At 40.7% G+C, this 60,948-nt stretch overlaps 1 protein-coding gene, 1 long non-coding RNA gene and 1 pseudogene across 9 annotated transcripts in view; 1 reads left to right on the top strand and 2 right to left on the bottom strand.

Annotated features, from left to right (window-relative positions):
- Positions 1 to 3,704, bottom strand: part of TNRC6A (trinucleotide repeat containing adaptor 6A) — a 161,293-nt gene extending 157,589 nt beyond the window's left edge. For 3 of the 8 annotated variants that reach the window (XM_019820783.3, XM_019820785.3, XM_019820778.3), the window contains exon 1: positions 3,594 to 3,698. In XM_019820783.3, coding sequence (XP_019676342.1) covers positions 3,594 to 3,673 — 80 coding nt within the window. In that variant the 5' untranslated portion in view covers positions 3,674 to 3,698. Of the gene's footprint in view, positions 1 to 3,593 lie in introns of all 8 variants that reach the window. The other 5 variants (XM_019820779.3, XM_019820780.3, XM_019820786.3 and 2 more) reach the window with 4 other exon arrangements.
- A 22,787-nt stretch (positions 3,705 to 26,491) lies between these two features.
- On the top strand, positions 26,492 to 27,681 carry LOC101088451 (annotated as a pseudogene).
- Positions 27,682 to 34,799: 7,118 nt separating this feature from the next.
- Positions 34,800 to 38,868, bottom strand: LOC109495238. The gene is made up of 2 exons (XR_002150540.2): positions 38,557 to 38,868; positions 34,800 to 35,216 (listed from the first exon to the last, which is right to left on the bottom strand). It is a non-coding gene; the product is annotated as an uncharacterized LOC109495238 (long non-coding RNA).
- Between the last annotated feature and the right edge of the window lie 22,080 nt (positions 38,869 to 60,948).

Genomic DNA, 60,948 nt, shown 5'->3' on the forward strand with positions numbered 1-60,948 from the left:
TGTTTTAAAAAAACAGATGAATCTCACAGTTCGTGAGGTTGAACCCCACATGGAGCTCTGTGCTGACAGCGTGGAGGCTGCTTGGGATTCTCTTTCCCTCTCTCTCTGACCCTCCCCTGCTAGTGCTCTCTTTCTCTCAAAATAAATAAAAATAAGTAAATAATAATAATTTAATTTAACACTAATAAGTAATTCATTTAAATAAATAAAATAATAAAAGAAAAAAAGATGAAATTAGTTGTCTGAAAACAAAATAAAATGCAGAACAAAGAAGTTTCCAAATAGATTTTAACAAGATCAGAGAATATAATTTTGGCCCACTAGAAAATGATTTGGATTTTGTACACACATGCATGCACATAATTTTTAATGAAAAGATGGTAAATTATTACTTCAGTTGTGAAAAGGTTTTTAGAAAATCATGAGAAAAAGACTAAAAAGATATTTTATAAAAAGTGAACAATTTTCAGTTAAGCCACCAATTGCCCATAGAATAAAAGAATTTATCAAAGATAAATTCAAATTTTGAAAAAATAGCAAATTATAGCCAAGTTATGTTATGAGACACAACCCAATTAATACTTTAGGTATATTTATTTTTATTTATTTATTTTTTTTAAAGTTTATTTATTTAAGTAATCTCTATACCCAACATGGGACTTGAACTCATAACCCCGAGATTAAGAGTTGCATGCTCTACTGACTGAGCCAGCTGGGTGCCCGGAGTCTGTCTATTTATTTATTTATTTATTTATTTATTTATTTATTTATTTAAGTTTATTTATTTATTTTGAGAGAGACAGAGAGCGAGCAAGGGAGGGGCAGAGAGAGAGGGAGAGAGAGAATCGCAAGCAGGCTCTATGCTGTCAGCACAGAGCCTGATGCAGGGCTTGAACCCACAAACAGTGAGACCGTGACCTGAACCGAAACCAAGAGTCAGACGCCCTTAGTTTCAATTCATTGCTTAAAAAAATAAACTGTGGCACAGATTAAAGACAATTTTTTTTTTTACATATGACAAAGAAGAAATTCAGTTAGATATGAAAAAAACTAGTTTCTCTCATGCCAGATGGTGCTCCAGCTATGTTCAGTAAAAGAAAAAAATCTGGATTTATTGTAATTTCAAAACAGGAGACTGATGTTTCCCTTATTGCTTCATTCCACCGTCTGACATATGTTGAAAATATTTGTGTTCGTTTTCAGAAGTAGACTCTGCAGAAAGTGTCGTGGATATAGCTGTTAAAATTGTTCAGTGTATACATTCAAATGCTGTGAATCACCAGCTTATGGACAGGAATAGAAAGCAATAAATGTGATGATCTTGTCTCTCTATCCGTGTTCATCCGTTGGGTCACAGAAGAGTTTTACAAAGATTTACTGTGCTGTGAATTCCAAGTGATCTGCTTCAGGGGAACCTGGGTGGCTCAGTTGGTTAAGCGTCTGACTTCGGCTCAGAGCTGATCTCACGTTTCTTGGTTTTGAGCCCCGCGTTGGGCTCCGCGCTATCAGTGCAGAGCCTGCTTGGGATTCTCTCTCAACCCCTTCTTCATTCAGGCTTTCTCTCTCTTTCCCAAAATAAATACATAAACTTAAAAAAAAGATTTGCTTGAAAGCAAAGGAATTTTTACCAAATATTTAATAATCAAAGACCAAACATGGCAGTGTAATTTATGCTTTCTCACTGATATCACAGTATATATGAATGAGATAAATTTGAAGCTCTAAGGGGACAAAAAACTTACTTGTCACCTGGCTAGAAGGCTACAAGAATTTACATTGACATGGAAGTTTCTTATAATATATATCAATGATTTATGCAATGACTTAACACGTTTTATAATATGAATATGTGCAAAAGATTTTTAATTGTAATAACCGGCATTACGTAAATTATCTGCAAAACCTACAAGAAAAATTTGAAGAATGTTTTGCTGGCAATGGTGAACTTACAGTTACTTTTCAATGTACGCAACACCCCCTTTACGTCCCATGTAAATGCTGTGTTGACGTGAGTCCGTGAAGTCACATAACTTGGATAGACTTAACTCTAACCTTGATCTGCTTTTGCTACAAACAATAGTTCTAATAAAGATGAATTTATTTTGTCGATGTGGAAGTGGATATTAAGGGGAAACTTTTTTTTTTTTCTTTTTTTTGGTACTTGATCCAGTAATTGGAAAACTTTTAAGTATGCTTGGAACAGCTTGAGTATGTGATTTGACTTTTTCAGCTGTAAATATAAATACGGATCAAGTATTTCCAATAAAAATTTAGCATCCAGATTGAGTTGTGCTGTGAGTATCAAAATACGCCCTGGGTTCCAAAGACTTCTAACAACAAAACCAAAAAGGAACATATCTTAGTAATGATCTTTTAAATATTGAACACATGTTGATATGATGGATTTTTGGAAATATTGGGTGAAGTAAAATGTACCATTAAAATTGATTTCACCTGTTCCTACCTTTTTAAATGTGGTTACTAGAAGATTTTAAATTATATGTGTGGCTTGCATTACTATTCTATTTGAACAGCACTGATCTAGAATCCCTCCCTTATTAGTGCCAGATCCCCTCTGGGGGAATTACTCCCTGGGATTGAACCTGAGGGCAGTTAAGGCACTGGCCTCCTCTCGAAACTCCTACTGTGGAGTCAGAAGGAGCCAGGTCCAAAGAGGTAGCCATGAACCTGGGTGATCAGATGCTTACTCCTGGAACTTCGATTCTAGAGTAAGTAGTGAAGAGACAGGATTGTCTGGAAGTGGAAACCAACATGGTGCCAGTGGCAGTGTGTGGACCAGGCCTTTTTAATTCCCCAAACTGTATTGCTGCTGCTAGGGGCGTGGGATGGATGGATGCTGGAGAAACCAACACAATGTCCATTACAGAAGTAGAGCCAGAGGAAGATGCTGAATCGGGTGAAGGTGGAGTCAAGCATCAAGTCTGAAGGGTTAGGGAAGCCTCCAAATAGGCAGTAAGCAAGAAGGACGGAAGGCAGGAAGGCGGAAAGGGGCCTGAGGATGGAACGAGAGTGAATGACGGAGGCGGGTGGTAGCCGAAAGAAACCGCAGAAAGGTCAGGTAGAATGCGGATAAGGACTCCATGTCTGTCCTAATCAACAGTCTTGCGAAGAAAACCATGCCCTGAGTTATAGAGTGAATATCTGGGTTAATTCAAGGAAAAAGGATTCTCTGGAACCACAGTGTCATGACAACCGTGAAGGCATTCTACTTTATAGACCGGCTTGTATGGTTCTCATCAGTGGGGCGGATTCTTTTCTTAACCCGGAGAGATTGAACGGTTCAGGAGCTCAGTCCCTCTGGCTGTTATTTCAGGTTTGAGGAAGGGCCCAACTTCTACCTGGGCTCCTGCAACTGGTACCCGGTTCTGAGGGCATCTCCCTTCACTCTTGCGCCTGAGTCCCTGTCCTAATGCATTGCTTGGGATGTCACTTATTCGTCCCAGAGGCTGGAAATGTTCCTTGCATCTCAACTCAGTGACCACAGCCCTGCTCTGGCTTCTTCCTTCGTTGGAAGCCCAGGCAGCAGTGGGCTGGACAGACTGACCCACGGCCCCCAGCGTGAGTGATACTACCTGTTCCATTCCTCGGGCAGCGGAATGTCGTGAGAGCCAGGACACCTGGCTTCTAGGCCTGGCTCTGCCACTAGTTGCATGACTTTAGGCAAATCACATCACCTCTCTGGGCCTCAGTTTTCACACCTGAGAAATGAAGGGGTTGCATTATATTAGTGATTCTCTGCTGTTCATCATTTTTCCCTCCCAAACACAGCCAGCGACGTATATTTACCTAAGACACGCGCACCCATATGCAAACCTCCTGGGTGCTAACTAATCTCACCCCCTCCTTCCCCACTCAAGAAAACCTATCTGAATGCAGGAGGATGGCAAAGACAGTTTGACTGCATTTTTATTAATATTACAAATAATACTCCAAAATCTTTTGACTACAATAGAGTTACACTTTTTTTTTAAGTTTATTTATTTTGAGAGAGGGAGAGAATCCCAAGCAGGCTTCATGCTGTTAGCACAGAGCCCTATGTGGGGCCTGAACCCATGAACCACGAGATCATGACCTGAGCTGAAATTAAGAGACGCCCAATCAACTGAGCCACCCAGGTGCCCCCAGAGCTACACTTGATGAGGGTTTTAATTTTTTCATTTTTTAATGTTTTTTTATTTTTGAGAGAGAGAGAGACAGAGTGTGAGTGGGGCAAGGGCAGAGAGAGAGAGGGAGACACAGAATCTGAAGCAGGTTCCAGGCTCTGAGCTGTCAGCACAGAGCCCGACGCAGGGCTTGAACTCAGAGACTGCAAGATCATGACCTGAGCCAGAGTCTGATGCTTAACTGATTGAGTCACCCAGGTGCCCCAACACTTAATGAGGTTTTAATTACCCACCTTCTGAATAAAAAGTGAGAGACAGGGTCTCTCTGCCCCTCCCTGCTTGCTCTCTCCCTCTCTATCTCAAAATAAATAAATAAAACTCAAAAAAAAAAAAAGAGAGACAGAGAAGGAGAGAGAGCCCAAGAAGGAAAAACTCATCACTTCATGAGGACTGAGCGTGATGTAGGAAATGTGGACCTGCCATGGCCTCCACTGGTCTCAGTTTGTAAACCTCCCATCCTGGGAGGTTCCCATTAAGCTGAGGTTCCCATTATACAAATAGCTTTATTTTTTTTATTTTTATTTTTTTATTTTATTTATTTATTTATTAAAAAAATTTTTTTTAACGTTAATTTATTTTTGAGACAGAGAGGGACAGAGCATGAACAGGAGAGGGGCAGAGAGAGAGGGAGGCACAGAATCTGAAGCAGGCTCCGGGCTCCGAGCTCTGAGCTGTCAGCACAGAGCTCGACGAGGGGCTCGAACTCTTGGACCGCAAGATCATGACCTGAGCCAAAGTCGGACGCTTAACCGACCGAGCCACCCAGGTGCCCCTTAAATAGCTTTAATACAAAGCCCCTAAATGCAAACCAATGACTTCCACTCAGGTCCAACTAAAGAAACAAAAATCTGTACCGAAGCTGAGAGAAAACCTGACAGCATGGTGTCTCCAGTATGGCCTCTTCCTCAGAGATTTTTTTCAAGGGAAACTGTGGGAAATCTGCAGTCCTCACCTTCTACGCTGGCTTACTGATCTGCGTGTTGCTACAGAATTCTATGTAGTCTTTTTTTTTTTTAAGTTTATTTATTTTGAGAGAGAGAGAGAGAGAGAAGCACAGAGAGAGGGAGAGAGGGAGAAAGAGAGCAAATCCCAACCAGTCTCCATAAGGCCAGTGCATGGAGCCCAACATGGGGCTTGAACCCATGAAACCGTGAGATCATGACCTGAGCCAAAATCAAGAGTCAGACGCTTAACCAACTGAGCCACCCAGGCTCCCCTCAACATAGTTTTATTTACGGGACTCACTACTCACCCTTCACAAGTGCTGGGTTTGTGCGCCAAGGCTGATGGCTGCTGAGTTAGATGTCTCTGAGGTCTCTCACGGCACCAAGTGCCAGGAATGACCTGCCTTCAGCCCCCCACCCTCTATCCAGTATAACACCCTAGATTTCAAAGGCTTATAGCAACGACGACGACGACGACCAAAAGGAACATATCTCATTCCTACCTGGTGCTACCCTTCCACACTCCTGCCTAGGACAAGGTTGTTCTCACAACAATCTTTCTTGCCCACATTTTACGTACCTTGCAGCTGCCCTGCCTCCGTAAGCTGCACGGGGCAGAGATTGTGTCTAGCTGATTCCCTGCCCTGTTGCCATGGGCACAACAGGTACTTAGGCAAGCAGTTACAGAATACAGGAATGACGAAAAGATTGCATGCAGAACTAAGCAAACGAAATGATTCCCATCGACCGATCTAGCCCCCCTTTAGCACATGAGTACGTGCTAGTCTTTCTCAGCTTTGATGAGAAACACTCACACAAACACTAAAAAAACAATTGTCAACCCCACATAATTCTCTCCTAACTTTCGGAGTCAAGGAATTTAAAACACTTGTCCTCATGGTCTCTTTCCCCTTCTCCGCATCCCATTTCTCCGCGATCTGGTATCTGCAGCCTCCCCAGGAGTAAAACTGCCTCCACCACCAAGAACCGACGTGTTGCCAAATCCGGTGGACACATTTTTCGTCCTGGTTTTACTTGCTCTCCTGACTCTAAATGCTAAAAGTGTCTGAATGTCCGTTGAATGCGTTTATGATTCTCGTATAAGCAGGGAGGGGGGCAGAAGTGATTTTTGTTTTAAAAACACAGGAAGGACAGTAAAAGTAGATACTGTTTCAGTTTTCGCAAGGTGATCAGTTTAAGGGGAAACTAAAGACAAAACCTTTTAGAGATTATAGAGATATATTTGTTCAACCACGCCCATATTCACACACACACACACACACACACACACACACACACACACACTGGTCCCTCCAATGTGTGCCAGGCACTGGGGAAATAAAATAAGGCAACAGATTTCAAGGAGGGTCACTCTGGTGGTTGCACCATCTACAGTAAGGCAGCGAATTTTGAATTTAAAAAATAAGTAATGAAACTATTGACGTGTCATATTCACATAGGAAACGCCCACATTACAAATGTTCGGTTTGATGAATTTTCACAAACCGAACACACGAGTGTTAAACAACACCCGGATCAAGAAACAGAACAATTCCAGGGGCACCTGAGTGGCTCAGTTGGTTCAGGGGCTGACTCGTTTTTGTTTTTTTTTTCAGGGGCTGACTCTTGATTTCGGCTCAGGTTGTGTCCTCACGGTTCATGAGTTGGAGCCCTGCTTCGGGTCCTCTGCCTCCCTCTCTCTGCCCCTCCCTCGCTTGTGGTCTCTCAAAAATAAGTGAACGTTAAAAAAAAAATTTTTTTTTTTAAAGAAACAGAACAATTTCAGAATTCCCACTGTCTTCCTCTCTGCTCCGCGGGAAATGCCGTCCTGGCTTGGAGAGGGTAGATGCATGTTGCCTGCATTGTTCTCTGTCTGGATGGAGACATACAGGAACGCACTGTCATACTCCCTGCTTCTTTTGCCCTACACGGTATTTGCAAGATTTATGGATATTGTGGTGAGTAGCTAGCTGTACATCGTTCAATCTCACTGCTGTCAGAGTTCTCTTACAGCAATACTCTCACCTCCCCACGCGGGCCCTTCCTTCCTGTAATAACGATGGTGCCCTCTGTCTCAGGAACATTGCCCACCGCCCTTGCCTGTTTTTTTCTCCATACCTCTTATTGCCATCTAACATACTACACATTTTACTTGTTTCTTTTCTTATTTGCCCCTTGCCTAGAATGTAAGTTCCACGGCGTCAGATAAGCGTTCGACGAATCCTTTTTGAATAAATGAACCTCGGCTACTTGCGCACGGTGCCCAGCATGCTCAGGGCCGGAGGGGATGCCATGGTGCCCAGACAGAACAGATGGGGCAAGAACTGCAACAAAGTGTCATTTAGCAGGAGAGGCCAACCTGATGTGGAGCCGGCCTGGCTCTCTTACTGTGACATCTGGACCTCAACCATGAATACCGATGTGAAAATCCTACAGAAAATTCTACAGAAATGCTTGCGCATGAATTTCAAAAGTTTATTAGAATCAAAGATGAAAAAAGGTCAAGAAATACCCGTCAACTGGGAATATCCCTTGGGGTATTGGGAAATCGGACGTGAACTTCCTGGTTTTACATCCTTTTGTAGTTTGGGGATTCTTAATAATAAGACCCTTTGATTTAATAGCTAAAAATTAAAGAATCACGTAAAAAAAAAAAAAAGGACAGGGGTGCCTCAGTCGGTTAAGCATCCGACTTCAGCTCAGGTCATGATCTCACGGTTCATGAGTTCGAGCCCTGCGTTGGGCTCTGTGCTGGCAGCTCAGAGCCTGGAGCCTGCTTCGAATTCTGTGTCTCCCTCTCTCTCTTTCTCTGTCCTTCCCTGCCCCCCCACTCTCTGTCTCGCAAAAAAAAAAAAAAAATGAATAAACATTTAAAAATGAAAAAAAATTAAAGAACATGCCACAGCTAAGAGTAATTTATCCTTGTATTGTAAAAGCTGTTTAATATTTACAAATAGATGTTAAAGTTATCACAAAGCCCTACAAGATTTTGTAAAAATTACAAATTTAGTATTATAATAATAGAAGAACGTCCCACTTATAGTAGGCACCCAGATATTTCTTGAATGAATGAAAATATATTAAGATGTTATATCATGCCAAGAGGTCAAATAAGAAAAAAAAAAAAGACATCATTTCACTAATAAATGCCGAAGAAACATTTAAAAAGAACTCAGCATCCTTTCCTGATGAAAACCCTTGGCATGCGTTAAAGAAAAAGGTTTCCATCATACGCCTCTCTGCAAACCACTGCAATCTGGCTCTTGCTGGCACCACGCCACGGAAACTGCTTTTCCCCAAGGCGGTCAGTGCCCTACATATCGCCAAATCCAACGTACTTGGATGGGGACCAATAAATATGTAATGAATTAAAGAAGAAATGATAAAAGACTCTCAGATCCACAGTCAACATCACACTTAAAACACCAGGGTTGTCTCTTCAAAGTCGGAAACTAAACCAGGATGTAAGCTACCACTATCAGTTGACATTTTTCTGGAAAGCTCAAGTAAAAACAAGCAAAAAACAAAAAAAAAAAAAAAAACAAAAAACAAAAAAAAAACCCCACCATGGAGATGGAGATGAAACAAAGTGCCGCTATTGAAAATAAGGAAATAATAATTATCTTTCTTTGCATGAAACCAAGGAGAATCATCCAAAAATGATCAGAAATAATTAAGAGAGTTCTAGAAGTTTACAAAGTAAGTACACAAAGAGCAATGGTTTCCCCCGAATGTCAGCAAAGGGAATATCTCTGAGATGATTAGTGGTGAGGCAATTGAGAAAGTAAGACATAAAGAAGGCACAGAATCCTACAAACAAGAACAACCTAGGTAAGAGTTACAGAATTCCAGGGGTGCCTGGGTGGCTTAGTTGGTTAAGCGTCTGACTCTTGATTTCAGCTCAGGTCATGATCTCGTAGTTCGTAAGTTCAAGCCCCGCGTTGGGCTCTCTGCTGACAGCTCAGAGCCTGGAGTCTGCTTTAGATTCTGTGTCTCCCTCTCTCTCTGCCCTCCACTGCTTGCGCGCTCTCTCTCAAAAATAGATAAACATTAACAAAAAGTTACAGAATTCCAGCTTTACAAATGTAAAAAGAGAGTTGTATGGAGGACAGGATTTTTAAAAAATTGGCTAAATGTAGGGGTCCCTGGGTGGCTCACTCGGTTGAGCGTCCGACTTCAGCTCAGGTCACGATCTCACAGCTTATGGGTTCCAGCCCCGCGTCAGGCTCTGTGCTGACAGCTCAGAGCTTGGAGCCTGCTTCAGATTCTGTGCTTCCCTCTCTCTCTGCCCCTTACCCACTCACATTCTGTCTGTCTCTCTCAAAAATAAATAAACATTAAAAAAATGTTTTTAGGGGCGCCTGGGTGGCGCAGTCGGTTAAGCGTCTGACTTCAGCCAGGTCACGATCTCGCGGTCCGGGAGTTCGAGCCCCGCATCAGGCTCTGGGCTGATGGCTCGGAGCCTGGAGCCTGTTTCCGATCCTGTGTCTCCCTCTTTCTCTGCCCCTCCCCCGTTCATGCTCTGTCTCTCTCTGTCCCAAAAATAAATAAAAAAACATTGAAAAAAAATGTTTTTAATTGGCTAAATGTGAAAAATAAATGATGCTTAGGTTGTGAATTTTCTGTTAAATTCTAAGTGAGAGGGGCAGCTGGGTAGCCCAGTCAGTAAAGCATTGGACTCTTGATTTCGGCTCAATTCGTGATGTCACAGTACATGAGATCAAGCCTCGTGTCTGGCTCTGTGCTGAAAGTGTGGAGGCTCCTTGGGATTCTCTCTCTCTCCCTCTCTCTCTGCCTCTCCCTGGCTTGTGCTCTCTTTCTCTCTCTCTCTCAAAATAAATAAACTTAAAAAAAAATCTAAGTGAGAGAGATGGGCTTGATATCTAGCATCAGGTACAGCTTAACTATGAGACAAGGTCAAGATCATTAAAGTGGGGGCTAAAACCATCCTCCAGTTTCCTCATTGCAGTCCCTAATCTCCAGCTGAAGTTCCAGAATTTGTAAGCAGCTGACCGGAGATGGTAGTTGTGCTTCTCTTGGCAGAGAAGTAACTTGACAAATGTGGCAAAGTGTGTAAACAGGTATATAGACGATGGACAAATAAATTAAACCTGTGGTGTTAATACTTTTGTTAGGTTCATCAGTGTTTATTTTATTTAACTTTTTTTTTTGAGAGAGAGACAGCATGAGCAGGGGAGGGATGGAAAAGGGGGGACAGAGAATCCAAAGTGGGCTCTGTGCTTACAGGCTGACAGCGCAGAGCCTGATGTGGGGCTTGAACTCACAAACCACGAAATTACCTGAGCTGAAGTTGGACGCTCAACCGCCTGAGCCACCCAGGTGCCCCAGGTTCAGCAGTGTTTATAGTCCTTGTGATTATCTGTGGATTCTACATAGCACGTAAGGTGCGTAACACCTTGAGAGAATTTTACATATTTAACGTGCACTGATTTTGAAATGTATTGATTGAAATGTATTGATTGAATTATTACGCTATTCTAGGTACTGGGCATATAGTGATCAAACGACAGATGATGTCCCTGCCTTAATAGAGTATAAGCTCTAATCACAGAAGAGCACAGAAAACAAACAAACAAAACCTTCAATGATGTGATTTTTAAAAAGTAACTGACACTGGGAACAAAAGAAACCTGGTTAAGGGACAGACATGAAAGGGGTATACTTTAGATCTGAGACTGCTCTGAGGAGGCATTTGAGCTGAGATCAAAAACGTATGAAGGAGCAAATCAGGCAGATTCAAAGCAGTCCATGCTAGGAAACAGAGAGGCAGAAATGAGCCTGGTATGCTCCAGAGTCTGCAAGGCAACCACTATGGCTGGAACCGAGCGAGTGATGGGGACTGGAGGTGGAAAGCAAAGCAGGTGCTGGGTCTGACAACCTCGGGGATGGATCTGGATTTGGTCTGTAATGTGAAGGGAAGCCATTGGAAGGTTTCCAGCATGGGTGTAGTGTGATGTGTTTTATGCTTTAAAAGCCCACGGGGGTGGGGTAGGGCTGCAGCAAGGAGGGGGTACAAGTGGAAGCAAGCGGGCCAGTTGAGAGGCCCCCATTAAGGAGCCATTAAGGTGGAAGATGATATTGCCTTGGAAGAGAATGGTGCAGTGTTAACGGAGAGAAGTGGGTATTTGGGAGATCTGCTTTGAAAGTGGGGCCAAAGAACCGAACTATGGATCGACTGGGTGTGGGATGTGCGGCAATGGGAAATTAAGGAATTTCTAGGGTTTGGAACAGCACAGCAGGGTAGATGGTGGGAAGATACTGGGACATGTATGTGGAGGGGACATCAAGAATTCTAGCTTGGACCTGTAAAATGTGTGGTGCCTCTTCGCTACCCAAGCAGAGATGGTGAGTAGGGAGATGGATGTGGGAAACTACAAGTGTGTAGTTTGTAGACAGGATTCACAAAGACCTAGGACACCAGAAAGAAAGGATTTAAGTGGAGCAGCGCTGAGGTCTGAGGCCTGAACCCCGGGGCATTCCACTATTTAGGGCAAGTGGGGAGAGCAAGAGGAACAAAGAAAAGATCTGAGAGGGAGCAGGGGTGTCTCCCTGCTCAAAAAAAAGTGATTAATTTCGTGAAATTCTCCTGATGTGTTGAGAAACATGAGGGCGGAGACTGGGCCACTGGATTGGCAAACAAGGTCATCAGTGGCTGTCGCTTGGAAAAATTTGACTGGAGTAGGGCCAAAAGTACCACTGAAGATCTACACAACGTATGTCCAAATATTTAAGCACTATCAATCGAACAAATTGCTAAGTAAAATATGATCTTCCTACCTTGACACATAGATAGTCATCATATATTGGAAGGCGAGGTTCAATTTAGAATCTCTGATTCCTTGAGCTTCTCCGGAACGAATTGATGGAGAGAGAAGCGGTCCCCCGGCCTTCTCCCCCTTTTTCTTCCCTGCCTCCAGGCTGAACATCCAAGCTCCACCTGCACGTGCTTCCCCAACCCTGCACCCCAGCAAACAGCCATCTCTCAGGTGTGGAGGTGTGTACCCCACATCCCTTGGAACTGGGGAACAGCACCTCAGGGACCCCGAGAACTGGTTCAGGGGACATCAACGGGGAATTCTGGGGTTCTAGGTGCCTTGGATGAGGTCTGGGAGGGGTATGGCAGAGGGTGGTCCCAGTGGGGACCTCGAAAGCATGGAGCTTGGGCAGTGAAGACAGAATGGGAAAATGTGAGGTAAGGCGGTGGAGAAAGCAAGTGTAGACAGAGCTCTGAAAGAACTTTTCCTATGATGGAGTAAGAGCTGAAAGGAGAGGGGAAGCCAAAGAAAATGGTCTTAGTTGCATTTTTTAAACAAAATTTTAAATGTTTACTTTTAAGAGAGAGAGAAAGTGAGAGAGAGAGAGAGAGAGAGAGAGAGAGAGAGAGAGAGAGAACACGCTCAAGTGGGGGAGGGGCAGAGGGGGAAGGAGACACAGAATTCAAAGCAGGCTCCAGGCTCTGAGCTGTCAGCACAGAGCCTGACGCGGGGCTCAAACCCATGAACCCTGAGACCACAACCTGAGCCAAAGTCAGACGCCCAGCCAAGTGAGCCACCCAGGCACCCCCGGGGAAATGTAATATTAGAGAGGCAGTGCTGGAGGCTTACTGGAGAATTGTGGACATAAATTTCAAGCAAACCCGGTAAACATACTTGTGTTCTCCTCTCCATGGTTCTCCTCTCTCTGCTTTCCGTTGCCAGGTGAAGTGTCTTAAAATTTGGGGTAAGAGAATTTGATTGATATAAGATTTGTGACTTTAATTAAAAATACTTAAGAGAATTTGATTGATTTAGAATTGCAGTGGAATGTGTAGAAACCTCTGGATTAGTAAATAATTTCAGACTTAATAGATTTGTAAATAGTGTTCAGTGCTTAGCAATTCTGTTTGTTACATTTATAATCCTGCCTTGTCAGACATTTGAAGCACTGAAGAGAATCAAATTTGTAATTGTGGTTAAAAATGCCAATGATGAGGGAATGTTATTAATCAACTTTGTAAATGATGTTAAATATTTAGGAGAATTTACTATGTCAAATTTACAAGCTAATTTAGCATTGATCTAAGAACAAATAAAAACCTGTCAGTGGTTAACTTTACATAAAAGATAGCTAGACTTATAAACACAATAACATGATGTGTAGGTTGTGTGTTAAAGACTTAGGGAGAACTAGGTTTTTAAATCTGTAACTTTAACAAATTGAGCATTCGTTGAAACACAGATAACTGTAAGTATACTCTTGTTTGCAGTAAGGCCCAAATTTAGATGCAAAAAATATCGCTTTCCCTGTGAGATGCCATCTTACGCCAGTCTCCCTATTTCCTCAGCACAGGTATCCACAGCCCATGTTCTGAAATTCCACTAAAATGATAGAAAAACACAGTCCCTCATTATCTGTGGTTTTTCTCTCCACTGTTTTAGCTAACCCTGGGGTCAACCACAGCCCAGAATCAGATGACCCTCCTTCCAACTTATCATCAGAAGGTCAGTAATAGCCTAATGTTGCATCACATGCCTACATTATACACCTCGCATCATCTCATCATGTGGGCATTTTATCATCTCCAATCATCTCAAGAAGGGTAGATACTGGACAATGAGATATTTTAAGAGAGACCACATTTGCATAACTTTTATTACAGTATATTGTTATAATTGTTCTATTATTTATTCTTTTTTTAAATTTTTTTATTCAAAAAAATTTTTTAATGTTTATTTATTTTTGAAAGAGAGAGCACGGGAGGGGCAGAGAGAGGGACAGAGGATCAAAGAGGGCTCTGTGTTAACAGCAGAGAGCCTGATATGGGGCTTGAACTCACGAACTGTGAGATCATGACCTGAGCTGAAGTTGGATGCTTAACCAACGGAGTCACCCAGGTGCCCATTTTTGTTATAATTCTTAAACTCACTGTGCCTTATTTATTTAAAAAAATTTTTTTGGGGGGGTGGGGGCAGAGGGACAGGGCAAGAGAGAATCCTAAGCAGGCTCCCTGCCCAGAGCAGAGCCTGACGTGGGGCTCAATCTCACAACTGTAAGGTCATCACCTGAACCGAAATCAAGACTTGAACACTTAACTGACTGAGCCCCCCAAGCACCCTTCCCTGGGCCTAATTTATAATAAGTTAAACTGTACCATAGGTAAGTATATGTAGGAAAAATCATAGTATATACAGGGTTTCGTGGTATCCAGGGTTTCAGGCATTCACTGGGGGTGTCGGAACATACACCCGGTGGTTAAGGTGGGGCTACTGTATATATCTTCTATTTATATACACATGCAAATTTTGCATATAGATCCATAATTGCCAAAAAACAAGAAAGAATCCTATCAGTAAATCAGAAATGGTGACGAATTCTTGTAAGACAGACTACATAAGGGTTCGAATCAATGGCAAAATCAGGGTAGAGAAACTTGACACTGAACACTCAGGAGGGAAGGCACTTCTTCCCAAGGGAGCCTGGGGGAAATCCAAGATTAGAGGAAACAAACAAGAAGAATGAAAGAGGTCCCCCAAGGTAGTCCTTGAGGTAATTAAATACAGGGCTACATTTGGTCTGGCTGGATCAGACATCCCCTTCTGGCTGGCAGCTCCAGAAGGATAAAGTTTCCGGGATAAAGACCTCAAGACTATTTTTTTTGAACAAGAGAATAAATACTTCTCCCTGGGAAGGCTCTGAATTTGAAGGTTGACCTGATTGGGGAAGCACAGCCCTTCTTAATGAGGCCTCCACAACAACAGGGGCCAAGGTTGGGGAGGAAGAGGAAAGGTTGTTCCCAAAGACTGCCCCCGACAGCCATGTGGGTAGCTCTCCAGGGTAGGACACTTCAGAGTAACCACAGAGGCTGCAGAATAAGATGGATGAACAGTGTCCAAGATAATATTGAGTTACCACAAAGGATAGAATATAAGCAACCTGGTCTAGCAGTAGGTGTACCCCCTGTCTCTTAGAATCTCCAAAATTAGCTCCTGAAGTAAGAACAGGGATTCTCATTTGGACTCCAGCTTCCAACATGGCAAAGTCTAGAGAAAATAAATGGTGGATATAAGAAACATGGTATCCAAAAAAACAAAACAAAACAAAAAACAAAACCATTAAAACTTGTGGATATATCTGAATAAATAAATGAGTAGAACTTCATAAGATCTGAGCATTGGAGTCAAGATGAAAAGGTTTGAAGGTATATTATAGCTTGAATTGTTCCAGGAGAGGCCCAGGTGCAGTATAAGTTTAGATATTGCCAGGAAGATATCTATTTAAGGAGATTTAAGGTAAATTGGGATGGGTCATCCAGGAGGCTCCTGGGGTATTGGTAATATTCCATTTCTCAATGTAAAAATCTTAAGTTTTGTTTGCTTTATGTTCTTTTTTCCAGTGTGTATTATATTTCTCTACTTGTGGCATTTTATAATAAAACATTTAAAAAACAAACAAAAAGCAAGAATGACTACTAGATTTTTAGTTTTCAAACCCAGCTGAGCATTAAATAAGGACTTGGTGGTGGGGGGCAGAGAGGAGGAGTTAAAAGATACCGATGCCTACAACACACCCCAGACCAAATAAATTAGAATCTCTGGGATGGAGTCAGACATATGTATCTGAGAACTTCTGCACTAGAAGAATAGAAATAAAAATAAACACACTCAACAGGAGGAAACATTAATCACAATCATTGTTAATGGGTTAAATTCCCCAATTAAAAGGCAGAACCTAGACAAGATCACCAACGTCCACATTTTCTTCATTTCTCAGGTGTCCTATCAGTATTGGTTTGGTTCTCAAATTCCTTGTGGTCATAAGATTGCTGTAGAAATACTGTCCTTATATTCTTTTATATTTGGATTCAGAGGGAAAACTCTTGAGTTTGTGCTGGAAATCTCAAAAGTGTCGTGGCATTTCTCTCTCCCTCTTTTTTTTCCCCCCTAAAGTGATCATGTGCCAATCACTTACCCTTGAGCAGGTCACTATGACCAGGAGACTTTGACTGATCATCTACTGCACAGGTATGGGGTGGAGTCAATACCACTGGAACTACGTGGGATGAGAGTATGGGGGAAAAGGTGGAACCACAAGCAAAACCCAAAAACTGTTAGAGTGAATGGAAGCTGGGCATTCAAAATGAAAACAAAAAACAAAAAACTTTTCCATGATGGAAATACAGAGTTAAAACATTAGAAAACAAATATAAACTAAACCAAAGTGGATAGGTTCAAAGTAGGAGGTTAAGAGACGGAAACTGGTTGAAAAAAATATCATGTCCTAATGAAAGAGTTGCCTGTGGCCTTGGCTGTGGCTGGAGAAAGAGCACTGGACAAGCTGAGTCAATATCCATGGCAACTAGTCCATCCTACATCCCCAAATATGTATCTGCAGTTCAGATTTCTCTCTCCACATTTATATACACACTCTGGACAATTATTCTACATATCTGAAAGGCAGCTCAAATTCATCATGTGCAAAACTTAATTATCAAAAGACCACAAACCTGCTCCTCCTCTTGAATTCCTTCTCTCTTTAAAAAAAAAATGTTTAATGTTTATTTATTTTTGAGAGAGAGAGAGAGAATGTGAGAAGGGGAGGGGCAGAGAGAGAGGGAGACACAGAATTCGAAGCAGGCTCCAGGCTCTGAGCTGTCAGCACAGAGCCCGACATGGGGCTCAAACCCAAGAACCACGAGATCATGACCTGAGTGGAAGTCTGATGCTTAACCAACTGAGCCACCCAGGCGCCCCCTTCTGTCTTTTTTTAAATTTTATTTTTTTAATCCAAAAAAATTTTTTTTATTTTAGAGAGAGCACACACATGCGTTTGTAAGTGGGGGAGGGGCAGAGGGAGAGAGACAATCTTTTTTTTTTAATTGTTTGTTTATTTATGAGAGAAGTGAGGGAGGGAGGGGCAGAGAGAAAGGGAGAGAGAGAATCCCAAGCAGGCTCCATGCTGTGAAAAAGAGAGCCCGACCCAGGGTTTGATCTCACAAACCGTGAGATTATGACGTGAGCTGAAATCAAGAGTTGGACACTCAACTGACTGAGCCACCCAGGTGCCCCTACCTTTTCTGTATTAATAACCCCGTCCTCTGAACCGAGGACCTGGGATCATCTTTCATTTTATTTTATTTTATTTTTTTATTTTTTTTCAACGTTTATTTATTTTTGAGACAGAGAGAGACAGAGCGTGAACAGGGGAGGGGCGGACAGAGAGGGAGACACAGAATCTGAAGCAGGCTCCAGGCTCTGAGCTGTCAGCACAGAGCCCGACGCGGGGCTCGAACTCACGGGCCGTGAGATCATGACCTGAGCCGAAGTCGGACACCCAACCGACCAAGCCACCCAGACGCCCCCTGGGATCATCTTTTAATTCCTTCCTCTCTCACCTCTGTGTTAATCTTTCTCGAAGTATGTCCATTCCATGTCCATACCACATCTCAGGTCCACTCCTGAGTCTTCACCAGTGGTTAACACAACTGCATTTTAACCATTTGGCTAATTTGTTTGAATACATATCTCTTCCACGAGGCTGGATCCATGACAAGACGCCCCATCTCAGTTTTACGTTTCTGTGTCCCCAAATCTGAACTTTGTTACTGGTACTCCTTAGGTACTCAGATATTTGTGGAAAGATTAGACTAAGTTAAAGTCTGCCAGCATCAAGGTTTATGCACCACCTTCCAAACCTAGCACTATATTACTTGGGTAATCTTCTGAAAATGCAAATTTGCCTCTATTTTGCCCTCTGTTTAAAATCTTTGCATCTTTCAATGCCCTAACCTACCCCCCATCACCTAAAGCAAAGTAGTGTCTCTTAAATTTTCAGTATCTAATAACAACTTACTGGCTGTCTGGAGCATTTGCAAACTTCCCCTTTTAAGTAAATATCCATCAGTTTTTTTAAATAATAAAATTAAGATATAATAACTTAAAATTAATAATATTCAAGTATCCCTTGCTGTCCAATTGTATTTATCTCCTAAGTTTGAGTTTAGAAAACAAGTTCATATAGCAAAGGATCCAGGAGGATTTGCACATACTTGGTACCTGAATTTTGGATAACAAGTAGCAAGAGTTTGGATAGAGCTACTGCTAGAAGTCTTTGAATATACTCAGATCCGAACTGAGGAAGAAAGAGTTAAAAATTGTAAAAGCAGAGTGGTGAGAAATATCAGATCAGTAAAAGGGAGACTGTTGTTTGTAGTCGATTTAAAGTATATAATTAAAATAAACATATATCTGGATTAATCACAGATGCAACTTATTTTTGTTGCACTAAATGAGAAAGCACTAACTAAGAATTATGGGCTACTGGTTAAAGCAGAAAATGTTTAGTGGCCCCGAGAGATGGGATTTTATGAAGTCGGATGGGACATATACTTAGAAACAGCAGTGACGTTTCTCATTAAAGACCACTTTCATGACCCGCTAAGTCTAAGAATGGATCCCCTTCAAAGGTTGGATGGCTTCACTGGGGTGAACTGCTTTTTGTTTTTTGTTTGGGTTCAGCTCTTGCAAAGAATCCCTCTGTGATTCCTAGCATTGTGTATGGTTATTAAATAATACGTCATTGATTTCTTTCTCCAGAGAATGAAGAAAATCAAGTGTTGTCAATGCCTGCCTGCGAAGCCTCCTGCCTCAAAGTTCAATTTCCTGATACCTTATCCTCAGCACTGAATATCCTCAGCACATTATATCCTATTATGTTGGGCCTGAAAGGAGAAATTCAAGCTTTTCAAGCTCCTGACCACAGTGTGTTGACATATCACTTGAAATCAGAGATAACATTTCTTCCCAATGCTGATAACGACAACAAGGACCAGATTTATGATTTCTGGTCTTTCATGGGATCATCAGTGTTATAAAGAAATCTTATCTCCTCCTTCATTTTGACTAGTCACATGAGTACCTTCCCCGGGGACACCAGCATGCTTCAGTGTGGAAAAGTAGTTTTGGTACCTGCCACCCGTATCTGCACAAAAAACACAGGAAAGACATATGCTCAGTGACTGAGATTTGATGGTGCTAACAATTTTCATGACATCTTCAACCCTTAATTAAGATCAGGATGCATAACTGTTCTTAGTAAGTAAAGCGGTGGGCCATTTAGCACTTGGATACAACCATTTTGGAGTAGTCAAGTGAGGTTGATGGTCAAAATGGCACAGTTCCATGCCCTTCCTCCTCCTATCATATTGTAGTATCCTCTCTCCTCATCTGTGAGATGGCCATGTGACTCTGCTGCAGCCCCGTGGGATGTCAGTGATTTTGACAAGGCAGAGACTTGATGAGTGCTTGCATATTTGGGCTGGCTTGTTCTTGCTCCTCTGCCTTTGCCATAAGAACACGCCTGGGCTAGCCTGCTGAAGGATGGGACGCATGGTGTAGAGCTACCCCAGTTGTCCCAGATAAGTCTATCCCAGACTAGCCAAGCTGATACCTGGACATATGAAAAAACCCAGCCAGCAGCAACAGAACTGCCCACATGACCCACAGCCCAGGCTGGTTTCAGGGTCATGTGACGTTTGTAGTCACAAAGGGGCTCTGTGTTAAGAAGGCCCCATGCTTGGTTTAATGTTTTGCTGTCACTGTCTCTAAATTCTTAGTAATTTTTCATTAAGGGGCCTTGCATTTTTATTTTGCACAAATTATGCACAAATTATGTAGCTGACCCTGCCCACATCTTATCGATGACACTGGGGTGAGCCTAGCTGAGATGGGAGAACCACCTGTTGGCCTACAGACTTGTGAGATCAATACATTCTCAGTGTTTAAGTGACTGTGAGATTGTGTTGCATTATTGTAGTGACAGATACTGATACAGCAAACCTTTCTTAGGCGGACACATGGCTGGTCCTCCATGATGAGCATTACCTCAGAGATGCTTCTAATCTGCACCGTGTCTCACAAAAATATTAAGTTAACTGATTAAGAGAAGTCAAAAATACCAAGTGTGTCTTTCTCTTTTATATATGTACCACCGGGATGCAAAGAGCTGGTTCAGACCTTCCCTACTAGTGTTTCAGACTCAGCTGTAAAACAAAATATCACCATGATAATAATAGTTCCACCATATTTGTATGCCATTTGTGTTATGCAGCATACAACCCTGTCATTAGGTTTGCTTATGGCTACCTTTGCTTTTCTCCTAGCATTTGTGCTGAATTTGAGGCTGGCTTATTTATTTATTTTGAGAGAGAGAGAGAGAGAGAGAGAGAGAGAGCGCGCGCAGAAGGGCAGAGAGAGAGAATCCCAAGCAGGCTCTGCACTGTCAGCGCAGAGCCCAACTTGGGGCTCAATTCCCCGAACTGTGAGATCATGACCTCAGCCACAATCAAGAGTCAAATGTGTAACCGACTGAGCCACCCAGGAGTCCCGAGGCTGGTTTTATAAGAATGCTGACCACAGCAGTGCTTGTATCTGTTGTTGCTGTTGTTTAGCCAATTTACATTTAGAAATAAAATTAATCTCATATCACAAAACATTTTGTACTTAGTCCAGGAAAATCTACTGGTGAACCAGCTATGTTATTCTACTTTGGAAATGACATGAAATCTCTGAAGGCGTCATGAAGCTCTCGGACAGAGTTTCCTAATAGAGTGTACATTAGAGAGAAGAGAGGGATAAATCCCTTCCTCAAAAAAATCCAGTTTTTAGATATTCATAGCCACACTTCCCATTCACACGTTGCCTTTCAGCATCTTGGATGAAATCATCACATTCACAGATGCTCTTGTCCCAACAGATCCTGAAGTCCTGTTCCCTAATTACGCTTCTGACTTGCCGTGTTTGTATTACTATTTTTGTCTTTGCTTTTACACTTCAACGAACCACTTTATAGTCATTAATCTATTTTTGTTCATCAGAACCATAACAAAACATAAGAGTAACAACAAAAAATGCAAATTTTACACCCATAAACAATAACATGCACGTGATATAGCTAAAATAAACTATGTATCCTACTGACTGAATTTCAACTACACCTTGTTAAGAGTCTGACCATTGTGAGCCATCTGCATCCTTGGACCATTATTAGGAGAATAATGGTACTTGATAATTTTTCTTCCTTTTCAAATGTATACAATTCTTAAGCACCTATTTTCCCATTGCCTATGTCACAGAAGCTGTCTAACAACTTGAAGACCATTTGTTTTACAGACAAACGGATCCCATTTTAGGAATACTGACCCGAAAGATAAAGCCTGAATTCTTTGATGTGGTATATAAGCCATCGCATAATCTTACAGTTGTCATTAGTGTGTGTGTGTGTGTGTAAGTTGTTATTGGTATAACAATGGCAATATCCCCGAGACCTTAAATGAGATCATGTGATCAGTGCCAATCTGAGCATTTCAAATGGATTCTTATTTTAAATTCACAATAGCACTTGGAGGTAGGTGCTAGTGTTGTTATTACACACTTACAGATAGGGAATTATGAATATTACAGAGGTACTTGCTTATGATCACAGAACTAGTAGGAGGCTGAGCAGAAACGTGATCCCAGGCTTGCCTAACTCCTAACGACCATGTTATCTGGTAGCCTCTCTTTGACCTCCCCTTCCTGAACTCTCTTCCGAACACACTGAGCCACAGCCATGCCACACCCCCTTCCATTCCTCAGTGACCTTCCATCTGTGTCTGTGCATTTGGCTCCCTCTGAAATGTTCTCTTCCATCTCTCCCCTTGTCACCTTGGTGAACTCTCACTCACCTGTCAGCACCCCATTTAAGAGTCTACTTTATAAAGTCTTTTCTTCCACCCACATCCTAGGATTTTTACCTCGTCTGTAATAGCCTACATTTTATTTCTTTCCGTTATCCAGATAAAGATGCAAAAATGTCTAGAGTGACAGCTGAGTTATTAAGAATTACAATATGACAGAACATAATTTACTACATTTTATCTGATTGTTCCCTGGTCTATCATTAGTCGACTCCATTTACTGACTTATGTCTCAATGAATAGGCAATTCCTTACCTTAAAAATGTTATTCTCAGGTGGTCAGAGAACAGAATTAATTCTCATTGTGTCTATAATAACAACTAGTTAACTTCATGAGGCACAGAAAATACATTCTCTATTTTACCCTTTCCAATTTACTCTCAGGGAGTGAGACCCATGATAATAGATAAAGTTTCTAAAATCACTATCCCTGGTAGATGATACTGTTTTAGAAAATACAGTTCTATCAAGGTGGCAAAAACACGTCTTCAGGTCTGCTGGTAATTAAGAAAGCCATAAGTTAATCAGCTATATTCTTTTTGAAGAGAAAGCAGAAGGCAGTGGTTTAGAGTAATGGTCCCGTACAGTCATTTGAACATTTACTTCAACAGTATACATATTGGGCCTGCACCCCCACAAATGTGTGTATTTATTTATAGTTTATGTGCGTGCACATACTACCGCATGCAACGTTCAGTATATTACAGAACATTCACGAAATGGAAACTAATAGAAATGAGGTAAGGAATAAATATAATTAGAAGTTCTACTGATTTTCTTCCTCATCCAACAGATCATCTTGTATTCCTACATTTGCACTACTATTGAAGATCAACAGTCTGCAAATCATTCATTGGACAAGTACTACTAGTCCACCTGGATCCAGATGCTGGCTCACCTCAGTGATCCCCAGGACCAGGGGGATCCCTGTAGACTCAGGATCCAGGTCCACCACTATCTACCCAAGCACCAGGTCTGCCTACCCAAGGACTCCAATAGCAAGCCCATCTATGGGCACCCCCAGATGGCCCACTCAGAATCTCTGGATAGGCCAACTGGTGAAAGGTTTTACCTGTTGAAGCCAGTCTCAAAAGACTGGAAGAGGTGGCTACTTCCCCAACTGTGCAGACACCAAAAACAAGACCACAAGGATCATGAATAGTCAAGGAAACATGACATGACCAAATGAAACTAATGAAATTCCAACAACTGATCTAAAGAAATGGAGATCTATGAGCTGTCTGACAAAGAAATCAGAATAACACTCTTAACGAAATTCTGTGAGCTGCAAGAAAATACAGATAAACAACTAAATGAAATTAGGAAAACAATGCATGAACAAAAGGAGAAGTTCAACAAGAAGCAGAAACCATTAAAAAAAAAAGCCATTAAAAAAAAAAAACTGCCTGAATGGCTCAGTCAATTGAGCATCTGACTCTGATTTTGGCACAGGTCATGATCTCACAGAGTGTGGGATTGTGCCCCACCGTAGGATCTGTGCTGGCAGAATGGAGCCTGCTTGGGATTCTCTCCCTCTCTCTCTGCCCCTCCCACACTCGTGCTCTCTCTCTCTCACTCTCAAAATAAATAAACATTTTAAAAAATCCACAGAAATCCTAGAGTTGAAGAATAACTACAATGAAGAAATCAATAGAAAGCTCAACAGTAGACTCAACCAAGCAGAAGAAAGAATTTGTGAGCTAGAAGGCAGGTCATTTGAAATCATCCAGTCAGAAGAGCAAAAAGAAAAAAAAGAAATGAAAGAGTAAAAAAACCTACATGAATTATGGGATACCATTAAAAGAAACCATGACTTAGTGGATTCCCAAAAGGAGAAGAGTGGGGAAAAGAGGTAGAAAGCTTATTTAAAGAAATAATGCCTGGAGCATCTGGCTGGCTCAGTCACTAGAGCATGCAACTCTTGATCTCAAGGTTGTGGGTTCAAGCCGCACGGTGGGTGTAGAGAATACTTAAAAAAATAAAAATCTTTAAAAAAATAATAAAGAAATAATGGCTGAGAACTATCTCATATTTGGGGGAGAGATTTGGACTTCTAAAATTCATGAGGTTAATAAGTTATCCAAAATTTTAATCGGAAAATGATCTTCTTTAAGACACTTTATAATAAAACTATATAAAAACAAAGAAAAAGAGAATTTTTAAAGGGACAAGATTTAAAAAAAATTCTCACATATATGAGAATCCCCATAAGGCTACAGAGGATTTCTCAACAGAAACCTTATAGGTCAGGAGAGAGTGGAATGATATATTCAAACTGTTGAAAGGAAAACAAACAAACAAACAATCAACCAAGAATAATTTACCTGGAAAAGTTGTTTTGAGTAATGAAGGAGAGATAAAGATTTTTCCAAACAAACAGAAGCTGAGGGTGTTCATCATCACTAAACCTGCCTTAAAAGAAATGCTGAAAGGAATTCTTGAAGCAGAAATGAAAGGACACTAATTAGGAATGTGAAAATATATGAAAATATAAAACATACTGGCAAAGGTATAGTCAAATTCAGAATACTAATACTGTTATATAGTTGTGCGTTAATCTCTTAAGTGTAGTGTAAAGGTTTAAAGGACCAAAGTACTAAAAGTAACTATAGCTACAATGATATGTTAGTGGATACACAATATAAAAGAGATAAATGGTGACATCAAAAACATAAAATACATGAGGGGAGTAAAAGGGTAGAATTTTTATATATGATCAAAGCTAAGTTATCATCTTAAAATAGACTCTTAATTCTAAAAGACATTTTATACAATTCTCATGATAACCATAAACAAAAACCTATAGTAGATCCACAAAAGGGAAAGAGAAGAGAATCAAAGCTTATTACTATGGGAAATCATCAACTCACAAAGAAAGACAACAAAAGAGGAAGAAAGAAACAAGGGACAAAACAACCAGAAAACAGTAAGATGGCATTAATAAATACTCACCTATCAATAATCACTTCAAATGTAAATAAATTAAATTCTCCTATCAAAAGGCATAGAATGACTGAATGGATTAAAAAATACAACTGACTATATGTTGCCTAAAAGAGACTTCAGCCTTAACAACATACATAGACTCAAAGTGAAGGGGTAGAAAAATATATTCCATGCAAACAGAAACCAAGAAAGCAGGAGCTGATACTTATATCAGCAAAATAGACTTTAAGTCAAAAATTGTGGGGGTCCTGGGGGGCTCAGTCAGTTAAGCATCCGACGCTTGCTTGATTTCCACTCAGGTCCTGATCTGGAGCCCTGCATTGGGCTCTGTGACGACAGTGCAGAGCCTGCTTGGGATTCTCTCTCTCTCCCTCTCTCTGCCTCTCCCATGCTCGCTCTCTCTATTAAAATAAATAAACAAACTTAAAAAAAATTGTAACAAATGGGGCTGGGTGGCTCAGTCAGTTAAGCATTCAACTCTTGATTTTGGCTCAGGTCATGATCTCACTATTCATGAGATCCAGCCTCCACCATTATCAGCGTGGAGCCTGCTTGCTTGGGATTCTCTCTCTCTCTCTCTCTCTCTCTCTCTCTCTCTCTCTCTCTTTCTCTCTCTCTCTCTCTCTCTCTCTCTCTCTCTCTGCTCCTCCCCTGCCCACTCCTGGGCATGTGCACACACACTCTCTCAAAGTAAATAAATAAACATTAAAAAATTGTAACAATAGACGACAAAGGTCATTATATAATGACAAAGGGGTTAATTCATCAAGAGAATATAACAACTATAAATATATATGCACCCACTATCAGAGCACCTAAATATATTAAGCAAATACTAATAGATCTAAAGGGAGAAATAACACTACAATAATAACAGAGGGCTTCTGAGCTCACTTTCAACAATGCATAGATTATGCAGACAGAAAATCAATAAGCAAACATTGGACTTGAATTATACCTTAGACCAAATATAGGCAGAACATTCCACCCAACAGCAGAATACATATTTTTCTGAAGCACACTCTCTAGGATAGATCATATGTTAGGTTGCAGAACAATTCTTAGCAAATGTAAGATGACTGATATATCAAATATCTTCTCTGACCACAATGATATGAAACTAAAAATCAACTACAAGAGGAAAACTGGAAAACTCACAAATGTGTGGAAATTAACATACTCTTGAACAGCCACTGGGTCAAAGAAGAAGTCAAAAGGGAAATCAAAAAATAACCTTGATACAAAGGAAAACTGAAACATAACACACCAAAACTTATGCGATGCAGCAAAGGCAGTTCTGAGAGGGAAGTTTAAAGCAATAAATGCCTTCATTAAGAAAAAAGAGAGTAGGGCACCTGAGTGATTCAATAGGTAAGTGTCCAACTTCGGGTCAGGTCATGATCTCGTAGTTCGTAAGTGAGTTCAAGCCCCCAGTCGGGCTCTGTGCTGACAGCTCAGAACCTGGAGCCTGTTTCAGACTCTATGTCTCCCTCTCTCTCTGCCCCTTCCCTGCTCATGCTCTCTCCCTCTCTCTCAAAAATAAATAAAACATAGAAAAGAAAAGAAACGCTTATGTTAAAAAAAAAAAAGAAAGAAAAAAAAAAAAGAGAGAAAGCTTCCTAAAGCTAATGAACCCAGCCAGTGTCTGTTGCAAAGGACATGGTCATTTCTTGGGATAGTTTCCAGCTCTGGAAAATGAGCACACTCAAGGGTCCCCAGAATCTAACTCTTCCATGTACACTTCTTTTATGAAGTCTCATCATGGCTATGACCTGATTCCCACAAGCTTCAATTTGTTTATATTTGATACTTCCCTGTAGGTGAAGAAAGCTTCCCCCTCCCACCCGACCCCTTTGGCAACTAATGGTATACGAGCTGCTCCTTTGTGGGATAGTAAGAAGAAAAGTTTTGTGGGCATGCTGGCCATCACTGATTTCACCAGTATCTTGCACCACTAGGGGGCGCCTAGGGAGCTCAGTTACTTGAGCCTCTGACTTCAGCTCATGGCATGATTTCGCGGTTCGTGAGTTCAAGCCCCGCATCGGGTTCCTTGCTGTCAGCACGGAGCCCACTTCTGATCCTCCGTTCCCCCCTCTCTCTACTCCTCCTCCACTCATACTCTTTCTTTCAAAATAAACACTAAACAATTTTTTTTAAATATCTTACACCACTATTAACAATCAGTATTGGTATAGATCTATGAGCTGAAAGAGCACAAAATAGAAACTTGGAGGGAGGTGTAGGTACGGGACTCCTCGAATCCCTTGTCCGCATTGCTTCTAATGCCAGCTTATTTGATGATGTCTCTTCATTAATTCAAAATAAGATCCGCAGGCTGCCAGTTATTGACTCAGAATCAGGCAACACCTTGTACATATTCACCTATAAGCACGTTCTCAAATGTCTCAAATTGTTTGCTGATGAATTCCCCAAGCCAGAGTTCGTGTCTAACTCTCTGGAAAGAACTTCAAGTTAGCACTTAGGCCAATGCTGCTATGGCCCACACCACCACCCCTGTCTACATGCCTCTGGGCATTTTGTACAATGCGGATTCTCAGCCCTGCCACTGGTGGATGAGAAAGAGTGTGTGGTGAACTTCTACCCCAAGTTTTATGTTATCAGTGTAGCAGCAGAACAAACTTAGAGTAACCTGGATGTGTCAGTGACCAAAGCCCTACAATGTTGATCACGTTACTTCAGATGTGTCTCCAAGTGCTACCTGCATGAGACTCCGGAGACCATCATCAACAGGCTGGTGGATGCAGAGATTCACCTCTTTGTAGTGGTGGATGGGAACGATGCAGTCAAGGAAACCGTATCACTGTCTGACATCCCTCAGGTCTCGGTGCTCACTGGCAGGGACAGAAAATCCTGAGCTGGTCGGGCAGCACCAGGGAATAAGTCATACTCACTGCCCATCCCAGCAATCACAGATGAAACCTTGAGAGAACTGTGATTATTCCCTGCTCAGGAGACCCCTCCTCTTCTACCTGGAAGTTGGGGGAGGTACGGGAAGAGGAAGGACAATGGGTTTTAAAGTGTCTCTATTCTCACAATACTCTTGAAAAGAACTTTCAGCCTAGCCCAGCCTAGTCCCTGTCCTCTTAGACACAGTCCCTTTTCTGAGCAAACTCAGGTTCTGTGCCCCTGAGAAAAACTCTGATCTCTAAAAGATGCCCAAACTTCACCCCAGCCCTCAACTCTGCCTCTGGCTCCACCCTAAGATAACAGCATAACAAAACTCTTCATAAAGATATTTTTTACTTATCCTGTTTCACGCTGTATGGAAGAGGCTGAATCCACTTAGTGACATATCTGTCCCTAATAGGAATAAGGAGGATGAAGGGGACGGGGGGTCTTTGGGTTCCTGTGCTATAGATACATGAAGGGAAATGGGAGTTAGGTAGAAGACGAGGACAAAGTGGTTAGCTGAGGTATTGTTTTTCATAGCAACCCTGATTGAAATGACAGAAACCTAAACAGCAACAAAAAAGAAAAATCACAAGTAAAAAACATAACTTTACCCCTAAGGAACTAGAAAAAGAAGAACACACTAAGCCCAAGGTTAGCAGAAAGAAGGAAATAACAAAGATTGGAGCAGAAATAAATGAAACAGAGACCAGAAAAACAATAGGAAAGATCAACCAAGTTAACAGCTAGTTTTTTGGAAAGATCAACAAAACTGACAAACTTTCATTCAGACAAAAAGAGAGGACCCAAATAACTAAAATCAGAACTGAAAGAGGAGAGGGGCACCTGGCTGGCTCAGTCAGTTGAGCGTCCAACTCTTGATTTTGGTTCAGGTCATGATCCCAGGGTCATGGGATCAAGCCCCATATTGGGCCCCATGCAGGGCATGCAGCCAGCTTAAGATTCTCCTTCTCTCTCTCTGTCTCTGTCTGTCTCTCTCTCCCTCTGCCCCTCTCCCCAACTTGTGCTCGCACTCTCTCTCTAAAAAATAAAAAGGAAAAAAAAATAAATGAAAGAGGAGACATTACAGCTGACACCACAGTAATACAGATGATCATAAGAGACTGCTATGAACAATTATACACCAGCAAATTGGATAATCTAGAAAAAAAGGATAAATTCCTAGAAACATACAACCAGTCAAGACTGAATCATGAAGAAAGAGAAAATAGGAACAGACTAAAAACAAGTAAGGAGATTGAACTGATAATTTAAAATCTCCCAACAGAGAAAAAAAGCCCAGGACCAGATGGCTTCCCTGGTGAATTCTAACAAATATTTAAAGAGTAATTAACATCAATCCTTTTCAAACTCTTCCCAAAAATTGAAGAGGAGGGAATACTCTCAAACTCTTTTTGTGAGTCCAGCATTACTCTGATATGAAAGACAGATAAGGATACCACAAGAAAAGGAAACTACAGGCTAATATTCCTAATGAATATAGACACAAATACTCTCACGAAAATACTAGCAACATGAATTTAACAGCATATTAAAATGGTCATACAACATGATCAACATACTCATGAGGCTTATCCCTGGGTTGCAAACCAATAAATATGATATACCACTTCAATAAAATGGAAGATAAAAATCATACAATCACTTCAATAGAGGGAGAAAAAATATTTGACAAAACTCAACATCCTTTCCTGATAAAAACTCTCAACCAACTGGGTGTAGAAGGAACATACCTCAACATAATAAAGGCCTTATATGACTGACAAACCCACACCACATTCAACAATGAAAGGCTGATTTCTCACTAAGACTAGGAACAAAAGAAAGATGCCCATGCTCACCACTCCTATTCAACATAGTACTGGGAGTCCTGGCCAGAGCAGTTAGGCAAGAAAAAGAAATAAAAGGCATCCAAACCATGGGGCGCCTGGGGGGCTTCGTCGGTTGAGCGTCCGACTTCGGCTCAGGTCATGATCTCGCGTGGGACCTCGACGTGGGACCCTGAGTTCGAGCCCCGTGTCAGGCTCTGGGGCAGAGCCTGGAGTCTGCTTCTGATTCTGTGTCTCCCTCTCTCTCTGCCCCTCCCCCGTTCATGCTCTGTCTCTCTCTGTCTCAAAAATAAATAAACATAAAAAAAATTTTTTTAAAGGCATCCAAACCAAACCAGAGAGAAAGAAGTAAAACTGTCTTTGCAGATGTTATGATCTTATACACAGAAAATCCTAAAGACTCCACACACACACACACACACACACACACACACACAAAATTAGAACTGAATGAATTCTGCGAGGTGGTAGAATACAAAACCAACTTCCAAAAATCGGTTGCATTTCTGTATGGTAAAACAAACACGGGAAAAAAAATCCCGTGTTAAATGGCATCAAAAATAATAAAATACTTAGGAATAAATTTTAGCAAGGAGATGAAACATCTATTCAATGCAAATTGCAAGACACTGATGAAAAAAACTGAAGAGTACACAAAGAAATGAAATACCTCCCATGTACAAAGATTGAATGAATTAATGTGATCAAATGTCCATACTACCCATCTGTAGATTCAATGCAATCCCTATCAAAATTTCAGTGGTGTTTTCCACAGAAATAGAAAAAACAATTCTAAAATATACACAGAACCACAAAAGACCCTGGATAGCCAAAGCAATCCTGAGAAAGAAGAACAAAGCTGGAATCATCAAAATGGTTTGGTACTGGCATAAAAACACACATAAACCAGTGCAACAGCATGGAGAGCCCAGGAGTAAATCCACACACATACAGGCAACTAATGCATGAGAAGGGAACCAAGAAAGGATAGTCTCTTCATTAAATGGTGCTCAGAAAACTGGATATTTACATGCAGAAGAATGAAATTGGACCCTGTGTTGCACCACTCACAAAAGTTTTAGGAGAATGGATTAAAGACTTAAATGGAGGGCCCCAAACTGTAAAATGTACTAAAGGGAAATACAGGGGAAATATTCCTTGACATTAGTCTTAGCAACAATTTTCAGGATATTACAACAAAGTACAAGTAACAAAAGCAAAAATCAACCAGTGGAACTGCATCAAACTAAAAAGCCTCTGCATAGAAAAAGCAACACTTAGCAAAATGAAAAGACAACCTATAGAATGGGAGAAAATATTTGCAAATCATCTATCTGTTAGGAGTTAATATCCCAAATATATGAGGAATTCACACAACTTAATAGAAAAAAAACCTGAGGGCACCTGGGTGGCTTAGTGGGTCAAGCGGCCAACTCTTTTTTTTTTTTTAATGTTTATTTATTTTTGAGAGACAGAGAGAGACAAAGCATGAGTGGGAGAGGGACAGTGGGAGACACAGATTCCAAAGCAGGCTCCAGGCTCCAAGCTGTCGGCACAGGGCCCGACGTGGGACTCGAACCTACAAACTGTGAGATCACAACCTGAGCCGAAGTCAGACGCTTAACTGACTGAGCCACCTGGGCGCCCCTAAAATAAACATTTTTTTAAAACAAAAAAATCTGATTAAGGAATTTGAATAGACATTTTCCCAAAGATGACATAACAGGTACATGAAAAGATGCTTAACATCATTAATCATCAAGGGAATGTAAACCAATACCACAATGAGATATCACAGTATACCTGTTATATGGCTATTATCAATAAGGCAAGGAACAAGTGTTGGAGAGGGTAGGAAAAAGGGAACCCTTGTGCACTGCTGGTGGGAATGTAAATGGCTGCAGCCACTATGGAAAACAGTATGGGGATTCCTCAAAAAATTAAAAATGCAACTACCAGATGACCCAATAATTCTATTTCTGGGTATATGTTTGCTGGAAATATAATCAATATTGGAGAGATATTGCTCTCTCATGTTCACTGCAGCATTATGCACAGGAGCTAAGACATGGAAACAACGTAGGTGTTCACTGATGGATAGTTGAATAAACTGTGATACACACACACACACACACACACACACACACACACACACACACACAGGGATATTACGAAACTATAAAAAAGAAGGAAATCCTGTGTTTTGTGACAATATGGATGGACCCTGAGGGCATTATGTTAAGTGAAATAAGTCAGACAGAGAAAGATAATAATGGTATATTCTCATTTACATGTGGAACCAAAAAAAATCTGAATTACTCAAAACAGAGAGTAAAATGGTGGTTGCCAGCGGCTGGGCGGGGGGCGGGGAAAATGAGGGAGATGATGGTCAAAGAGTACAAACTTCAAGCTATATGTTCTGGGAATCTAATTAATGTACAGCATGATGACTATAATTAACAATACTATAGGGGCACCTGGGTGGTTCCGTGGGTTAAGCCTCTGACTCTTGATTTCAGCTCAAGTCATGATCTCATGGTTCGTGAGATCAAGCCCCATGTTGGGCTCTGTGCCATCAGCTCTGATTTTCTCTCTCTCCCCCCTTCCCTGCTCATGTGCATGCGCGTGCCCTCTCTCAAAATAAGTAAATAAACTTAAAAAAATATTATATTATTGAAAATTGTTAAGAGAGTAGATCTTAAATGTTATCACCACAAACACAAAAAAAAATTATGAGAGAAAATGGAGATGTTAACTAACTTTATTGTGGTAATCATGTCACAATATATATGTGTATCAAATCATTACATTTTACACCTTATACTTACACAGGTTATATGTTAATAATATGTTGATAAAGCTGGAAAAAAAGAAATTATAATTCTCTACGGTAAAAGAATAAAGTAGAAAAATAATTTTATTGTCTCAAAAGACACAGGAAAAAATATTTGATAAAGTTCAAAACCCATTAATGGATGAACAAAACGGAGCAAAGGAGAAATAGGAATTTTCTTAATCTGATTTAAAAAACCCCACAAAACTCTAAAAAAGCCCTTCAGCAAACATGTTACCTAACTGTGTAATATTGAATGCTTTCCCTTTGAGATCAAAATGAGACAAGGAGAATTGCTTTCACCGTTTCTAGTATATTGTATTAGAGGATTTAGCTGGTACAATGAGGCAACAAAAAGAAATTAGAAGGTGTAAGGATTGCAAAGTAACAAAATCAGCTTGCAGAAAACAGTTTGGACGTTTTAAGTTGAACTGAGGCATACTATATGATCCAGCATTTTCAATTCTAGGTATATGCCTAGGGAAATTCTTGTACAAGTACACAGGACATGTGTGACAATGTTCACAACAGTGTTATTCATAATAGCCCCAACTGGGTGTGTGTGTCGGGGTGGGGAGGAACCATAAAGAATAGAATGCATAGGGCATCTGGGTGACTCAGTTGGTTAAGCATCAGACTTTGGCTTAGGTCACGAGATGTCACAGTTTGTGAGTTCGAGCCCCACATCAGGCTCTGCGCTGACAGCACAGATCTTCAGGTCTTCTGTCTCCCTTTCTCTCTGTCCCTTCCCCGCTTATGCGTATATGTGCCTCTCTCTCTCTCTCTCTCTCAAAAATAAAATAGACATTAAAAAAAAGAGAGAGTAGAATGGATAAATAATTTGTAAAACATTCACATGGTTGATTACTATATGCCAGTGAAACTGAATGAACTGAAGCTACAAACATAAACAGAAATGAATCTCAAAAATATCAGGCAAAATACATATGCCACAGAAAAATGTCTTCAGTGTGATTACATTTACATACAACTCACAAAGTTGAAGAAACTTAGTAATATATTGCTTAGGGATACACACATACATGAAAAAAAAACAGAAAAATTATTACAGAAGTCAAGATAAAGGTTACCTCTAGGGAAGATGAAGAGGGATGTTTTTGGAAGATTTCTACGGTGGGAGGTGGTTTTCACAAGGGTATTATTCTTTAAGCTCTACATCTGTATTTCATACATGCTTTATGTGTGATATATTTCACCACAAAGGTCTTTTTCTAAAGCAATTCCCTTTAGATCTAATTACCAGTTTACAGAGAATATAGAGCATAGCAGAACACATTAAATGATACCATGAGTAAACAATCAGCAAAGTCTAGACTTTGGAAAAATCTAGAGGGCAAATCATCTTGTTTCTTCAGTACAAAATTCCAAGGGGAAAAAAAAGAAATGAAGAAGGAACCTGTAACTTACAGAAGACTTAACAGACATATTCATCAACTTCCATGTGTGGATATTTGGATACTCATGGAAGAAAATACTGCAAATTAAATAACATGGCAATTGCAAATGTGTGAGCATTAACTGGTCAGACGATAATAAGGATTTATTTGCAATCTTATTGGGATGTGGTGATGGAACAGTGGTTGTGTTTAAAAAGGGATTCCTTGAAGTGCCTGGGTGATTCAGTTGGTTAAGCGTCTGACTCTTGGTTTCGGCTCAGGTCATAATCTCACGGTTGGTGAGTTTGAGCCCCATGTAGAGCTCTCTCTCTCTGCTTCTTCCCCTCCCTCTTCCCCTTTCCCACTCACTGTCTCTGTCAAAATAAACAAATAAAAAATTACAAATAAATAAAAAGGAAGTCCTTGTCTTTTACAGGTCGATAATGAAATATTTATAGATGAAATTATATCAGTCTTAAGATTCAATTCAAAACAATCCTGGGTGGGAGGGATGGTATAAAGAAAACAAGATTGGCCATGAGTTGAAAATTATTGAAGCTAATGATGGTATACTGGATTTCACTAAGTTTTAACTATGTTTGAAATTCTGCATACTAAAATTAAAATAAAATAAGATAAAAACTGGAGCAAAAAAAAAAAAAGAAAAGAAATTTGCTCAGTCAAGATCTGCTTTGAAAGGGACATTTTGGGGTTCATTACTTTCTCATCGTGCCCAGAATAGCACCATGCTTCTTTCATAGGACAATTTAGATCTGTACTTCTCAGTCTTTAATGTACATCTGAATCAGAAGGATCTCGTTAAAATGCAGATTTGGATCCAGAAGATCTGAAGTGGGGCCTGATATCTGCATTTCTGACAAGCTCACAGGTGATGCTGACGCAGGGTTCCCTAAAGGATGCAGTTATTCCCTCTTCATAACCTCTCTTCCATTGGCCTTCTACCACTTCCTCATTCTCCACCATCCCTTCCTGGGCCCGTTCCCATCCTGGCCCAGCTTAGATTCTGTGGCTCACCTGGACCATCACTCCCTTGTAAACCCCTTCAACATCTTCCTGTGGGATTTGTCCAGCAAAACTTCAACGTGATGACACTACCGTCTCCAGGTGCTTGAACCCAAGCATTTAAACGACGGTGGAGAAAACGACCCAATACATACTCTTCATAGGCACTCTGTTTTATGTAGCAACCCTGCTCCCTCCTTTACAGTGCTTATTTCTCCCTCTCCAAGAGGACCAGTTTAGATGTCCTCTCTTTCCTCTTTCCATCTCCTTTACTCTCTGCTAATGACCTTGCCTTTGTTGTGAAAACAAAAGTTGACACACAGCAAGCTCTTCATCTTCCCAGTACCAAATTTAGGAGTCTTAGTGTGCCTGTTCCATCTTTTCTCCTCATCCCCGCCTATAAAAAAATTAAAATCTGTCATCACCTATCTGTTCACACACACTTTTCCATCCCATCCCCTCTTGCTCATTCAACTGCACCATATTGAGAGTTTACATCATCTAGAGGCTGCTATTGTTTTTAAAAAAGCAAATATAAAATCAAGACAGTTCTTCTAACCCTGCCCCATATCTAAATACTGCCTGATTTCCATTATGCCTTTCATAGTTTACTTACCTCCCTTCACTCCTTTACCCACGCCAACAGGGTTTCTATCCTCACTGCTCCACCAAAACTGCTCTAGTCTAAGTCTTCAGCTAGCTCCAAGGTTCCAAGTCAGACAGACACTTTTCTGTCCTCAATTTACCCGGTGTCTCAGCAACATTTGACCCAGTTCATAAAATTTTTTATCTTTTTCTGTCCTTCTCATCCCCATCCCCACCCCCCACCCCTCGCAAATACCCTCATCCTCTCCTAGTCTTTCCACTTTGGGAATACGTTCACCCACCTGGGAAGCTTTAATATGTCCTTTTTCTTTAACGCCTTTCAAATCCATCAGCAAGCCTTGCTTTTCCTACCACGTAAGCATTTTTTTCTAATCTGTCCACTCCGATTCCATTTTCATTGCAATTACATTAAACTAAATTGTCTCCTAGTTCCCAAACAGGCCACCCACTTCCTTGCCTCAGGGCCTTTGTACATGCTATTGCCTTGCCTGGAACACTTGAACACATTCTGAGTTCCATATGGCCCAAATTTCATTCTAGGGTAACAATCTCAAAGTCTTCCTAGACTCTAAGCCGTTCCCAGATAACCCTGTGAGAAAAGGAGACATTTCTATATCACAGTCTAGATACACTCTTGATCCATGTCCAAAACAGATGCTCAGACTCCTACTTGTTCCAATCAGAAAACAAAGGTTGATATATGACCAAGTTTAAGTTCATTTCCAATCATAGTAAAATTGACCCCAAATTTCCTCCTGGTTTTCAGTTCCTTCCCACAGTAGAGGAAGACAGTACCAGATTATCGTTTTCAATTCATGTTGTAGACTGGAAACAAATGGAACCCCATTTTTTGTAGCTCCTCTGGTTCAGAGACATATTTCTCCATCCCTTGAATCTGGGCTTGCCCATGCAACTTGTCTAGGCCAATGGAACGCTAGCAAATGGGAAACAAGTGGATGTTTGAAATGTGCATGTGCATTGGGCACCCCCACCCCAACCTCGTTGCTTTTGGAACCCAGCTGTCATATGAAGAAGACTGGGCTAGCTCACTAGATGAGGAGACACATGACCCGATCAAGTTCAACTGCCCCTGCCTATCAGCAGACAAATGAATGAGATCATCTAGGACCAGCTACCTGCAGCCAGCCTGCCAGCTGACTAGCTGCATGAGTGAACCCAAGCAAGAACTACCATCCAGATGATCCCACCCACGACTGCCAACCCGTGGCATAACAACCCATGGCTGTTTTAAGCCACTATGTCTCAGCGTGGTTTATAATGCAGCAAAAACTAACTGATACACCTCTTGAAGAAGTCTTTTCATACTGCAGATCCAATTATGCTACCTCCCTACTTAAAATGCTTTAATAGGTTTTCATTGATCCTGGAATACAACCCAAGTCACTTTGGCAAGGCCTACAAGATATCCACGTTGCCTGAATGGCCTCATCTCCTGTCATCATCCCAATCACACTGTGCTCAGCCCGCTGGCTTCTTGCTGGTCTTTGGGTGGTCCCAGCTCTTTCCCACCTCAAGGCCCTCACACATACTATTATTCCTTCTGGAATGCTTTTCCTGGATCTTCACCTGCTTGACTTCCTGGCTCCTCTCTCAGGTTCCAACTTAAGTATTGCGTTGGTGACTCCTTTGACCAAGTCTTCCTCTTTGTCCCCCCAACTGAAGCATGTCTCCAGTTACGTATTCTCATGGCACCCCCTTATTCTTCTAGGCAAATACATTGATTTGAAATAATATGTTGTCTTATATGGTATGTTTAATAGCTGCCTTATCCAATGGACTGTAAACCCCATGAGAACAGGGTGTCTCTGTCTTGCTCACAGAGGTGTCCCCAAACCTTGCATACTACCTGTCACAAAGTAACATGGATGGATTTTTTTTCTAGGCAGTTTATCGCAGTAGGTAACTGTGCAGGCTCTGGAGAGATTCTTCCTGGGCCCTGAATCCTAGCTCTACCCACTTTCTAGTTGAGTGACCTAACTGACTGCTCTGTGTCTCAGTTTGCCTATCTCTAAATTGGAGACAGAAATTGTACCTGTTCATTGAGTTGTTGGGTGGATTGTGCTCAATAACTGTTATTTCTTGCTGAACAGGTGTCAGCACACCTGGATAACAGTGAACCAGAAGCTAGATCTGACACAGCCAACACCTGCTTCCTATAGTAGTGTGGACACTGCCAAGATTAAATCTACATGTGTCTCCTGCATGGCTAGTTTTTCAACCAATGCTCTGCCTCATTATACAAAGGTACAGCCTCAAACTCTGAGCCAGCCCTCTGAAAAGCATACAGTCCTAAGCCTTGAGCACTGGATCCTGGCCCCTGCTTTAAAACGTCACTTCTCCCACAGAGTCAGACATTTGGGGTCAGAAAGCAATGTCTCCTGACTGCTGTAACTGCCCCTCCTATCACTTGATGATCTAGCTAAGCAGGGATCCGGTTAGCCAATGAACATCCACCCGAGGAACAGTTCTGATGGCCCCAAGAAATAGATCAGTCACCCTCTAACACACACACACACACACACACACACACACACACACACACACACACGACAGGAAGTGGGCCATGTACATTGTGTTAGTGAGAAAAACATTTTGGAAGGGATAATTAGTGCATTTCCAATCACCAAGTCCTCAGAGTCTTGTCTTTCAGGTTCTGGACAGAAAGAATAGAAGATCTAGGTGTCCAGAAAAATAGTAATTTTAAAAGGTGAGGGGAACAGACCCCTAAGAAAAGCAGGAGAGAGAGACAAGAAGTGGGGGGCGAATAAGAGGAGAAAATAGGAGTTGGAGAGGGAGGGGGCAGGTGAGAGAGAGACTCAGAGGAGCAAGGCTGAGGAAGGCAAGAGATGGGAAAGAGGCAGGCCGGCGGGGAGAGGGGGGAAAGGGACGGGGGAGCTCCTTCCACCCCAGCGCGACGTAACCAGTAACCAGCGCAGCTCCGCTTTCCGGGGAGGCTGCGGAGGTTCGGCGGACCGAGAGCGAGAGCCGCAGCTCCCCGGAGCCGGCAGGCGCTTTCCTTCCAACGTGCCCAGCAAGGGTGTCCTGTGCATGCTAATGAGGCAGCCTAGGACAGCTTCACAAATAATTGCTCACAGTGTTCAGTAACTTACCAGGCTGGGAGTCAGTGGGCTGCAGAATGATGGGGCACAGCTCCTGGGGGACCCCCAGCAGAGGGGGCCTGGTCTCCAGGTACCCAGTGTTCACAGGTTAGTGCCTGCAAGATGACGGGTTTTCCATTCAGTCGGGCACCAGCCCAAAGGGAGGGAGAGCCAGACCAAAAGGCAAAAGAGAGGAGGGGAACCTGCTTGTGTTTTTGTATTTAAATTGTTTTTGAGCCCACGTAGCCCTGGGAGTCACATGCTGCCTCCAACATCACCGGAGTCATCACATGATACAGGTCCCCCATCATGTGATAAGACAATTCTGCCTAACTTCGGCCCCCCACCCCCACCCCCACCTCACAGGCTGACTGATAAAGTGCTTCTGGAGGAGACCCCCGCCCCTCCCCGCAGAAATCTGGTTGAGGGAGGGATGCAGATGGAGAAAGCTTGGAGCCCATGCAACGCTGAGATCTTGACGAATACTTAATACGCCTTTCCCCCTCCTCCTAAGCTACTGCGACTTGGAGCCGCGCCAGCCTCATTTGAATTCCAGCCTTTGTGAATAACTCAAGTGTCGCCACCGTTGCTCCAGCAATCGCAGGGCCTTTGCGCTCACACCAGCCTGCCTCGTTCTGGAAAGCCCTGGTCCGCCGCCTCCCCGCCCCGCAGCTTCCATGCCGCCTCACCGGGCAGCGGGAGCGGGGCGGAGGTGGGGAGACTGCGCCCGCTGAACCTTCTAGGCTTTCTTTTTTTTTTTTTTTTTTTTTCCCAGCTGCAGTGAGAGTCAGGTGGGGCCCCGTCTGGCTCTCTGATTAGGCTGTCTCCTCTTGGTGCTCCTAGCTCTGTTCTGCCTGCAGGATTTCTCTCTACCAATCTGCATGTGTGCGTGCATTTCTAGGTTTGTCTCCTTCATCAAGATACAGTTGAATCGATTTGGTTTAAAGATCTGTTGGGCTTGTTTCCTCCCACGTCAGTAGCCTCCTTTCCTCATTGATTCCTTCACTCTAACAATCTTTTATTAAACAAACGTTTTTGTAGAGCACCTACTATGTTGCAGGTCTTGTGCTCGGCTCTGGTGAGGAGGAGAAGGAGAGGTTTTAAAGATGCATAAAGTCGGCTCCCTGTTCTTGGGGTCATGTTGTGGCCGAGGCAACAGAAACACAGACAGAAGTAGCACATGCAGATTTCATGGTCACACAAACTTGTTTCTACAGAAATGTAAATTCCCTGTTTGTCTAGGCCCAAATCGATTTCTATCCTAACCACCCTGCCCCCCCCTTCTGCCACATGCAGGAAACAATTTATCACACCATTTAAATTCCATCAGGGGTAAGCAGTCAAGTATGTGTGTCACAGACACCTCTGCTTTATTGTGTAGGACAAAACTTTTTTATTTGGAGCTGTCTCTTTCCACTGGCGCCCATCTGGCCTTCAGACATAATCCTCTTTTGCTGGACCTCACCCCCAAATTGCAAAGTGACAGTGAAGGACTCTCCTTCTAAGGAAAGGGTCCACACGGTTTCTTTACTAGTTAGTTCATCTGAGTGAGTATCAGAGCTTATCAACCCCAGGGTGGAGAGCAACAAGAGAAAAATCTTTTTTTTTTTTTAAGATTTTTTTTCTTTGTTAAAATGTTTATTTTTGAGAAAGAAAACAAGTGGGGGATGGGCAGAGAAAGATGGGGACAGAGGATCCAAAGCCAGCTCTGTGCTGACAGGAGAGAGCCTGATATGAGGCTCAAACTCACAAATCATGAAATTATGACCTGAGCTGAAGCTGGATGCTTAACTGATTGAGCCACCCAGGGTCCCCTGAAAAGAGAAAAATCTTTCATTTTACTTGCTTTAAATCTGAAGCAGAGAAAAACCACCCAGATGAGTTTACTGGAAAGTGATTAGATTCAGTTTCCTGTATTGGCAGAATGGGTGGTGAGTGAGGGTGCGGCAGGGAGGCTGGAGGCAGGGGTGAAGTTCAGGTGTAGAACTTCTTGCCTTACACATTTCTACAACTCATATTCCCTGTCAACAAAACCCCTTTATAAACATTCCAATAGCAATGTTTCCAATGTAGGCATGTGACAGTTCTTGCCAGAGGGGTGAGAGGGTCAACTGCTTGGACCTTCTGGAAAGATTTTTCCTATTTAATAAGAGGGAGGCTCATGAGGAAAAAAGTCCTTTTCTTGCTTGCTACATTTTGCTACTTGGATGTGGTCATGGGAGACAGCCATGTGACAATGAGTTAAAGAACATCATTAACATGCTAAAGATGGCAAAGAAGAAGACTGAAAGGGGTGCCTGTGTGGCTCAGTTGGTTGAGCATCCAACTCTTGATTTTGGCTCAGGTCATGATCCCACAGCTGTGAGATGGAGCCCCCCACTGGGCTCTGCACTGAGTGTGGAGCCTGCTTGGGATTCTCTCTCTCTTCCCCCATCTGCCCCTTCCTCATGTGCACATGTGCATTCTCTCTCTCTCTCTCTCTCTCCCTCCCTCCCTCCCTCCCTCCCTCTCTCTCTAAATAAACATTACAAAAAAGGACAGAAAAGCCATAGGTCCTTAATGGAATTGAACTGCCAAAATGACCAGCTATCTTACCACTTGTGGTTGGAACACATCCTAACTGAAACCGCATCCAAGGAATTTGGCTGTTGCTTGCTGGTCATCAATGAACTTGTGGAGGTGGAGGTCTGGTGACAGTGGGTTAAGAAGTAAATTGGAAAATTCTATTCCTGACAATATGGAGGACCCGATAGGCATAGAGAAATTCTGGATAAAATATAACAGGCATTCTTTCAAGTGCAGAGCGGAGCTGCCTAAAAGGCAAGAGGAAACAGAAAACCAGAGAGCCAAGCACCATAAATTAACACTGTGCCAATCTTGAAGAACTGGTGCTTGGTGGGGATGTGGTAGCCTTAGAAGATTGGGTTGTAGCCCAGGCAGCTGAAGGTGACAAAGTCTTGCCCCTGAGAGCTGGAAATGAAATTTCTACATCAACTTAGGGCCCTTAAAGCACTGTATTCTCAATGAAAATGTGGAACAGGACAAAGTTTACCTTTATGTCCAAGAAAACATGGATCTTGTGGGATCTGACCTGAATTCTAAGTCAGAGAAAAAATGACTCCCCTGATAATTAATAAGCCTGTCTTGTCCTCACGTGCCATTGATGTTTGAATATACAGTCGACGCTTGAACAACACAGGGATTAGTGGCATTGACCCCCGATGCAGTAAAAATCCACAAACTTTTGACTCTTCAAAAACTTAACTACTAATATCTTTCTGTTGACCAGAAACCTAAACAGTCAATTAATACATATTTTTATGTTATATATAATACTGTATTCTTATAATATAAAGTAAGCTAGAAAAAAGAAAATGTTATTAAGAAAATCATAACAAAGAGAAACTACATTTATAGTACTGTCCTGTAAAAAAAAAAAAGTCCATGTACAAGTGACCTCCACAGTTCAAGGTTGTGTTGTTCAAAGGTCAACTGTAAACCACTTTTATGACACAGAAAAAACAAAAATAAAAAATAACACATAAAGAGAGGAGCCTTGGACAGGCAAACATAAAACTGATCTAAAAGCAAATTCCTTAAGCCCAGGCCTCAAAGAATACCCACAGATTAAGTTCCCATCACAGATGAGTTCATAATCCAAAATTTAAAAACACCAGTTCTTTTAACACACAGCCAGAACAAAGAGCAGGACAGACACTATAAATTTCATATAATAAAACAGTTGAATGAAGTCTATTAAAAAACTTTATGCTTAACTTTTAAAAAAGAGGGAGTGCCCTTTGATTCCAAATAAGATGGAATAACAGGAATTAGATGTACCCTTCTGCCTGAAATTGAAAAAAAAAAAGACAAAATATATGACAACAGTTTTCAAGACATTGAATGTCAGATAACAAAGGACAGTGATCTTCGAGACAAAGGAAACCAAGGAGATAAGCCCTATTATTGCCCCATATTACTCCCTAGAGAGAGTTTCCAAGCTGCAGTGCAGATGTGGAACTCAAACGGAGTCTGACAGTCTCCCTAAGTCAAAGAGACAGAGCTGGGAGTCCAGGGAGGCCAATACCAATAGGGTTTTCAGGGCAGTTCACTGGAGAGGACAGAGCTGCACAGAAAATGAAGTGCAAGGGTATCTCTCAAGTCTTCAGTTGAGTACATAACATCACATGTCTGTGAGAAAACTACCTAACACGATGGGAAAAACTACCCCAAAGGATTTGAGAGACTGAGTTTTGGGGGTACACATAGGGCCAGGAATACCTCCTGCTCACTATCCTAGAATGGAAAACTTCCTAATTCACAGGGTATCAGGTAGGACAGTTAGAAGTGTTTTGCCTCAGTGGTGGGACTGAATTATGCCTAGACTAAACACAACTCTGGTTTAACCAAACAAACTTTCAAAGCAAGCTTTGAAAGGATCAGCAGGTTTCCAAGTAACTGAACTGCACCCCCTATCAAAGTTCAAAAGTATTTAAAGAAATACAGAAACAGCTAGCACACGTCAAAGTAAAATTCACAAGTCTACCATCTGATCTCCAAAATTAACAGACATGCAAAGAAACAGAAAAACATAACTCATGGAGAGGAGAAATAATCAATCAAAACTAACCTAGAAATGGCACACAATAGAATTAGTATATAAGGAAGTGCAAGCAGTTACAATAATTACCTTCCATATGTACTAGAGGAAAGATGAGACATGTTAGGTAGAAACATGGAAGATGGAACAAAGAACAAAATCAGTCTTCTAGATTTAAAAAAAAAGGAAAAAAAATTATGGCTGAAATTTGTCCAAATAGATGAAAACTATAAACACAAAGATCCAAAAAGCTAAACAAACACTAACCATGAGAAACATAAGGAAAACTACGCCAAAGAATGTCATAATCAAACTTCTTAAAACCAACTATAAAGAGGAAATATTAAAAGTGGGTAGGGATCATTTCACATCTGGTGGAATTGCTATAATTAAAAAAAAAAAACATGCTTTTGTGTTGGCAAAGATAGGGAGAAATTAGAATCCTCTACACTGCTGGTGAGAATGTACAATGGTGCAGCCACTTTGGAAAACAGTTTGGCAATTACCTAAAAAGTTAAATATTCAATTACTATTTGGTTCAATAGTTTTGATCCTAGTTGCATACCCAAGAAAACACGTGTTTCATAAAAACTAATACATAAGTGTTCATAGCAGCATTAATCACAATAGCCAAAACATGGAAATCTAAGTGTCCCTCAAATGATTAATAGAGAAGCAAAATGTAGTATATACTTAAAATGAAATATTATGTGGTCATAAAAAGAAATTAAATACTGATACAAGGTGCAACATGAATGAACCTTAAAAACATATTAAGTGAAAGAAGGCAGACGTCAAAAAACCCATGTATTATATGATTCCCTTTATATTGAATATCCAGTATATGCACATCTGTAAAGAAAAGTAGATTAGGGCTGGAGAGATGAGGGTATTGGGGATGTGGTAACAGCTAAAGTGTATGGGTTTCTTTCTGGGGGTGATAAAATCCTCTAAGGTTGTGTAGTGATCACTGCACAACTCTGTGAATATACTAAAAACCACTGAGTTGTATACTTTAAATGTGCAATATGTGAATTATACTTCAATAAAGCTGTTACAAAAAATAAGCAAGCAATGAGAGAGTGGAAAATTTTACAGAGAAACAAAAGGAAGGATGATAGTAAATTTCTGTTGGAAAAAATGCATATGAGACACAGTATAACATCTTTCCTTTAGTAAAAGGAAAAAAAGTCAACCTAGAATTCTACACTTAGCAATAAATCTTTCAAAAAGTAAAGCAAAATAAAAATGTTTTTAGTCATACAAAAGCTGAAAAAAATTCATCACCAGCAGACCTTCACTATAGGAAATGTTCAAGGAAGTCCTTCAGGCAGAAGAAAATGATGCCAGATGGCAATCTGGATCTACATAAAGGAATCTCAATTCCTTGAGATTATAAAGGAATAAAGAGGACAAAGAATAGTAAATATAAATACTTTATTTCTTATTTAAAGCTCTGTAAAAATAATAATAACGTATTGTGGGTATACAAAATAACTAGAAGTAAAGTATATGACAAAAAAATAGCATGAAAACCAGAAGAAGAGAAATAGAAGTATAAGATCCTTGTACTAACTATATGTGAAGTGGAATATCACTTGAAAGTGGGCTGTGATTAAGTGTAAGATATATAGTATAAACCTAAAGCAAGCACTAAAATAACATAATTAGAAGTCATAGCTAATATACCAACAGAGAAGATGAAATGGAATAACAAAAATATTCATTTCACCTGAAAACAGAAAAAAGGAAAAGGGAAACAAAGATGATTTCAACCCATTCATATCAGCAATCACATTAAATATAAATGATCTAAACACCCCATTCCAAAGCAGAGACTGTGAGAGTGAATCAAAAAGCAAGAACCAATTGTATGTTAAAAGAAACCCATTTTAAATATAAAATACAAATAGGTTAAAAACACAAAGATGGGAAAAGATGTTACTATGCTAACATTAACCAAAAGAAGGGTAGATTGGTTCTATCAATATCAAACATAGGGAGATGTCTACTTCAAGAGATAAAGAGGGTAATTTCATAATGACAACAGGGTTAATTAATCAAGAGCATATAACAAACTTAACATTTATTCACCAAATAAGAGAGCTTCAAAATAAATGAAGCACAAGAGATAGTACAGTCAGGAAAAACAGGCAGATCCACAATGATAGGCAGATATTTCAACATCCATCTTTCAATAATTAATAGAACAACTATACAGAAAATAAGCATAGAAAACTTGAACATTTTGACAAACTCACTCTAATTGACATTTACCGGACATTCCATATGACAATAGCAGAATACACATTGTTTTCAAGTGCGCATAGAATGCTTACCAGGATAAATGACAGCCTCAGTCATAAGACAAATTTCAATAAACTCGAATAAATAAAAATCATATAAGGTCTTCTCCTACCAAAATGGAATTAAATTAGAAATCAGTAACATATAGTTTTGTGTGTGTGTCTCACATCCATGAAATATATAGCCAGATCAACACTAAACCATCCCGCACACCTAGAAAACCGATTTGAGGATGAACACAACAATCTGCACAACCCGAACCACAATCTGCACAACCAGAACTCAGCAGGTAAGCGGCGCAGAGAGGTGAACTGGGGGAGAGAGAAGCCACAGAGGGCAGGGAGTTGTTTTTGCTTGTGGAGAGAGGATGGGGGGGGGGGGGGGAGGGGGGGAGACAGGAAAAGCACCCCCAAAAGCAGCTGGACAGAAAATGGAAAAGTGGAAACAGCCACAGTGACTGAACTAAAAAGGGAGAAAGGAGAAAAGAGAGGGTTTCAATTCCATTAAGACTCTATAAAGGGGAGTGCAGAGGCTGAAACTCTGCAGCTGATACCTGGTGGTGCCCTGGTGGGAAGGACGAATCCCCGGGAGCAGAGTGGAGTCTGGGGGTCTTCAGGCCACATGGCAGAGGCGGTTCCCCTGCTGGGAGGGCATCTGGTAGAGTCCGTGTGGCCACCTCGGCAGACCCCAAAGAAAAACCACATTAGCTGGTGCTGGAACACGGTCCCTGGGGGTGAAGCCTGGTGCCAGACGCGTGTTGTGATTTGCCATAATCCCTGAAACGCTGCTGCTACACTATCGCGCAAACGTTTTCTGGGGCGGGCTGGCACCCGGTCGCGGTCTCTGGGCCTCGGCAGCAGCACTGTACCGCAAACATTCCTGGGTGCAGCCGGCACCCGGCCATTGCTCAGTGAGACCCTCCACAGAGGGGCAGAACGGCTGGAGGCCACAGTCTCACAGAAATACGGGGTCGGGAAACACACCCGCATCTGAGATAAAACTCAGAAGGGAGGTGCTGCCTGGGGCTTGGTCACGGAGGGTGTAAAAGCAGGGAATGGATGGAAGCCGAAGACAAAGGACCGGTGCGCGATTGCTGATCATGGAGAACGGAGATCTGATAAGAGACTGGGTGGCTGGGTGACGCCATTTTTGCCGCTCTGGCGCATGCGCATACGCACCTACAAGCGCCACAACCGTCCACCCCAGTAAGCTAAGCGGCGCCATCTAGTGGAGAATGGAGCCATTACACTAAGCCCCACCCAACTGGGCCAACCTCGCTCTTCAGGAATAAAACTCTCCGCTTGGTTAGTTTACGGACTAAAAAGTGCTTCAGTTTGACTTCTAGGGGAAAATGAAGTAATTTTAATCATATTTCAGTCTGTTCGCTCGTCCATCTACTCAATTTTCTTTTTTTTCCATTTCTCTTTTTTTCTCTTTTTCATTTTTCTTGAATACAGAAAGAGAAAAATTTATTTTTGTTTTCAATTTTTATTAAAAATATTTTTATTTTTTTCTACTATATTTTTTACTTTTGTGTAAATTTTTTCAAATTCTATTTTACTTCCATCATTTGATTGTATTCTGTTTCAGTGTATTCATTTTTTCAAATTTTCAAACGATTTCCTTTTTTTCCCTTTCCTCTTTTTTCTCTAATCTATCAAGCCCCTTTCAACTCCCAGACCAAAACACACCTAGGATCTAGCATCATTTATTTGATGTGTGTGTGTGTGTGTTGTTTTTAATTTTAACTAACAAATTTTTTTTTTTGTTTTTACCTCATTAATTCCTTTTCTCCCTTTAAAATGATGAAATGAAGGAATTTACCCCAAGAGAAAGAGCAGGATGAAATGACATCCAGGGACTTAACCAACACAGATACAAGCCAGGTGTCTGAACCAGAATTGAGAATCACAATAATAAGAATACTAGCTGGGGTGGAAAATAGATTAGAATCCCTTTCTGTGGAGATAAAAGAAGTAAAAGTTAGTCAGGATGAAATAAAAAATGCTATACCTGAGCTGCAATCTCAAATGGATGACATGGCAACAAGGATTGATGAGGCAGAGCAGAGAATCAGTGATATAGAGGACAAAATTATGGAGAATAATGAAGCAGAAAAAAAGAGGGAGACTAAGGCAAAAGAGCAGGATTTAAAGAATTAGAGAAATCAGTGACTCATTAAAAAGGAACAACATCAGAATCATAGGGGTCCTGGAAGAGGAGAGAGAAATAGGGGTAGAGGTTATGTGAGCAAATCATAGCAGAAAATTTTCCTAACCTGGGAAAGACACAGACATCAAAATCCAAGAAGCACAGAGGACTCCCATTAGATTCAACAAAAACCAACCATCAAAGAGGCATATTATAGTCAAATTCACAAAATACTCAGGCAAGGAAAGAATCATGAAAGCAGCAAGGGAAAAAAAGTCCTTAACCTACAAGGGAAGACAGATCAGGGTTGCACCAGACCTATTCACAGAAACTTGGCAGGCCAGAAAGGAGTGGCAGGATATATTCAATGTGCTGAATCAGGCAAATATGCAGCCAAGAATTCTTTATCCACCAAGGCTGTCATTCAAAATAGAAGGAGAGATTAAAAGTTTCCCAGACAAACAAAAATTAAAGGAGTTTGTGACCACTAAACCAGCACTGCAAGAAATTTTAAGGGGGACTCTCTGAGGGGAGAAAAGATGAAAATAAATAAATACATAAACACACACACACATACATACAAACATAAATAAACAAGCAAACAAACAAATAAATAAATAAACACCAAAAGCACCAAAGACTAGAAAAGACCAGAGAACACCACCAGAAACTCCAACTCTACAAGCAACATAATGGCAATAAATTCAGTATCTTTCCAGTACTCATTCTAAATGTCAATGGACTCAATGCTCCAATCAAAAGACATAGGATAACAGAATAGATAAGAAAACAAGATCCATCTATATGCTGTTTACAAGAGACCCACTTTAGACCTAAAGACACCTTCAGATTGAAAGTAAGGGGGTGGAGAACCATCTATCATGTTAATGGTCAACAAAAGAAAGCCGGAGTAGCCATACTTATATCAGACAATCTAGACTTTAAAATAAAGACTGTATCAAGAGATGAAGAAGGGCATTATATCATAAATAAGGGGTCTATCCACCAAGAAGACCTCACAATTGTAAATGTTCAGGCGCCAAATGTGGAACCACCCAAATATATAAATCAATTAATCACAAACATAAAGAAACTCATTAATAATACCAGAATAGTAGGGGACTTCAACACCCCCACTTACAACAATGGACAGATCATCTAATCAGAAAATCAACAAGGAAACAATGGCCTTGAATGACACACAGGACCAGATGGACTTAACAGATATATTCAGAACATTTCATCCTACAGCAGCAGAATATACATTCTTCTCCAGTGCACATGGAACATTCTCCAGAATAGATCACATACTGGGTCACAAATTACCCCCTCATGAGTACAAAAAGATCGAGATCATACCATGCATATTTTCAGACCACAACACTATGAAACTCAAAATCAACCACAAGAAAAAATCTGGAAAGACAGCAAACACTTGGAAACTAAAGAACATCCTACTCAAGAATGAATGGGCTAACCAGGAAGTTAAAGAGGAAATTAAAAAGTACATGGAAGCCAATGAAAATGATAACACCACAACCTAAAACCTCTGTGATGCAGCAAAGGTGGTCATAAGAGGAAAGTATATAGCAATCCAGGCCTTCCTAAAGAAGGAAGAAAGTTCTCAGATACCCAACCTAACCTTACACCTTAAACAGCTGGAAAAAGAACAGCAAATAAAACCCAAAACCAGCAGAACACAGGAAATAAGAAAGATTAGAGCAGAAATTACTGCTATTGAGACCAAAAAAACAGTAGAACAGATCAATGAAACCAGAAGCTGGTTCTTTAAAAGAATTAACAAAATTGATAAACCACTAGCCAGTTTGATCAAAAAGAAAAAGGACCCAAATAAATAAAATCAAGAATGAAAGAGGAGAGATCACAACCAATGCAGCAGAAATAAAAACAATAATAAGAGAATATTATGAGCAATTATACATCAATAAAATGGGCAATCTGGAAGAAATGGACAAATTCCTAGAAACATATACACTATCAAAACTGAAACAGGAAGAAATAGAAAATTTGAACAGATCCATAACCAGTAAAGAAGTCAAACTGGTAATCAAAAATCTCCCAAAAAACAAGAGTCCAGGGCCAGATGGCTTTCCAGGGGAATTCTACCAAACATTTAAGGAAGAGTTAACACCTATTCTCTTGAAGCTGTTCCAAAAAATAGAAATGGAAGGAAAACTTCCAAACTCTCTCTATGAAGCCAGCATTACCTTGATTCCAAAACCAGACATTGACCCCACTAAAAAGGAGAACTACAGACCAATTTCCTGATGAACATGGATGCAAAACTCGTCAGCAAGATATTAGCAAATTGTATCCAACAATACATTAAAAAAAATTATTCATCACAACCAAGTGGGATTTATACCTATGATGCAGGGCTGGTTCAATACCTGCAAAACAATTAACGTGATTCATCACATCAATAAAAGAAAGGACAAGAACCACATGATCCTCTCAGAAGATGCAGAGAAAGCATTTGACAAAACACAACATCCTTTCTTGATAAAAACCCTCAAGAAAGTAGGGATAGAAGGATCATACCTCAAGATCATAAAAGCCATATACAAAAGACCCAATGCTAATATCATCCTCAATGGGGAAAAACTGAGAACTTTCCCCCTAAGGTCAGGAGAAAGACAGGGATGTCCACTCTCACCACTGTTATTCAACATAGTATTGGAAGTCTTAGCTTCTGCAATCAGACAACACAAAGAAATAAAAGGCATCCACATTGGCCAGGAGGAGGTCAAACTTTCACTCTTCGCAGATGACATGATACTCCATATGGAAAACCCAAAAGATTCCACCAAAAAGCTGCTAGAACTGATTCATGAATTCAGCAAAGTTGCAGGATATAAAATCAATGCACAGAAATTGGTTGCATTCCTATACACCAACAATGAAGAAAGAGAAATCAAGGAATCGATCCCATTTATAATTGCACCAAAAACCATAAAATACCTAGGAAGAAATCTAACCAAAGAGGTGAACAATCTATACACTGAAAACTATAGAAAGCTTATGAAAGAAATTGAATAAGACACACAAAAAAACGGAAAAATATTCCATGTTTCTGGATAGGAAGAACAAATATTGTTCCATAGCCAAAGTATGGAAAGGCCAAAATGTCTATCGATGGAAGAATGAATAAAGAAGATGTGGCATATATATACAATGGAGTATTACTCGGCAATCAAAAAGAATGAAATCTTGCCATTTGCAACTACATGGATGGAACTAGAGGGTATTATGCTAAGCAAAATTAGTCAGAAAGACAAATATCATATGACTTCACTCATATGAGGACTTTAAGACAGAACAGATGAGCACAAGGGAAGGGAAGCAAAAATAATATAAAAACAGGGAGGGGGCCAAAACATAAGAGACTCATATATGGAGAAGACACTGAGGGTTACTGGAGGGGTATGGAGGGGGGATGAGCTAAATGGGTAAGGGGCACTAAGGAATCTATTCCTGAAATCATTGTTGCACTATATGCTAACTAATTTGGATGTAAATTTTAAAAATAACATAACATAACATAACATAACATAACATAACATAACATAACATAACATAACATCAGTAACATATATTGGGGAGCCTGGGTGGCTCAGTCAGTTAAGCATCTGACTTTGGCTTAGGTCATGATGTCACAGTCCGTGGGTTTGAGCCCTGCATCAGGTTCTGTGCTGACAACTCAGAGCCTGCAGCCTGGAGCCTGCTTCAGACTCTGTGTCTCCCTCTCTCTCTATCCCTCCCTGACTACTGCTCTGTCTCTCTCTGTCTCTCAAAAATAAATAAATGTTAAAAAAGAAAAGAAAAGAAAAGAAAGACCTCAACTCAATAACTTCAGCTATTGCCTTAAGAAATTAGGAGAAAAAAAATAAAAGCAAATAAAGCACAGAGTAAGCAGAAGAAAGGAAATATAAAATTAGAACAGATATTTACAAAATAGACAACTAAAAGATAATACAGAAAAATCAATGAAACCAAAAGCCGATGTTAACAGATCAATACAATTAATAAACTTCTAGCCACACTTGTCAGGGAGAAAAAAGGAGAAGACACAAGCTACCAATATCAGGAGTGAGAAAGATAACACTACTCCAGATTCTATGAATATTAAAAAGGATAAGAAGAAGGTATTATGGGTAACTTTACGTTGATGAACTTGACAACTTTGATAAAGTAGGAAAGTGCCTGGAAAGACACAAAGTGTCAAAGCTCACTCAAGAATAGATAGATAACTTGGATAAGTGTTATGTCTATTAAAGAAATTGAAATTGCAGTTAAAATCTTTTCAGTAAGGGAAACTACAGGGGCAGATGACTTCACTGAGTAATTCTACCAAGTTCTTAAAAAAAAAATGTTTGTTTATTTATGTGACAGAGAGAAAGAGAGAGAATGTGTGTGTGGGGGGTGGGGAAGGAAGAAACAGAGAGAGAGAGAGAGAGAGAGAGAGAGAGAGAGAATCCCAAGCAGGCTCCGCGCTCAGCACAGAGCCTGACGTGGGGCTCTATCTCATAACCATGAGATCATGACCTGAGATGAAATCAAGAGTCAGATGCATAACAGACTGAACCACCCAGACACCCCTGTACCAAATTCTTAAGGAAGAAATAATTCAAATTCTATACCAGCTCTTCCAGAAAATTGAAGGAGAAATATTTCCCAATGAATTCTACAAAGTCAGCACTGCTCAGATATCAAATTCAGACAAACACAGTACAAGGAACATAACTAAAAATGAATATACCTCTTAAAAAGATGAAAAAATTCTTAACAAAGTTTTATTAAATTGAATTTAATATCATATGAAAGGGCTACCACATAATGATCCAGTGGGGTTTATTCCAGCTATATAAGGTCAATTTAACACTTAATCAATGAGGGGCGCCTGGGTGGCGCAGTCGGTTAAGCGTCCGACTTCAGCCAGGTCACGATCTCGCGGTCCGTGAGTTCGAGCCCCGTGTCAGGCTCTGGGCTGATGGCTCGGAGCCTGGAGCCTGGAGCCTGTTTCCGTTTCTGTGTCTCCCTCTCTCTCTGCCCCTCGCCCGTTCATGCTCTGTCTCTCTCTGTCCCAAAAATAAATAAACGCTGAAAAATAAAATAAAAAAAAAAAAAAGATGAAAAAATTCTTAACAAAGTTTTATTAAATTGAATTTAATATCATATGAAAGGGCTACCACATAATGATCCAGTGGGGTTTATTCCAGCTATATAAGGTCAATTTAACACTTAATCAATGAGGGGCGCCTGGGTGGTGCAGTCAGTTAAGCGTCCGACTTCAGCCAGGTCACAATCTCGCGGTCCGTGAGTTCGAGCCCTGCGTCAGGCTCTGGGCTGATGGCTCAGAGCCTGGAGCCTGTTTCCGATTCTGTGTCTCCCTCTCTCTCTGCCCCTCCCCCGTTCATGCTCTGTCTCTCTCTGTCCCAAAAATAAATAAACGTTGAAAAAAAAATTTTTTTTTAAAAATTAAAAAAAAAAATTAAAAAAAAATTTAATCAATGTAATTCACATGATGACTAGAAAAGAAAACCCACACAATTATTTCAATAGATGCCAAAAATTTTTTTTGACAAAACACAACAGCCATTACAAATAACTCTCAGCAAACTAGGAATAGATGGGAACTTTCCCAACCTAATAAAGGGCATCTATGAAAACAATCTATAGCTAACATCACACGTAGTAGTGAAAGACTAAAAGCTTTCCCCATAAGATGAGGAACAAGACAAGAATGTCTGTTCTCATTACTAGTATCCAACACTGTATTACAAGTCTTGGCCAGGGTGCTCAAGCAAGAAAATAAATAAATAAATCAAAGGCACCTTAGATTGGAAAGAAAGTAGCAAACCTGTTTTTATTCGCAGGCAACAGGATCATTATCTAGAAAATGTATGAAAAAACATACTTGAATTAATATGTAAGTTTAGTGAAATTTCAGGATACAAGCCCAATTTCCAAAATTGTTGCCAGACACTAGCAACAAACAGAATGGAAATTTTAAGAAATACTGTGTATGAAAGCATGAAAATATGAAAAGCTTGAGGACAAATCTGACCAAAAATATGTATGTCTTGAGGTGCCTGGATGGCACCTGACTTCGTCTCAGGTCATAATCTCAAGACTCGTGAGTTCAAGCCCTGCATCGGTCTCTGTGCTGACAGCTCGGAGCCTGGAGCCTGCTTCAGATTCTGTGTCTCCCTCTCTCTCTGCCCCTTCCCCTGCTCACTCTCCATCCCTCTCTCTCTCTCTCTCTCTCCAAAAATAAATAAAAATTAAAAATTTTTTAAAAAATATGTAAGTCCTATACACTGAAAATTCCAAAACCCTGAGAGAAATGAAAGAACATCTAAATAAATGGAAACATCCATGGGTTTATGGATTGGAAGACTCAGTATTGCTAATACATCAATTCTCCCCAAATTAATCTGTTGACTCAATGCAATCTTAACAAAAATCCCAGAAGGAGGGGTGCCAGGCTGGCTCAGCTGGTGGAGTGTGCAACTCTTGATCTCAGGATTGTGAGTTTGAGGCCCATGCTGGGTGTAGAGATTAGTTAAAAATAAAATCTTGGGGCACCTGGGTGGCTCAGTCGTTTAAGCATCCGACTTCAACTCAGATCATGATCTCACAGTGCATGAGTTCAAGCCCCACGTTGGGCTCTGTGCAGATAGCTCAGAGCCTGGAGCCTGCTTTGGATTCTGTTTCTCCCTCTCTCTCTACCCCTCCTCCACTCATGCTCTGTCTCTATCAAAAATAAACATTAAAAAATGTTTTTAAATAAAATATTTTTTAAAAATCTCAGAAGACGGGCGCCTGGGTGGCTTAGTCAGTTAAGTATCCGACTGCAGCTCAGGTCATGGTCTCACGAGCCCCATGTCAGGCTCTGTGCTGACAGCTCAGAGCCTGGAGCCTGCTTCAGATTCTGTGTCTCCTTCTCTCTCTGCCCCTCCCCTGCTCATGCTCTGTCTCTGTCTCTCAAAAATAAATAAATGCTAAAAAAATAAAATAAAATAAAAATAAAAATCCCAGAAGACATTTAAAAAAATTTTTTTAATGTTTATTTATTTTTGAGACATAGAGAGACAGAGGATGAACAGAGGAGGGTCAGAGAGAGAGGGAGACACAGAATCTGAAACAGGCTCCAGGCTCCAAGCTGTCAGCACAGAGCCCGATGCAGGGCTCAAACCCACAGACCGTGAGATCATGACCTGGACCGAAGTCGGACGCTCAACCGACTGAGCCACCCAGGCGCCCCCAGAAGACATTTTTTAAAAATAGTCTTCATAACCAGTGTAGAACTCGAGCTCACGACCCCGAGAACAAGTCATACGCTTACCTGACTGAGCAACCCAGGTACCCCCAAAAGGCTTTCTTTTTAATAAAAATTGAGAAGTTGAGTCCATATTACTAATGTTCATAGTAGCACTATTCACAATAGCCAGAAGGTGAAAATATTCCAAATTTCCCAACATTAGAATGGATAAACAAAAATGTGGTATATACATGCCATGGAATATTGTTCAGCCTTAAAAAGAAAGGAAATTCTGACATGTGCTATAACATGGATGAACCTTGAGGATTACATTAAATAAGTCAGACACAAAAGGACAAATGTCATAATTCCACTGATGTGAGGTATCTAGAGTGGTAAATTCATAAAGACAGAAAACAGAATGGAATGGTTGTGGCCAGAGACTGGGGGGAAGAAGAAATGGGGAGTTATTGTTTAATGCGTACAGACGTTCAGTTTGGGATGATGAAAAAGATGGAAGGTGGTGATGGCTGTACAATGGTATGAATGTCCTTAATGCCACTGAACAATACATCTAAAATCGGCTAAAATGCTAGGTTGTGTTATATATATTTTACCACAATGAAATGCTGTTGATTCTAAAATTCACGGTAATATGGAAGGCACAGAAGAGTAGGGGGAAACTTTGAGTCAGACTATAATTGGAGGACAGAACTACAGTAATCGAAACAGTACAGTACTGGGGTAAAGACAGATGCAGAAACAATGGAACAGAATAGGAATTACAGAGATAGGCCCACACAAATACGATCGATTGATTTTCAACAAACTTGCAAAGGCAACTTGGTAGAGAAAGTTGGTCTTTACACCAAATGGCACTAACAAAATGTATGCACAAATGCTAAAAAACAAAACAAAACAAAAACAAAGCCCACTTCAGTCCATATCTTCTTGCACTATACAAAAATTAACTCTAAACGGGACTCATAGGGACACCTCCCAAATCATTTTATGAGGCCAGCTTTATCCTGATCTTAAAACCAGACAGACATCACAAGAAAAAACATTATACCCAGGGCACCTAGGTGACTCGGTTAAGCATCTAAGTCTTGGTTTCAGCTCAGGTCATAATCTCACTATTCGTGAGTTCGAGCCGCACATCAGGCTCTGCCTGCAGACAGTATGAAGCCTGCTTGGGATTCTCTCTTCCCTTCTATCTCTGCCCCTCGCCTGCTCTCTGTGTGTCTCTCTCTCCCTCAAAATAAATAAATAAACTTAAACAAACAAAAAACATTACACCCAATATCTCTTATAGATGAAAAATTCCTAAGTAAAAATTCAGTATCATAAAGAAGTAATTATATACCATGACCAGTTGGGGATCTCAGGAATGCAAAGTTGGTCTACTCTATGAACATAAATCAACGTAATACACCATATTAAATAAAAAACAAAAAACACAAGATCACCTCGATAGACACGGAAAAAGCATTTGACCAAATCCAACACCCTTGGAGTCAGTGAATCAGGGACATTCAATAAACTAGCAAGAGAAGGAAGCACCCTCAACCTGGTAAAAGTTATTTATGAAGAACTCAGTGCTACTTGATCATGAAAGCCTGACTGCTTTTCCCCTAACAGCAGAACATGACAAGAATGTTTCCTCTTGCCGCTTCTATTTAACATTACCAGAAAAGTCAGGCATAAAAAACAAACCAAAAATAAGGGATCCAAATTGGAAAGGAAGAACTACAAGTACCACTCTTTCCAGATGACATGACCTTATATACAGAAAATCCCAAAGAACTCCACCAAAAACTGTTACAACTAATGAAAGGTTCAGCAAGTTTGCAGAATATGAAATCAATACATACAAATCAACTGTAGTTCTATACACTAGTGATGAACAATAAAAAATCAAAGTAAGAAAGCAAATCAATTTACAATAACATTAAAAAGAATAAAATACCTAGGAATAAACTTGTCCAAGAATGCACAAAACTTGTACACTGAAAACAACAGAACCATGCTGGAAGAAGTTAAAGAAGATTTAAATAAAGGGAAAGGTATCTTGTGTTTATGGACTAGAAGACTTAATATTCATATTAAGATGGTAATACCACCAAAAGAGATCACTGTAATCCCTATCAAAATCCCAGATGTCTTTTTTCCCCCAGAAATGGACAATCTAACCCTAAAATTCATATGGGAATGCAAGGCACCCAGAATATCCTATACATGTAGATTTTAAAAGAAGTTGGAAGATTCATACTTCTCAATTTTAAAATTTACATATAAAGATACACTGTGGCACTGGTACAGGATGAGCATGTATGTCAAAAGAACAGAAGGGGCGCCTGGGTGGCGCAGTCGGTTAAGCATCCGACTTCAGCCAGGTCACGATCTCGCGGTCCGGGAGTTCGAGCCCCGCGTCGGGCTCTGGGCTGATGGCTCAGAGCCTGGAGCCTGTTTCGGATTCTGTGTCTCCCTCTCTCTCTGCCCCTCCCCCGTTCATGCTCTGTCTCTCTGTGTCCCAAAAATAAATAAACGTTGAAAAAAAAAACTTTTAAAAAAAGAACAGAATTAAGAATCCAGATATAAAGCCTTACCATTATGGCCAGTTGATTTTGGAGAAGGTACCACGATTCAGCACGATTCAGCGGGGAAACAAGTTTTTCAACAAATGGTGCCAGGACAAGGGAACATCCATACACAAAAGAATAAAAATGGACAACTACCTCCTATCATATGTAAACATGTACTCAAAATGTATTAAAGACCCAAAATAAGGGCTAAAATAATAAAATTCTTGGAATGCAGAAGTAGATCTTCATGACTTTGGACTAGGCAATGTTTTCTTAGATGTGACACCAGAGCACAAGTGACAAAAGAAAATAATAAGGTAAATTAGATATCATCAACATTTTAAAACTTTGCTTCAAAGGAGATCATACAGGAAGTAAAAAGTCCATACAATGGGAGAAGATATTTGCAAATCATATATCTGATAAGTGACTTGTATCGAGACTATATAAAAACCCCAGCAAGTCAAGAATAAAAAGACAAATAGCCCAAATGAAAAATGGGCAGAGGATTTGAATTTGAATCGACATTTCTGCCAAAAAAAAAAAAAAAAAAAAAAAGATAGGCAAATGGCCATTAAGCACATGAATATTTGCTTACCATCATCAGTCATCTGAGAAACAAAAATCCAAACCACAATGAAATATCACTTTACACCCACCAGCATAGCTATAAACAACAAGATGAACAAGTGTTGGGGAGAATGTGGAGAAATTGAAACTCTTTGTACACTATTGGTGAGAATATAAAATGGTAGAGCTGGAATGCCTGGCTGGCTCAGTCAGTAGAGCATGTGACTCTTGATCTTGGGGTTTGTGAGTTCAAGCCCTGCATTGGGCATGAAGCCTCTACTTAAAAAAAAAAAAAAAAAAATGGTAGGTGGGGCACCTAGGTGGATCAGTTGGTTAAGTATCCAACTTCAGCTCAGGTCATGATCTCATGGTTGGTAGGTTTGAGCCCTGCATCAGGCTCTGTGCTGACAGCTTGGAGCCTGGAGCCTGCTGCGGATTCTGTGTCTCCCTGCCTCTCTGTCCCTCCCTCCACCCTCTCAAAAATAAATAAACATTAAAAAATAAAAAGATAGAGCTGTTTTGGGAACCATTTGGCATATGATCCATCAATTCCATTTATAGGATTGAAAACTGAAAATACACAGCCACAAGAAAACTTGTACATGAATGTTCCTAGCCACATTGTTCATAATAGCCGAAAAGGGGAAACAAGTCAAACGCACATCAAGTGATGGTAGAGCCACAGTGGATTATTGTTCCGTCACAGAAAAGAATGGGATACTGACACATACTACAACACGGATGAACCCTGAAAACGTTATGCTCAGCGAAAGAAGCCAGAGACAAAAGACCACATACTGTATGATTCAATTTATACGAAATGTCCATAAAGGCAAATCCATGGAGACAGAAGGTAAGTTGCCAGGAGTTGAGGTGAGGAGGGAATGGGGAATGACCGATGGGTAAGGGGTTCCTTTTTAGGGTTATGAGAGTGTTCTAATTAGATGGTGGTAATAGTCGCACAACTCCGTGAATACCCTCAAAACCACTGAACTGTATACGATTATACGACAAAGGGGTAAACTTTATGGTATGTGAAATAGATCTCAATAAAGCTGGTATTAAAAACTGGATCATCAATCTAAGTGCAAACCCAAAGTTATAAAGTTTTTAGAAGAAAATCTGGGAGGAGCTTTTTGAATTTGGGTTAGACAAAGATTAGAAATACCGCCAAAGTGGGGTTGCTTGGGTGGCTCAGTTGGTTGAGCACCTGACTCCTGGTTTCAGCTCAGGTCACGATCTCAAGGTTTGTGAGTTCCAGCCCTTTGCTTCAAAGGATATCACAAAAATGGATCGGGAATCACAATGGCTTTGAACTCCTTCTCGGCAATGCTAGAAGCTAGATTATAAGAAATGCTTGCAAGTATGAGTGAAAATAACTTGCAACCTACAATTCTTGACTCAAACCATAAATCAGGTGTGGGGGTGGAGTCAGAACATTCGTGATGTTACAGGCTCTCAAAAAACTTACCTTTTCACGCAGCCTTTCTCAAGAATCTACCAGAGAATGTGCCCTTCACCGCAAATAAGGCAGAAAACCTGGAAAGAGAAAGACACAGAATGGAAGACACAAAGATCCATTGCAGGGAGAGGGTGAGGAAAATTCCCAGGATGGTGGTAAAGAAGCTTGCAGGGTCATAGCTGTGTGGCTGGCCTAGAGGACAACCAATTTTCATAGGAGACGTATCACACGAAAAAAGATGAACTAAAAGACCACTTGATTTATTTGAATATACTGAGGAAGAGGTTTACATTTTTTGAGTAATCTTTAGGAAATGAAACACTTTTTAAAATAAGCCAGTTATTAATTCTGGGGAAACCAAAATTTTACAGGAAAAAGAGTCCTAATATACCAAATGATTTGATTTTGAAGTACAGATGTAAAGGCCTAAGAATGTCCATAGCATTTCAATTCAGTCCAGATGAGAACTTTTATTTAGAGGATGGGAGAAGAGACTTGTGGGGGGATGGGGAGGGGCTAGAGTCAGTAGTAGCTAATACTTGAAACTGAAAAATCAAGACTTTTTATGTTCAAGTGTTTCTGTTTTGTTTTCAAAGAAAGAAGAGTTGGAACTGATTGCATCTGAAGAGCTGGAGTCTGGAGTCAGGATGCAGTGGGTGGGGGCAGGAGACTCTGGTATTTTAGGTCTTGAAGAACTTGATGATTTTTAAAAACTATGCAAGGACTTTGTCAGAAATAAACACAGAATTTAAAAGCCTGTAAACTGAGGATGTGTATTACGATCTAAGCAAACTTAGTGAAACATTAACCACGGGACAAATGCTGGTGGAAATGCCAAGGGGATGAGACAAGGGAGAATTGGGTTGGTTTGGGACTTGCAGGCAACTCTAAATACCTGAAGACAGAGGAACTTCATCTCACTGGTGTTTTTATTGCCAGTGACATTTAACCTTTTCAAATGTCAATTGGCCATTTGTATTTCTGTACAATAGTTGAGTTTGTAATTTTTAAAAATTGTACAGGGAAGAAAGGCATTGCTATTCTAAAGAAATGCCAGCAGCGTCCTCTGCTCTCTAATGGCATAATTCATCACAGGGCGATGGTTTCTTGCCTCAGAAAAATACCTTGAAAGAGGAAGAGCTGATGGTGTAGGAGAGAAAAGAAGTAATGACACTGGACACAGGGAGATGAGAGGGTGTGATGTATTCTGAGGGAAATGTCATAAAACTTATGAAGACTTGAGACTCTACTGTAGTGAGATCTGAAGAGAAGAATCAGCACCAGGAATAGACATCAGGGAGTCAGAAAGGAGCCAACTACGATAAACCACATCTCACAAGTATTATCAGAAATATTGGGGAAGATCTTGGGTTTCCAGGTGACCGGTCAGTTTGAAAAATAAAGACCTAAACTATCAAAGATCCTCGGAAAAGGAAAACTGACC

The sequence above is a fragment of the Felis catus genome, chromosome E3 (assembly GCF_018350175.1).
Source record: "Felis catus isolate Fca126 chromosome E3, F.catus_Fca126_mat1.0, whole genome shotgun sequence".
Lineage (NCBI taxonomy): Eukaryota > Metazoa > Chordata > Mammalia > Carnivora > Felidae > Felis > Felis catus.